At 39.8% G+C, this 72,089-nt stretch overlaps 1 protein-coding gene across 1 annotated transcript; it reads right to left on the bottom strand.

Annotated features, from left to right (window-relative positions):
- Positions 1-14,883: 14,883 nt before the first annotated feature.
- On the bottom strand, positions 14,884-18,717 carry LOC109243749. Its single transcript, XM_019410730.1, has 4 exons — positions 18,285-18,717; positions 17,742-18,120; positions 15,665-16,204; positions 14,884-15,172 (listed from the first exon to the last, which is right to left on the bottom strand). The coding sequence occupies exons 1-4, from the start codon at positions 18,641-18,643 to the stop codon at positions 15,017-15,019; spliced, it is 1,434 nt and encodes a 477-aa protein (XP_019266275.1). The 5' UTR covers positions 18,644-18,717; the 3' UTR covers positions 14,884-15,016.
- Positions 18,718-72,089: the final 53,372 nt, after the last annotated feature.

The following is a 72,089-nucleotide window of genomic DNA, read 5'->3' as shown; positions in this document are numbered from 1 at the left end:
AAACATGCACGTGCAAGGGATAAGTATAAGTGGTTATTTCTGATAATTCCTGAATGAAAAGATTGCATATTTGATAAGGAGGAGGACTCTTTACTTGAAGAGAACTCTATCCAAGATAAGGAAAGAGTTAGAAGTTGAAGATAACTAGAACTATCTACCAAGGAAGAGTAAAGCGTTAGACTTCTAGTTACTCTTTGTTTACTAACTTTATATATATCAGTATTGTTCTCTTTTACAGATGACACACATGAATGGAAGTAAAAGCAAGAATTGAGAGCAAATAGCAACGCATTTTGTGAGCAATTCGTGTGAGATTCAAGAGCGTGAAACTGAAGCTACACGAACCAGATTGAAGAACCAGTTCCATAAAGAGTTTATATGTATGTTTTTATTTCTAGTTCAAAGTGTAGTAGGCATTTTGAATTGTACCTTTGAGTTTTCTTAGAAGCATTTGTACTAGGTACTTAAATTGTATCATTCAAGCTAGAGTTAACTTGAAATAGTCGCAACAGCTTGTGGCATTCTGCTACAAGGGTTAGAGTTAATCTTTAGGTTTACAAGAATTTGTAAACTTTGTTGTTGGCTCAGAGTTGTAGTGAAGTGTTTGAGAAAAATTCTATTGGGGAAGTAGGTCGTAGTTTTTTTTATCTTTTGAGCGGGGTATTTTTCATATAAAAATACTTGTGTTCTTCACTTTCTGCATTACTTATACCGTAACTGTAGTTTAAGGAAACGCATAGAAGATCCATGTCCTTCTATAATCTAGTGCACACGAAAATTGAACAACACACAAATCACCCCACCTCTTGTGTGGTATTGAAGTATAAAACATCGCTGCTTACTTCCTATATTTATTATTCAATCTTCTCACTCATATGTCGAAATCAAAGCATAATAACTCCTTTTTTGCCACTGTATTTTTGGTATCACCTGCAATTCTAATGATAACGTTTGCGTGATTCATGTTTTGTTCTGTAGTTGTTGAGGATAAATTGCAGACTTGTTACTGTCTTTGAGTTTCAAGGAATGAATTGGTAGCTCTTTTCATGCTGGCCAAAAACGCTAGTTTGCTTGAGACAAGATAGTAATAGTTATGTGTCAGAATCTCTTTCTCTCTCTCTCTCTCTCAAATTTCATCTACTTTACTATGTTCTAATTAATATGATAAGTATTTTCCTTTTTGGTTGGCGCAGATCCATGATTTCTAATTTTATATGAGCAGAGCAGGCAACTGTATCTTTGCTTAAGTTATCCCCTTTTTCTTATTGTGATCAATAGTTCACGGGCGTAGTCTTCTATTTCTGGTATAAAAGTTGTATATTTGCTTGGATATTTATATGCTTGTAATAAATCTACTATCACTGAACTCTTTTTTGAGATGGGGATATGCTTTCAGTTGCTAATATATAGTACCACCTTTTGATGCAAAGCACATTGATCACAGATTTAGTTCTTTTCGTGCTCTCTGATTGTAAGATGGAAAAAAGTACTTGAAAATAAAATTGGATTTGAGTTTGAGAAAAGATTTGGCCTTTTGTCTCGTCATTGATAGAGTCCGAAACCTAAATGCCAATATTTTGGACTCAAAACACGTTTCTACAGTGTATAAAAAAAAAGTAACTTTTCTATATAAAACGCGGTATAATACCGCGTTTTACTTTAACGGAATTTTAGCCGTTAAAGTAAAGCGCAGAATAATACTGCATTTTACATAAAGCGCGGTATTATACCGTGCTTTACCTATTAAAATAAAAGTCCCCCTTCTTCCCCACGACAGAACAGAACCCCAAACTCCATTTTTAAATCCAACAGGCAACAGTGCCCCCCCCCCCCCCTCGTTTTCTCAAAAAAAAAATTCGAGTGGACCCCACCCGTCACACAAAAAGTTAAGATTGTAGGTCCCGCATACAACCCAAGCCTTCTATTGTTGTGGTTTCCTCGTTTCGGGCTCAAAATTTCAATTTTTCGACTTTTCTAAAAAAATCGAGGTATTCCGATTTAGTTTATGTCGAAACTCGTATAATAATGCATATTAGCTGTCTTTAATGTGTTTCCACGTTGTTTTGTGTTTTGTTTGCGATTAAATTAGTATGTTATTTTTATCCGGATTAAATTAATAGTGTTTAAAAAAATAGTTAAAAGTTGAGAAATAATTTTTCTTGTTAATAAAATTGTTCATAAATTTCTTTTACTGTTTTATATGTAATTTCGTGAATGTTATGTTATTAAAATATGTTTGTTGTTTTTTTTTTAGTTTAGATTATTTATTTGCTTAAAGAATAGTGACCTTTTAGCGTAGTAAAATATAGAGCCTTATAGCGTAGTAAAATATAGAGCCTTTTAGCGTAGTAAAATATAGAGACTTATAGCGTAGTAAAATATAGAGCCTTTTATCGTAGTAAAATATAGAGCCTTTTAGCGTAGAGTCTCTGTAGTTTAAGTATCTACTAACTACAAACTCTATCCAATTGCACTTTACAAAAATTAATTATTTAATTTATAAAACAAACACACAGAACTAACATATTAATATATGTTGTCAAATTAAATATCGAGCCTGGAACCCATAGATATTTACTCTGTCCAATTAAATAATTAAATATTTAATTTATAAAACTAACAAAATTTTTAAAAATATTGAAATTGACACACATAGAATTCAGGATAGCTTGGTGCTACTGGGCCTCAAATATCGAGCATGGAACCCATAGATATTACTTTGTCCAATTAAATAATTAAATATTGATTTTATAAAACTAACAAAATTTTAAAAATATTGAAATTGATACACATAAAAATTCAGGATAGCTTGGTGCTACTGGGCCTCAAATATCGAGCCTGGAACCCATAGATATGCTGTCCAATTAAAAATTAATTATTTAATTTATAAAACAAACAACATTCTAAAAATATTGAAATTGACACACATAAAAATTCAGGATAGCTTGGTGCTACTGGGCCTCAAATATTGAGCCTGTAACCCATAGATATATACGTTGTCCAATTAAATAATTAAATATTAATTATTATAACACAAACAAAATTCTAAAAATATTGAAATTGACACACATAAAAATTCAGGATAGCTTGGCGCTACTGGGCCTCAAATATCGAGTCCGGAACCCATAGATATATACGCTGTCCAATTAAAAATTAATTATTTAATTTATAAAATAAACAAAATTCTAAAAATATTGAAATTGACACACATAAGAATTCAGGATAGCTTGGTGCTACTAGGCCTCAAATATCCAGCCTGGAACCCATAAATATATACGCTGTCCAATTAAAAATTAATTTTTTAATTTATAAAACAAACAAAATTCTAAAAATATTGAAATTGACACACATAAGAATTCAGGATAGCTTGGTGTTACTGGGCCTCAAATATCGAGTCTGGAACCCATAGATAAATACTCTGTCCAATTAAATAATTAAATATTAATTATTATAACACAAACACACAATTAATATTGTTTAATTTACAGTAGACGACATGGACATGCCGCCTGTGCATCCTGGACCTTTCTCGGATGAGATATTAGTGTTACAGGGCGATCATAGGTCCGCCTACGTATGGGCGGGAGAGCTAGTAGAGCAGACTTTCCGTGCCAGGAGAGTGGACGACGTGTGGGACTTTATGAGGGGCAGAGATTTCCATCCCCGCGTAGTCCAGCGCCTGAGGGATACTGGCTTCTATAGGATTTTTGAGATTGGGCGGCTGCAGCTCGACTGGTCTCTGATCATGGCGTTGATAGAGCGGTGGCGACCGGAGACGCACACTTTCTACCTGCCCATTGGCGAGGCCACCATCACGCTTCAGGATGTTCAGGTTTTATATGGGCTGCCTGCTGATCGACTGGCCATTGCACTGCCTCGGTATATGAGATCTATGTCGCGTGCTCAGTATTTGGACTTGCTGCAGCAGTTCACTGGTTTCAGGCCATAGGGTGAGGCTGCAGCTTCAGGGGGCAGTCGCATTTATGTGACAACTATTAGACAGCATTTGGAGGTATTGCACCCTGACATCACCGGCGAGACAGATGATCTACATATTCACCGGTACACGAGGTTGGCGTTGCTCCTTCTTTTTTGGGGTGTCTTGTTCCCGAACACTTCGGGAAATCTAGTGAGTATGCAATCTCTACATCATCTTCAGCAGCTAGATGAGTTACCCCAGTACAGCTGGGGTGCTGCTGTGCTCGCTTACCTGTATAGGAGTATGTGCTGGGCTAGCATGGGCACCCAGAGCGACGTATGTAGTTTTCTGCCGCTTCTACAGGTGACAACATATTCGAATACTCTGTTCATTACTTCCAATTCTATATAGTCAAAATGACTCTTAAACTTTACGTCAACCTTGTATATTAGGTTTGGGCCTGGGAGCGGTTCATGCCATTGCAACCACCTCTACCACCATTACCTCCGGATGTAGCACCTCCGTTTCTCCCTCTAGCTAGGAGGTGGGTTCTCCGGCGTGGAAATTACCGAGCTATTGATGCTCATCATAATCTCCCCCTTGTCAGGCATGTGTTGGATATGTTGGAGGCCGCACAGGCAAATATGTACCTAAACTTACTTGTTATAAATTCACTTGTGTTGCACATACTCACTTTTATGTTATTATTTGATAGTTCATCTGGACGCCATACAGCGACGACTTGATAGCTGGCGTGCCCGATTATTGCTCGGCCGACCGACTGATTTGGAGCACTTCCGTCCTGCTGATGTGCCTCGATATTGTGGAGCATCATGCCACAGAGCGGGTACTTCGCCAGTTTGGCCGTCCGCAGACTATACCGAGGGGGCCTACATGGGAGGCTACACATTATCAGCGGGATGATCGTTCAAGGGATTTCTAGCATGGCTAGAGGCGCAGGTCCATACTTGGGACCAGCGAGAGGACCTGATTCCGCCGCCACCTTCACAGATCAGGCGGCGACTATTCCGATGTATACGTCCTGGTACCGCGGCGTTACCCGACTTTTTATCGGGAACCCCGTTCATCAAGCTGGCGGTCGGTACAGACCATACGCCGGGAGGCACGAGGCACTTGTATGTTATTTTTGGAACCCATACTTATAACTGTGATATAACGTTTTGTAATTAATATTTTAAATGTTGTGCAGGCTATTGGTCATCATTTATTATACCAGTTGCGACTGCAGATGCAGCAGCATGCCGACAATCCTACAGTCACTGAGTATGGCCGGCAGGTGATAGAGCTGGCTCTCCGGACACTGCAGCGAGCCAGAGAGGCGAGAGGTTAGATCACAAGGCTTCTTATGTGGCGCCAGAGCACTACCATCGGGGTAGGCCTGTCGCACGCCCGAGGGGACGGGCACGAGCCAGGGCTGCCCCACGAGGCAGGGCTGTCCCACGAGGCAGGGGTGCCCCACGGGGTCGTGGGGGACGGGGAGGAGGTGGTCCCCAGCAAGGGGGCGTTGAGGAACCCGTTGAGGCACTTGATGAGGATCTTGGAGATGATCAGCCGGGTTACATCCCTCAGCAAGAAGAGCCTTCCAGCAGCATGCCGTCGTACAGCCTTCAGCTGGAGCTGCCAGCATCGCAGGTGACCCCGCCAGATCCGTTATTGNCCCCTCGATTTAAAAAAAATCGATTGGGACCCACCCGTCACACAAAAAGTGAAGAGTGTAGGTCCCACATACAAACCAAGTCTTCGATTGTTGTGGTTTCCTTGTTTTGGGCTCACAATTTTAATTATCCGACATTTCTAAAAACATAAATCGAGGTATTCCGATTTTGTTTATGTCGAAACTCGTATAATTATGCATATTTGTTTTCTTGAATGTGTTTCCACGTTGCTTTGTGTTTAGCAAGTATCATAACTAACCTCGACGAGGTAATAGATGCAAGAATTATAAATGATACTCGCTAATCACTTGTGCAGTTCATAAATCCAACAAGTACAGAACATTAATATGATTAAGTCCTAAATCACAGAAAGAACCATCTTGGTGCACACAATTACTTAACATGCTCTGCTCAATCAAAGACCAGCATACAAAGAAGATATACAAATAAAGCAGATAGCAATCAAGGAAGTTGCAAGTAAAGATGAAACGCAACAACCGAATCGNGGGAACGTACTTCAACCTTGACGTACATTTTCAACAATTTTATTACAATAAATTCCTTGTATTCATCCGAAATCCGCAAAAAATCTCTAAGAGTTTTATCATCTTCGATGTTAAACTCAGAATAATAAGCAAACGCCTACAGAGTCACAGAATACGGAAATCTACCGGTTACTTTAAGGTTCATCGAACGTTTCCTCACACTCATTCTTTTACATATCAACGATACCAATTTATCGTACTCCTTTGTAAGCGGCAATTTAACATGACACTGTGGAGATAAAATATACCTCACAGAGTTATTCTCCATTACAACCTCACCCCCCCCCCCCCCCAATATAATGAAACCCTTATTTTTGGCTCTTCAGACATTATAAAAAAATGCTTGATAACAAGAAGAAAAGTATGAAAGGAAGTTAGAAAATTTTTTGAATGGATTTTCATAGAATCCTAATGCCTTTAAATAAGGCAAGTCCTAGCCCGAGGGGCAGAATTTTTTTATGTAAAATGCGGTATAATACCGTGCTTTATATATTTGAATTATTGTTATGTCAGTTAACCGCAGAATAATTATTGGTGTGCCCAAAAAGAAGTAAAGCGCGGTATAATACCGTGCTTTATGTAAAACGCGGTATTATACTGCGCTTTACTTTAATGGCTAAAATTCCGTTAAAGTAAAACGCAATATTATACTGCGTTTTATATAGAAAAGTTACTTTTTTTTATACACTGTAAAAATGTGTTTTGAGTCCAAAATATTAGCATTTAGATTTCGGACTCGTCATTGATAAGAATATATAATCCGGTTTGCGTTTGAGAAGAAACTGTCTCTTCAGTTATGAGTTTTGGTGTCCGTACGTGTTGCCTACTTATTCACAATATAGCTATGTATACTTTTGGTTTTTCCTATGCATAATATCGACGGAGTTCGTTGGTTATTTACCTTTTTTCTGCCCGCTTGTCAGAATATATTGCAGAGTTTTTAATTTAGTTAACCGATTGTCGATCAGAAATTTCCATCGAGTCCCGTCCGTTATTTCTAAGGTATTATCTCCCGCAGACTACTAGCCTGTTTGGCCAAGCTACTTTTTGGCTAAAGTGTATTTTTTTTTTTTCGCCAAAAGCACTTTTGGCTAAAAATTAAGGTGTTTGGCCAAGCTTTTGGAAGGAAAAAAGTGCTTTTGAGGAGAAGTAGAAGCAGTTTTGGAGAAGCAGAAAAAAGTAGCTTCTCTCCAAAAGCACTTTTTTGAGAAGCACTTTTGAGAAAAATACACTTAGAAACAGTTTTTTAAAGCTTGGCCAAACACTAATTGCTGCTTAGAAGTGCTTTTCAAACTAATTAGCCAAACACAAACTGCTTCTCACCAAAAGTACTTTTGAGAAAAGCACTTTTAAAAAAAAACACTTCTCAAAATAAGCTGATTTTTGCAGCTTGGCCAAACGAGCTATACGTCCACTCAATTTTTTGTTGGAACTTCATGATTACTGATGGCGTGCCTTAGAATTTCCATCGGGAAAATGAGTGTTTTTAGTAGACTTGGTACTCCCTCCGGTTCACAATAAGTGTCCAATTTGTTTTTTCATTTTGGTTCAAAATAAGTGTCCAGTTATGTAATCAAGAAAAAATTTAATTTGTTTTTACAAAATAACCCCTATGTACATATTTTCCTAAAAGGTTTTCTTACTCCTCACATTAAATATTTAATTAGGGGTAGTTTAGTCATAGTAGGTATTTTTTATAGAATTTAATATTTTCTTAATGGGCGTGCTAAAAGCAAATTGGATATTTATTGTGAATCAAAGGGAGTAGCTTTTAATACTTGAAATCAACTCAAAATTACGCAAGGAAACTCACCTTGATTACCAATTGCCTTAGACCGAGCCCTCTTATTTGCTCCACGCTCCCAAAAAATTTTGTTCTAACATTTCCTCTTTCCACTTGTGAAGTATTTATAGGCGTCAATGAAATTCATCCTCCTGCGGCAGGGACGCGCCGCGCGAGTGCCACACGACCTGCCAGCCTTCCTCGCGCGCGTGGTAGAGGCAACAATGCATGGTCGCTGTGGGAATTTGCAAGTTTTCTTCTTGCGCGCTACTGGCACGGCGCACAAGGCATGCAATTTCCTAAAAATGCTTCTTGGCCCTTTTTGCAATTTATCTTCATGGCCAAACTTTACAACTTCGGGTAATTATTGTTAGTACAATTGTATTTGTAAACTAATTTTGGAGAAAATAAAATAATATGTAAATAAAAATATTGCACACGAAACAAATATCAATTCGAGCCCACTGAATTTACAGTATTTCCTGAAGGAATTTAATCCCCTTCTAGTACCCAGGGTTATGAATTATTTCCTCCCACGATAGAACGAATTACACATTGGTGTAGTAGTACTTCAAACCCCAATGTTTCAGCGAACACAAAGTTCGTAGCAAATCACACTTACTTTTGCTTTCTTTGAAGTTAAAAAATAATGCAGAAGAAAGGAGAAGAACTCAGAAATTTGTATGGAAAATCTGAGAGAATGGACTTGTATTTATAGTCAATGTTGGGCTGAAATCTGAAGAGGTGCAACTCTTCAGAATGACTGTTTATGCAAAACGACCATAGCATAAATGCCATAACATAAATGGCTATTTACTCAACAATAAAGAGGGAAAATTGAAAAGGGTAGTTAATTTTCTGTTACAAAAATAAAAAATGGAAAAATGGAAACGGTTGGATTTTAATATTAATATTTTGTTATTAAAATGGATATTTAATAACATTTCTGTTAATATTTACTATTAACAAACAAATTTGGTCCAAAAAATCAATCAATCAATCGATCATTTGACCGAAGCCGAGCCAAGCGAGCGAGCGACGACGGCGCAAGGCTTGCCTTCTTTTCAACTCTTTAAGAGCTAGAAGAAGAGCAATTGCTTATATACCCATTAAAAACCTTTTCCTCTTCCAATATGGGACAATGTCCCTTCATCAAGGAGGGAATCTCAAATGAAACTCAAATTATTTATTTTTCCTCCATTTTCCATTCACCATCTTTTAAGCATTAATGTATGGGTCAAAATTAGATCAGAGAAATTCGGTACGCGGAGACATAAGGTCGAGGTCGGGCAGGCCAAGGTCGGATGGTCATCAAAGAGACCGATGTCAGACAGTCATCAATAAGGCCGAGGTCGGATAGGCCGAGGTCGGGCAGGCCGAGGTCGGACCGTCATCAATAAGGCCGAGGTCGGCAGGCCGAGGCCGGACCGTCATCAATAAGGCCGAGGTCGGACCGTCATTAATAAAGCCGAGGTCGGATAGGTCGAGGTCGGACAGGCCGAGGTCGGACAAGCCGAGGTCGGACAAGCCGAGGCCGAACAGTCATGAAACAGCTAGTTTGCTTTGGAGTACTCAAAAGGAATATTCTACCGAATATTCCCTCTAAATTATACCTTTTTTAGATTTTTTATGGATACCCCCCTTATAAATAGGAGGGGAGGATTTCCCAAAAAGGGGGCTCTCTCTCTCTCTCCCTGCATCTTTCTAGAAAATATGTAAACACATCTCTCTGGAGAGATCTGTAAAAGGGCCCTAAGGTTCTTGCATTTGTCTATCATTTGTCTTTATCAAAGGAAAGAAGATCCGTCTCACTCAAATTGGGTGAATCTTTTCCTTTATTTATATTTTATCGCCATTTAATGTTACTTAATGCATCTTTCTTTATGCTATTAAATCTGGCCACAATCACGGCCAATATTTATACTCGACTATGTTTTTTCTATTCATATTACTTATCTCGGATCTAGAGTTAATTATCTTTAACTAGGATTTACCCCTTCATCTTTGATTGATTTGTTCAAAAAGATTTTAATATCTTTTGAGTCAAACAATTTGGCGCCGTCTGTGGGGATTTTCTAGTTAAAATGTTAGTTTCCTTTAGATCTAAAATACAATTCCAACTATGGAACATCTTAAGGGAAGCCAAGCGAATTTGATACATACTCGAACATAAAGGCGGTGTATGAGTGCTTGTTTGTGAATGACAACCCAAATTTTGCAGTATAGCTACTACTGTTCTCCTAGTCCTTAGCCATTTTTGATAATGTGAAAGGGCAACCTGGCAAACGTCAATAAAACAAAGCCTAACAACACACATTTCTATTATTTAATTAATGCTCTCCACCTCCCACCTTTTTCTCTTAAAGTGCACTCAAAAGGAATGCGTGTTGTCGGCCTCTAGGTCCGATAAATATGTTTGCTCTCCAAAGCTGTTTGAAAAACCTTAGGAGTTCCTGAAAATGAATTAGGCAAGTTGATTATAACTTGGTCAAATGCATAAAATCTAGAACTTGCTGTTGTAAAATTGTAGTTCAATTTATTTCAATTACAAAAGCATTTCTATATGTGTTTACTGACGTAAGAAGTAATACAACAATTGATGTTTTCCTTGCAAAGATTGGTTTGTTCCTTCCTTACAGTGGCCCAAAATTACGCTTGGCAGCTAAATTACCACGGTTGAGAGGTGTGGTTCTGCATAGTGACGTCCTTTCAGGCCTTCGTGTGCTTCGCCATGCCAACTTCACTTTTTGCTTTGACATTTACAAGCATTTTTTAGGAATGTTAACAGAGAGAGCTTTGGCGACATTCTCTGTCTATAGCTTTAGTTTGACTGAAACTAGCTCTCAAGTATGGAGCACGGCAAATCATCCTCCGATATGACTCACAACTCGTCGTCAACCAAGTCACAGGGACTTTCCAAATAAAAGAACAAAGGCTACGAAAATATCAGCCAGGAATTCATAAGCTACTGCGCGAGTTTGACGAGTGTCAACTCGACCAGATACCGCGAGCACAAAACACCGAAACAGACGGCCTTGCCAAATTGGTAGCGGCCACTGAAAGCATAACCGGAGAAGAGAACGTGATTAAATCGAGGTAACGAACGCTTTCCTTTTGTTTTAACTGACTATTTCTCTAAGTGGAATAGAAGCAGGAGCAATCACCCAAGAAACGTGTTGTACTCTCCAATGCAAGCAAAATAAAGAAAACTGGGACTCCCCCAGGAAATGCATCATATTCTCCAGCGCAAGCAAAATTAAGCAAATTGGGACTCCCCCAGGAAATGCTTCATATTCTCCAATGCAAGCAAAATTAAGCAAACTGGGAATCCCCCAGGAAATGCATCATATTCTCCAATGCAAGCAAAATTAAGCAAACTGGGACTCCCCTAGGAAATGCATCATATTCCCCAGCGCAAGCAAAATTAAGCAAATTGGGACTCCCCCAGGGAACACCCTTTAAGGCCAAGGGCCTTCGCCAAAAGAAGATTTCGACCTCAATCTAACGACGACGGGTTCACATTTCGATAAGTCGAAATAACACCCTTTAAGGCCAAGGGCCTTCGCCAAAAGGAAGAGTTCGACCTCGACCGAACGACGACGGGTTAACATTTCGATAAGTCGAAANTATTTTATTTGATTGATTTGTTCAAAAAGGTTGCAATATCTTTTGAGTCAAACAATTGGGCGCCGTCTGTGGGGATTTCTTAGTGAAATGTCCTAGTTTCTAAGAGATCAAAGACAAAGAACACGATTATCCCTCAAGAAGATCACTGAGACGAAGCCCTACCCAAGCGTAAGAAAGAAGCAGCCTAAAAAGGAAAAGAAAGCTGAATACAGCCATCCAATGTAGGAACGGTTCCATCATCCATCGAAAGGCCAAGCGAAACGAGCTACGTTATAAACCTACTCTGATTCACCGATTCATCGATGAGGGTAAGAAAAGTATCGTTCTAACTTGCTTTCTGCTCTTTGCTCAACAAGGGACACAAATGCCGCGCGAACAAGCAAGCAAAGAAACACTTCAATCGAGGAATGAAAAACTACCACATGGCAACCGGAACATCGCCCGTCAATTGTACCTCCGGACCGAAAGGCAGGAGTCAGATAAGGAAACTCCTATGAACACACCGAACAAATGTAAGCGAAACGGTGACGTTTCATACCCTCCAGTATCACACACTCCGATGCGAACAATAACTACCTAACTGGGACTCTCCCAAAAGATGCCCGATTCATCGATAGACTGGAACGACGACGGGTTAACATTTAGATAAGTCGAAATAAAACCTTTTAAGGCTAAGGGCCTTCGCCAAAAAGAAGAGTTCGACCTATGTCGAACGACGACGGATTAACATTTCGATAAGTCGAAATAACACCTTTTAAGGCCAAGGGCCTTCGCCAAAAGAAGAGTTCGACCTCAGTCGAATGATGATGGGTTAACATTTCGATAAGTCAAAATAACGCCCTTTAAGGCCAAGGGCCTTCGCCAAACGGAAAAGTTCGACCTCGATCGAACGACGACGGGTTAACATTTCAATAAGTCAAAATAACACCCTTTAAGGCCAAGGGCCTTCGCCAAAAAGAAGAGTTCGACCTCAGTCGAACGACGACGGGTTAACATTTCGATAAGTCGAAATAATGCCCTTTAAGGCCAAGGGCCTTCGGTAAAAGGAAGAGTTCGACCTCGATCGAAAGACGACGGGTTAACATTTTGATAAGTCCAAATAACACCCTTTAAGGCCAAGGGTCTTCGCCAAAAAAGAAGAGTTCGACCTCAGTCGAATGACGACGGGTTAACACTTCGATAAGTCGAAATAACGCCCTTTAAGGCCAAGGCCCTTCGCCAAAAAGAAGAGTTTGACCTTGATCAAATGACAACGGGTTAATATTTTGGTAAGTCAAAATAACACCCTTTAAGGCCAAGGACCTTCGCCAAAAAGGAGAGTTCAACCTCAATCGAACGACGACGATTTAACATTTTGATAAGTCGAAATAACGCCCTTTAAGGCCAAGGGCCTTCGCCAAAAGGAAGAGTTCGACCTCGACCGAACGACGACGGGTTAACATTTCGATAAGTCGAAATAACACCCTTTAAGTCCAAGGGCCTTCGCCAAAGAAGAAGAGTTCGACCTTGTTCGAACGACAACGGGTTAAAATTTCGACAAGCTCGAAATAACACCCTTACGGCTAAGGCCGTCGCCAAAAGAAAGAGTTCTGTATCATTCGAACCACAACGGGTTAACATTTCGACAAGCTCGAAGTAACACCCTTACGGCTACGGCCGTCGCCAAAGAAAAGAGTTCGACATCGCTCGAACCACGACGGGTTAACATTTCGACAAGCTCGAAATAACACCCTTACGGCTAAGGTCGTCGCCAAAGGAAAGAGTTCGACATCGCTCGGACCACGGCGGGTTAACATTTCGACAAGCTCGAAATAATACCCTTACGGCTAAGGCCGTCGCCAAAGAAAAGAGTTCGACATCGTTCGAACCACGACGGGTTAAAATTTTGACAAGCTCGAAATAACACCCTTATGGCTAAGGCCGTCGCCAAAGGAAAGAGTTCGACATCGCTCGAACCACGACGGATTAACATTTCGACAAGCTCGAAATAACACCCTTACGGCTAAGGCCGTCTCCAAAGAAAAGAGTTCGACATCGCTCGAACCACGACGGATTAACATTTCGACAAGCTCGAAATAACATCCCTACGGCCAAGGGCCATCACCAATAAGAAGAGTTCGACCTCTCGAATTACAACCTTCGGCCTCGTCCGAATCAACCTTCGGCCTCGTCCGAATCAACATTCGGCCTCGTCCGAATCAACCTTCGGCCTCGCCCAAGTTCCCATTCGGCGACCTCGTCCGAATTCACAGCAGGCGACCTCGTCCGAATTCACATTCGGTCTCCTCGCCCGAATCTACATTTGGCGACCTCGCCCAAAATCGCATTCAGTCTCCTCGCCCAAATTTACATTCGGCGACTTCGCCCGAATCCCGATTCGGCGACCTCATCCGAATTCACATTCGGCCTCCTCGCCCTTCCAGATCCGTGGACGCGAATGACCTCCTCCGATGCCGCCATCCTTGCCAAAGCCGCCATCCTGGCCTCGACGCCTTCTCCAAACTCTACCGTCTTCTCGATCGACTCATCACTCGAGTCATTGGCCTTGATCGAACTCTGCTAAAGTTCAGCCCGCATGGATACCACTTTGACCTACAGGTCGGCACCCTCAGCCACGATTCACACTAGTCGACCTTCCCATCCGAATTTCTCGAACTACGATTAGTGAAGTCCGCTCACCGAGCTCGACTAAGAGACGGCCTCGATAAGCGGAAGGACTAACTGTATCGGTCAAAATTAGATCAGAGAAATTCGGTACGCGGAGACATAAGGTCGAGGTCGGCCAGGCCAAGGTCGGACGGTCATCAATGAGACCGAGGTGAGACAGTCATCAATGAGACCGAGGTCGGACCGTCATCAATAAGGCCGAGGTTGGGCAGGCCGAGGTCGGACAGGCAGAGGTCAGACCGTCATCAATAAGGCCGAGGTCGGACAGGCCGAGGCCGAACCGTCATCAATAAGGCCGAGGTCGGACAAGCCGAGGTCGGACAGTCATGAAACAACTAGTTTGCTTTGGAGTACTCAAAAGGAATATTCTACCGAATATTCCCTCTAAATGTACTTTTTTTAGATTTTTTATAGATACCCCCCTTATAAATAGGAGGGGAGGACTTCCCAAAAAGGGGGCTTTCTCTCTCTCCCCCTGCATCTCTCTAGAAAATATGTAAACACATCTCTCTGGAGAATCTGTAATCTCATACCTTCATCGGATCCAAAAAGGGTCCTAAGGTTCTTGCATTTGTCTATCATTTGTCTTTATCAAAGGAAAGAAGATCCGTCTCACTCAAATGGGGTGGATCTTTTCCTTTATTTATATTTTATCGCCATTTAATGTTACTTAATGCATCTTCCTTTATGCTATTAAATCTGGCCATAATCACGGCAATCAAGTTCCATACAATTGGTTAGCAGGATTTCAATTCCCTCCTTCATAGCCATTGAAATATTTTTTAGCCAAATTCATTTATCACACCATTCTTTGAAAGTCCGCAAACTCTCCGTACTTGTCGTAAAAGGGTGGCGTTATTGTTTCCCATTGATTGCAGCCTCTGATTCTGATATGTAAGACGCTCTCAAAACCATCTTCCCCATTGATCACCTCGCAGCATTGCCGACGCGGTACCTGCATTTTATAAAGTTAGTAAATTAGTAAATTTAATAAGAAAGATTTCATCAAAATCGATTACTTCCTCAGTTCCATTTTATGTGAACTATTTCCTTTTTTAGTCTATTTCGCAGAAAAATAACAATATTTTATATTTCAGAACAATTTAACTTTAAACTTATCATTTTATCCAGTAATATTCCGGTTGTCCCATTTTAAGGAATATTCTTTCCTTTATAGTCGATCTATTTCAAGATGATTGACACATTTTTATATTTATAAATATTTTAACGTTAAAATTTTTATTCTCAAAAGTTATTTTTTCCCCTTAAACTCTGTGCCTAGTCAAACAACATCGCATAATGAGACCAAGGAAATCTGATTGTATTGTCACACAAATTATTGTATATTTAAAACCACAAATTCAAAAAACCTTTTTTTTTTCTTTTAAAACTACGTGTCCAATTAAACACATTCACATAATATAAAATGGAGGAAGTAGAAATTTACCTGTCTCCATACGCGGGGAGATAGAATAGACGCCTTGACATTAACCATACGGACTGCTAATGCTGGTTTGTACTGTTCGTTCTCGCATTGCTTGTTAATATCACCAGGCCTATTATAACTGGTCAAGGTCTCACCATTGCGGATGTCAGTAACTTGATCCAAGTAGTACTCAATAGGCCTTTTACACGGTTCTACATAATTCGGTCGAGTACTGAATGTGAATGGCTCTTCAAACCCATTAAACGTTTGGAATGTCCGTATTGGAGTCACCAATTCCCTAACATTCATTAACCATGGATATAATTGAACTGAGTATCCCCACGACACTGATACTGACCAGTTTCTGTTTAGGTCATAGCACAAACTCTGCTGCAACATCCGACTCGTGTCCTTTGTATAAGCCTCAATCACCTTATTCACAGAGTCAACTTGGCTCATTAATGGAATTAGAGGATGTACCATGTCCAGATGGTGCAGTGACACTAACGGCACCAAGGGATGTGCTGCCAAAAACCCTCGCGGGCTTCCTGTTATATCCATCTTTAACAAACACGTTAAAGTAAATTTTTCAGTTTCTATATAAGAGTATATAGTAATTGCAATTTTCCTACCAGGGGCGGCTCCAGCACATACGGGCCTAAAGCCATAATTTAATATGAGGCGTAAATTTTTTTTTAAAAAAGTTATAAGATATGTTTTTATTTGAAGTCTATTGAGATATAAAATTGTTAATAATTTGTTTTACAATCGATTTTCTCTAATAGTTCATATTTAAATGATAATATAACCAACTCATTTAATCTTTCTTGAGATATTGTTGATATTAGATAAGATTTTACAGAGCAATAGAAGTATAGAATTATTAAAAACATAAAAGTATTGTTGAGCACATGAACTAATAAAATCTTTGAGAAAAAAGGTGAGTAATGAAATCTTGGAGAAAGAAAGTGAGTAAGAATATCAAAGATAAAGCCAAAAAATATATAGGGCTGATATGAAGAGATTAGATAGAAGAAAGATTGACTTGGACGAATTAAGGAAGAGAGAGTAAAAGCTGTAATGAAGAAGTGGAAAGTGGAAAACTGAAAATTGGGAAAAGTATTCATCTACACATTTTTAAGTATGTCAAATTATTACCTCATTTATATATTTAAAGAGTTTTCTTTCCTTTTGTATTAAAAACTCTATTTTGTATTAAAAATGCTACTAAATATTTTTTTTTTTATACTTATAACCTTATTATTTTTTAAAAGTGGGCCACCCAAATTTGGGGGCCTAAGCACATGCATTACCCCCGGCCCTGTTTCCTACCCTTCCACAATGAATACTGGAGTACATAAGAATAGGGTACTGATATTTTTTTCACACTTGATTTTTTGTTACAACAAATTTGTGTGTTATAATTCTGATTTAAACAAATTAAATTTACAACAGTACTTCCTCCGTCTCAAAAACGAAAAATGGTGTTCAGAGTATCAAAGTTAAAAGGTCCAACTTTAGATATGATTTCGAGCATATATTTCTTCAAATTTTTTAAAATAAAATTAACACATTTGACAAAAACATAAAAGTGATCCTAGTATAGAATAAAGTATTTCATAGTTTAAAATATTATTTAAAGAATATTTTCTAGAGTTCTAATCAAAGAAAAAAAAGAAATGATTCTCCAAATAGTAATAGTGTTATTTAAGCTAAGATATACTGCTCTCCCTGTTCCATTTTATGCTACACCATTTACTATTTAGAGAGTCAAATAAGGTTTTTTTTTTTAAAACGTTTTTAAATTTTTATTTTAACTTTTTTTTTTTTGCAAATATTTTTTGAATATTGTAAATTGCACACTAGTGTGTGTGACTTATAGTACATTTTTCAGTAGTTCCTAAATATATAAAATTTATTTTAAAAAAACTGAAAAATCTATATCCAAACTCTCGTACTCCGTATTACGTCAAAATAAATTGTGGAACAGAGGTAGTACTATTCTATTTTAAAATGACAAAAATATGATACTCTTATTACGTAAATAAAATCTTGGATTTGAAAGATAATCAAAAGATTATATTATACATATATATACCTGATGAAAACCGAGTTCTTTCGTAAGAGGAATGCCAATCTCATCCATACACCCACCAACCTTCTGATCAGAAGCACACAAGTAATGGTAGCGATTAATGCAATCATCTAAAATCTTCACGAGCTCCGCAGCGAGAGGATAGCTAATAGCAAAGCCGCCGCCGCCATAAGCTATACTGTAGGAACATACTACGTCCTGCTCCACACTTTCAGAATTCCCACCAATATAATACATTTGGTTGTGATCATATTTAGCCAAAACTGTAACCAAATTCTCTGTAAAAAACACTGTATCATCATCTCCCATGACGAACCACCTCACATTCTTGAAGCCTAGTTTAAAACTCTCCTTAACAACCCTCGCAATCCTCACAGCTGACCTGCAGTGGCGAAGACAATAACTTCACTTAGCGGTGTCACAAGATAAGGAAGTAAGCAAATAAAGAATTCAACATATAGGATAATATACATATACAAAAAAATTAACCTAGCTACATAGTGTATTTTTCAGCGAAAGGACTAAGGTGGCTCCACCATTGCTAACCTGTTACCGTCCGAGCAAGTGTACTTGAATGCGGAAGTGTCTTGAGAGACCCTATAGGGTGGGAAAGTCTCCGGCCAGGGCTCATTTCCCAAGGCCGAGGGCGTCTCATCAAGCCATACGAATCCTCGCGTTACATTTGGCCTCCACCAGAGTTCAGAGTAACGCGAGCGATTCTTCCATGTTTCGGCGGACCCTGCAATGCCAAACAGAATGTGTGATACGTTTGTTTTATCTGTGTTATTTTCATTTTCACCAAAAACTGAATGGCTAAACAACTTCGACGTATTGGAGAAATTAGCAGTGAAGTAGATTAGAGATATGGCTGCAACTAAGCAGATGGCTACTAGAAAGTCCTTCATGAAAATGGTGAAGATATTTGGGACTAATTAATTTGAGGTTATTAGGAAAAGGGACGTAGTTTTTCCAGAGTTTTGAATGGACAAGGAGGTTTGTAATGGCTGCGACTCCCCAAACCTTTATAAGAAAGTACGTATTAATTATTAAACTTATTTAATAAATTTTTATATGTTATTATTTGATCTTTTTAACAATGGTGTTATTCAAGATGGTCTTCTGGCACGCACCTCGGTTATTCATTGACTACTTGCTAGTTCAATTTTTAATGAACATTCAAGGTTAAAGTAGTTCAATTTTCTAAGGACCATTCAAGGTTAAGGTAATATTAATTCGAATTTTCATCGTCTAATAATCTCAATTGCGACTACTCCCTCATTTCCAAACTATGTGTCACTTTTCGCATCTTGATTAAAACTATACATGAACTTTGAACAATTAAAATATAGATTTTTATCATGTTGACCCAAGAAGAATTGCAACTTATACTCTATTTGTCCCATTTTTTGTGTCATACTTTTCTTTTTAGTCTATCCCACAAAAAAAAAAATACTCCCTCTGTTCACTTTCAGTTATCCACTTTTGACGTTGCACTCCCTTTAAGAAAAAATAAATGAAGTATATGTATTTTCAATTTTATACATAATAATGATAACATTTCAAAAAGTCTTGGGGAATAATTTAGAAAAAGAGTAGTTTATGATAAGGGTAAAACAGGAAAAAAGAAATTATCTTTTTCTTAATATGCTAAAAAGGACAAGTAAAAGTGAAAATATGTTGTTAGTATAGTGGACAAGTAAAAATGAACGGAGGGGGTATCATACTTTCTTATTTAGAAATAATTCAACTTTAAATATTTCTTTTGTCCTTAATGAGATAATTTCCAGTCACACAAATATCTATGGCTTATTTTGGACCACATTATTCTGTGCCCCGTCAAATACCAACACATATATTGTAATGGAGGAAGTAATAATTTTTGTATAGTTTTTGAATATCTCAATTTTAATTTTAAAATATTGAGTTGATCTAGTCCAATTTAGTTTTATCCCAATCGAATCTCAAAAAGTAAAAATAACACTTATTTTAGGACGAAGGGAGTATACTAATACTAAGTTTGAAACTTTTATTGTTGTACATTGCATAAAGAAGAAAGAACCAGGTTGAGAGAAAGAAATGAAAAAAAAGGAATGACACCTCAGCCCTAGTAAAGAAGTTCACAAGTAAGGGATAATAAACAAAATAATTACTCCATCTATTAGCCATATTTAAGTGTTACTTGAGGCACTATATGAGTGCAAACCAGTGGATTGGTTTACGTTTCTTGATGTGGCACAATTCTCTATAACTTGCAAAATAGCAAAGCTACACAGCGCATATGCCGTTCGAGTTGTGACACTACCGGAGCTTTAAAAATTAAAGGAGCACAAAATTTGAGAAAATCTTGAAATCTGGAAACAAAAAATATAATTTGAATTAACAAGCTTTAATGGTTTGAAATGCTTATGGACAAAGGGATTACCAAGTAGGATTTTACCTATGGGTGTTTAACGGGTGGGCCGGACCGAGCTGGGTAGGGGAATTTAGTACCCGTACGGGTTATGGTGCGGGCCGGTTACGGGTTGGGGCATACCGGGTTTAACGGGTTCGGGTTCATCCGGGTAAAAATTGAACCGTAAAGGTTACGGGTTCATGGGGCCGGGCCGGGCCGGGTTATTGTTATATTTAATTTTTTTTTGTTTTGTATTTTTGTATAACTATTGTAAGTTATATTAATATAAAGTAAAAATATAAAGAATACAATGAAGATGGGAAAAAATTGCACTTATAAATTGCAAGTGCTACATTTATTTCAAAATTACGAAATTGAAGTTTGCATTTAACAAGTAAATTAACAAAAAAAAAATATTTAAACATAAATACGTCTAATAATTTTAAAATAAAAAAATTAACAAAAAAATAGTAATTTTAAGCATAAATACTTGAAGTTTGCATAATAATACTTCAAATTAATCTAACAAACTAAAACATTAAGCATAAATACGTCTAATAATTTTAAAATAACACAAATTGTCTCAAATCAACTTAAATACGAATTTCCGGAGGACGCTCAAGACAATTCTTTATATGCCTCCTTAAACTGCCTGTGCCACACTTTGGACGACGATTTAAGACTAGACCATCGTTCTTGCACTTTACTTTCTAAACTTCTTCATTCCTTCTACCACCTCAAAGTGTTCCCAAACATATGAGCGCACTGTAGAAGTACGAGGCATGATTTAACTTGAACTCTTGAAGTCTTGAATTGAGAATTGAGATTGAGAATTGAGAGATGAGTGAAGAAATGAGGAGGGGGGGGGGGGGGTATTTATAGATTTTCAAAGGGGGGTTAATTTTTTTAAAAAAAAAACCCCAAAAATGGGCTAAATAGGCAATTCAGCCGTTGGGCAACGACCATATTGTGAAATGGACCGTTGCCAACGGTCAAAAATCTGAGCCCACCTTAAAAAAAAAAATTTATCGTTAAACCGGTCTGGGCCGGTCCGGGCCGGGCCGGTTAACCGGTTGAAGAACACTGTTCATTGACCGGATTAGACTGGTCCGGGTACCCGGTATTTCGATGGTAAACGGTGCAACCCGCCCTACACCCTTAACCCAGCCCAGCCCAACCCCCTTCTACCGGTCCTGGCCGGTTCCGATTTTAACCAATCTGGGCCGGTCCGGAACCAGGCTGACCCGGCCCGTTTAACACCCTTAATTTTACCCCATATATTAAAAGTCTATTGTACTTACTTACCACATGAATTGAAAAGTCTCTTCTAATCACCAACCCCCTAGCCTCTTAATGACGTAGCCTAAAAACACCTAAATTGCAAATTGTTACTATCCTTCTATAGAATTTGTAAGATGTATGGGGTAAAATTGATGAACGATGAGTGGATGCTCGACGAATTGACACGTGAAAGTAAGACAAGTAAGATATGAGTCAGCAAATAGTTGGCACTAGTTACGAACATGTGATTGGTGCTGAATAAGTTTCAAATGCGTTGAAACCGAGGGCGAAGATTCGAAAGGAAGATATCGGTTGGAAAAGACAGGATTCAATGAGCATCCACTATAAAGAATATTTGCATTAATGCCCAACCGTTATGCAACCATCAAGAGGAGTTTTATTCATATTAAAGAAGAGCTTGATTTGGGGATCATGTCTCCCTGAATTGAGCTATACATAGAAGAATTTGTATCCTCTGTAGGACATAAAACATTTGTATGCAAAAAAGGAAGCAAAACTGGCTCTTATTCTATAAAACAAGATCCTTTCTTTTGTTCTTCATATTGCTCTTATTATTGCTTTCGGAGAAGCTCAACCCATAGTCACGCTTGTACTTTCTTCAAGTTACTTTCAGTGATGATTGAAATTTGTTTTTATTTATTTTATATTCTTGGATAAGATTAATTCACGTGTCTATAAATCACATTACAAATTTAATTATACCATTTTTCCGGTAAACATTTTAAACCCCAGCGTGGGACATAGATAAATGTGTTATTACTTTTTTCCATTCATCTGTTACTAACACAGTTTGACACTTTCCTTTAGCAAAAGAAAAATAAGATATGGCAGCTAACGATGTGAACAACTCTTTCAATGTTGTAACAAACAACAAGCGTGAGGACATGTTCTATTGTGATGATTCAACCAGTGAAACTCGCAACGATGGAGATGAGACAACTCCGGTTCACGAAGAACAGAATCCTCGACACGTGAGAAGTCTAACTCCTAATGATATGGACGATGAACATGTTGTCGAAACTGTAAAAGTTTTGAGAAATTATCTCTCAAGACAAGATCATGTAATGACGGAGTTGAAGCAAGCACTTTCAATTACTTCCAATAATTCCAATGGAGGAGTTCAAGCCCCTTCCAGTATGCCTGCAAATAACACAATGCAAAGAACCGGTAACATCGTTTTGAGGGAGGAGTTCGGTTTTAATAAAAATGAAGCAGGTGGTGCAGGTAGTGGATCCGGGAACAACAACAATGTTAATGATCCTTTCAAAATTGAGCTCATGAGATTCATGAGGGAATGAATGAACGAATGGACAAAAATGCTAAAGATTCCATGCCCGGATGTATTAGATCCCGGGAGCACTACCGGTGTTGAAGGGACCGAATTCAAAGAACTATACACAGTTGCCGTTCAAACCAAGTGCGGCCCTAGATTTGATTCCAAAAAAAAAATTAAGATGCCCGATATTCCGAAATATGATGGAACTTTGGATTCACAAGATCATATCACAACTTACACAACGACTATAAAGGGAAATGACTTGGCTCCGCATTAGATCAAAGCTGTCTTGTTGCAAAGGTTTGGCGAAACCCTAACGAAGGGTGATTTAACATGGTATTCTCTTTTACTTGAGAATTCGATTGATTCTTTTGAAATGCTTGCAGATTCTTTCATTAAAGCTCATGTTGGTGCGAGGAAAGTCCAAGCTAGGAAAGCAGATATATTTAGAATTACTCAAGGAGAATCTGAATTATTGCGAGATTTCGTCATCCATTTTCAAAAGGAGAGGATGCTGCTACCGGCGGTACCTGATGAGTGGGCAGCTGAAACATTCACCGAAGGCCTTAATCCATTGAGCTCTGATGCCTCCAAAAAATTGAAAGAAAGCCTGTTGGAATTTCAGGTAACCACATGGGCAGATGTCCATAATCGTTATGAATCAAAAATCAGAATCGAAGATGATCAATTAAGTTCTTCGGTGTCTTCCAAAGGTCACAATCCTGACCAGAATTCGGAAAAGTTCAAAACTATTTTTGATGCAGACAGAGATCTTCCTGGAGTCATTTTCAGCCTTACGAAAGAGCTAGTGGGCGTGGAAATAAAGGATTTCAATCATCATACAGGTTTGTAGTATATAGAAGGACGGATCGTGGTCAGAGTAGCAGATCTTTACAAGAGAAGGAACCATCTGGGTCCCAGGATTCTGTATACACTCGGTTATCCGATTGCAACTTTAATACCAGCTTGGTAGAACTGGCGTCAGCTATGAGAAACATCGAAAAAGTCATATTTTTGAAACCAATTTGGTCAGATCCTAGTCAAAGGGATCCTAATATATGGTGTGAATTCCACAGAACACATGGCCACCGAACTGGGGTCTGCCGACATCTTCGTGAATAGGTTGCAACATTGTTAAAGAACGGTCATCTTAGAGAATTTCTAAGTGACCGAGCTACAAAAAGTTATGGAAGAAACTGAGATGCCACGGAACCAGTCAAATCGGCTATAGGTTCACCTTGTCTTACAATAAACATGATTTTTGGTGGAGTTAAAGTAAATGGGGTGACGTTTTAGGCAGCAAAGAAGACAAAGATATCGGTAACTCATGGCAAAGAGTCCGGGAAGCATCAGAAGATGATGAAATTATTTTCACGGATGAAGACGTTGATGGCCTTATTTTACCACATAACGACGCTCTGGTAGTATCACTTAACGTTTTAGATTTTAAAATTAAATGTGTGTTGGTTGATCCAGGTAGCTCAGCCAATATCATCCAGATGAGAGTTTTGGAACAAGCAAAGTTAACCGGAAACATAGTTCTGGCAATAAAGCTACTGGCCGAGTTCAACCTGACAAGTGTAACAACTCGAGGGGAGATTTTATTGCCCATGCATGTCGAAGGCGTAACATAGAATACTTTATTCGAAGTGGTTGATGGCGATATGGGATATAACATGATCCTATGTAGGTCATGGATTCATGAAATGAAGGTCTTGCCATCGACTTATCATCAAATGTTGAAGTTCCAACACTGGAGGGGATCAAGCAGATCAAAGGTGATCAACCAACCATAAGGAAAATGAATACAGTGACTCTATCCAGAAGCAAGGCTGAAGGGACAAATAAATAGAAACTACAGGAACCGGTGCCCTCTTTCATCCCAATTGAAGGTGTGGGTATGAGGAGTCATTGGATCAGGCTTTCCAGGTACCGGAAGAAATGGATGCAACGAAGTCGACTGTAGAGGAGCTCGAACAAGTTGCTTTGTTCACTGAGTTCTCAGAAAAGAAGTTCAATTTGGGAACGGGGTTGAGCCCCGAACTAAGACTTAAGATTATTGATTTTCTTAAAACTAACATTGATTGTCTCATTCAGATATGATAGGTATTTCGCTGGAAGTAGTGGTTGTCCACAAGTTAAGTTTGGACCCTAACTTTCCTCTGGTAAAGCAGAAGAAACGGCCGATAGTTGAGGTCAGGAACATGTTATTTAAAGAGGAGGTAACACAGATGTTAAATATAGGTTCAATTCATGAGGTGAATTATCCTAATTGGTTAGCTAACGTAGTGGTTGTTCATAAAAAGAATAATAAATTTAGAATGTGTATAGATTATAAAGATTTAAATAAGGTATGTCCTAACTTTCCCGTTGCCGAACACCAACCAAATGATCGATGTTACGGCCAGGCATGAATTGATGAGTTTCCTTGATGTGTATTTCAGGTATAATCAAATTAGGATGCACCCGGAAGATTAAGACAAAAAATCTCGTTTATCATAAACTTTGGCACATATTGCTATAATGTGATGTCTTTTGGGCTTAAGAATGCCGGAGCCCTTATCAAAGGCTCGTTAATAAGTGTTTGAACGTCAAACTGGTAAAATTATGGAAGTTTATATTGATGATATGTTGGTTAAATGTCACGATCCAAAATCCACTATAGGTCGTAATGGCACCTAACGCTAACGGTGATTGATCAACTTAATTAATCATTTTTTTATTACTTTAAAATCATAATTCCCATTAATTAAATAGTATACAATGAAAATTCCAGGGTGAAATGATAATAATTACGTGAACTACCATACTAAACATCCAGTTGGAACCCCCAAAATCCGGTGTCAGAAGTGCATGAGCATCAACTAGGAAATATAATAAAATACAACATCTGTCTGGAATACAAGTTAGAGAGGAGAATATAAATAACACTGATGGAGACTTTGTATGTTGCGGATCGTAATATAGAATGCAGCTCACCTTAAATTCCCCGCAATAGCTGCGCCTCTGCGCCCAAAAGACCACCAGAAATGTAAACATGCACAATAAGTGCAGAAGTGTAGTACGAGTACGTAAATCAACACGTACCCAATAAGTATCTAGCCTAACCTCGGAGAAGCAGTGACGAGGGGTCGACATCGACACTTACTAGTGGTCCAACAAAAAAATATACAGTAAGAAGTAAACAAGTATGAGGAAGAGTAAATAAACGGTATAAACCAATATAAATACGAGGTAGAATCCTCCTCTGAACGGTAAACTCAAGCTCTCAATTAGCAGTTACCTCCTCGACCGGAGTATATATAAAATGGACCTCACTAGATAGGTCGTCACAACCCAAATCAGGAAAAAACATACGGATACACTGGTTTCTTGTCAAATATTACGTACGACGCTGCTGAGGCAAATAGCCCGATCCATAAGAGTGTTTTATAGAAATGTCGAGGCGAACGGCCGATCCCCTAAGAGTGTGGTACATAATCATGCCGAGACGAGCGGCCCGCTCCCAATAGAATACTAAGTTTTAATGGGTCCCTGACCCCACTCATGAATAAACGTGTGAATTATGAATTTTTAAGGAAAACCTTACAATGAATACGCACAACGCAGGAGAAATTCCTAAGGGAAGCACAAATTATTCCGCTGATTATCAAGAAGCTCGTCACATCTCTACAATAGCGAGTTCATCACCCTATGCAAGTCTAGTCTCAAGTTGTAATGCAAAATAAAGGAATTTAACGAGCAAAGATAACTCAAAAAGTACAATTATAGCATGTCGCAGACCTAAGTCTACCCGGACATAACATGAATCTAGCTACGTACGGACTCGTCACCTCATGCGTACGTAGCCCCCGCAACAAGTAGCACATATCAAATACACACCTAGGGGTAGTTTCCTCCTCACAGGGTTGACAGGAGACATACCTCGCTCCGAAGTTCCATAACCGGCTCCAACACCTCTCTAGAACCTCAAGCAAAGGCCCATCAATCCGAAACTAGTCAAATAATCATGAAAACCAATAAAAATATACTCCAACCTCATAATTAATCAATTTATAACACTTCCCAACTCCGCGCGAAAAGTCAGCAAAGTCAACCCTCGGGCTCAGTTGCCCGAATTCCATTTTTTTTGAAGATAATCATTACCCATAACATTACGAACTCAAATATATTATTTATTTCTAATTCCATGTCCAATTTCGTGGTAGAAGTCCAAAAATACCAATTTCTAGGTTTTCTCTTAAAATCCCAAAATTTCCACAATTTTTTATGAATTCACAAGCCCAAATTCATATATTTAACTCACAACTTGTAGAAATTGCTTACCTCATGATAGACGATTAAAATGGCGCTCTATACTCGCTCCAAGGTCGGCTCCCATGGTTGAAATGAGATGAAAAATGAGCCAAGAGCCGTTTTAAAACATTCTGCCCAGCGCTACTTTGCATCTTCGGTCCCATGGTCGCTTCTGCGATGGTCTCTTCTGCGGTATCAAGCTCGCACCTGCGAGAATCTAACCAGAGTCGCCAACCGCATCTGCGGTCCCTTCAACGCTTCTGCGATGCCTCATTCGCCGGTGCGGTTCCGCTTCTGCAGAAACTCGACCGCATTTGCGACCCCAGTCTTTAAGCAATAAATCCGCTTCTGCGCTGGCCTGGCCACTTCTGTGGAGTGCCATCTGCGGCCCTTATTTCACAGGTGGGATTGCATCAGTACTCAGGCCCTTCAGCAATGCAACCAAGCTCCAAAGTGATCCGTGACCCGTCCGAAACAACCCTGAGGCCCCCGGCACCCTGTCCGAACTTACCAACAAGTTCCATAACATAACATGGACCTGCTCGAGGCCTCAAATCATATCAAGCATCATCAAAACTATGAATCGACGATTGAAACCTTTTTTAAACTTTCAAACTTCGCCGAACGCGTCCGAATTACACTTAAACATCCCGAAATGACACCAAATTTTGCGTGCAAGTCACAAATCACGATACGAACCTATTCCAAGGCTCGGAACTCTAAACGGACATCGATAACACAAAAGTCCACTTCAAACCAAACATAAAAAATTCTTAAACTTTCAAAATGCCAACTTTCCACAATAAGCATCAAAATTCTACCGGACCACCCGATACTAAACCCGAACATACGCCCAAGTCCGAAATCATCATATGAACCGATTGGAATCTTCAAATCCTAATTCCTAGGCCATTTACTCAAAAGATAAAAACATTAGTCAACTCTTCCAACTTAAAAGCTTCTGAATTTTGAATTTTCCATCTGAATCAACTCCGAACTTCCCAAAATTCAATTCCGACAACACGTACAGGTCCTAAAACACGAAATGAAGCTACTCAAGGCCTCAAACTGCCAAACGACGCGCTAGAGCTCAAAACGACCGGTCGGGTCATTACATTCCCCCCCACTTAAACATATATTCGTCCTCGAACTTGCCAAGAACTATTCCAGAGTTGTCCAAAAACACTGTTTAACACCTCGTGCACCTGCCGTGCCACCACAACCCATCTGAGCACGTTAGCTCGAGCCAGACTGAAGATCCTCTCAATAACCTTAGGTAACAAGCCTTAGAACCAAATTCCAATATCCAAAATTCTCCATGAGACCTGATTCTAACATACGAATACCGCATCACTCACTACACACTGTACCAAACATGATCATGTACCTTTGCTGAAACCACACCACACACCACATAATTCACATGCCCATAATAACATTCTTCGACCATAATTGCTGCAATTTCATGAATCCAATGCCTGCAATACGCCTCATAAGACATGTAAGCCCTGTTACAACTCTCACAATACTTCCACGACGAAAGATATGTGTAGAAACTCATAACCACCTGCCAAAACGATAATTCATGGAGTCTTTTTACCTGACAAGAACCATTACCTCATTCTGAACTGAATAACGATATTTTCTCTTTAATATACCCTACTTAAATTCGATCGCATCGATCACTGGTCCAATAACCTCGTCTCACCCCGTCCAAGCTGCTCGGGCAATAAGCCACCCCTAACACCATCTAAAATCTCATACAGTGCCTTCAAGCGCCAAGAAGCTACAAGTCGAATATGACTCATAAGGAAGAACGAACTCCGATAAGGAACTACCCAGCTGCGTAGTCAACAAAACAGCCGAAAACATGCTATGAACCTTTCTCAGAGAATGAGAAACAAAATACAAAAAAATAAGTATAGGGAACCGTACTCAACATCTCATTGTTGCGGCATGCAACCCGATCCACACATGATACCGTTGCGGCATGATACCGTTGAGGCATGCAACTCGATCGAAACAACATACCCCTGGCGGCATGCCACCCAATCCAAATAATATACCCGTGGTGGCATGCCATCGGATCCACACAACAACCAACAATGAAACACCCATCAGCCGTAATGCTTATACTTACGAAATGCCCGAATATCGACCACAAACATGCCAAGTGCATAATACAACCCTAGGGAGACAGATAGCGCCATACGTTACAAAACCCAAGCACGACTAAGGTGCAATAAATGACCTACATCTCGAGAGCCATCCTGCTCATATAACACCACAAGCTACACGGGATCACAACACACGTGCAAATAATCAAGCTGTCCCACAGCCCACCTGGCACAATAGAGTATTACATGGAATAGGTGGCGACAGGAATAACATCCAATGCCCGAAGACTCCTCCGTAAGCAATGCTTTGCCGAATGAACACATCTGACTTGACGTAGAGCACACATTAACATTAGACCCACCAACGGACCTCAAGCCGATTCTGATCATACCATACTGGACCACAACCTTCCAAGGAACCACAGTGGCCCTATTCATGACACACACGAGCAACCTTCCAATCCGGAAAAATCCCCCATAGTCCACAACCAAGGAATAGAGCGCATTCCAAGCATAAACTCTCACATTAGCGATAGTACCATGATCTCCATACTTGGTTTCAATCCTTAACAATCAAGTGACTAACATGTTACACTTATACGGTCTTCCTGTGGGTTATACTCCCACGACCTTCTGCACCAGGTAGAATAGTCTGCACATCCACACCTCCAGCCGTACAAATTCTATAGTGCAAATCAAGAATCCGCAAATTAATACACAATGCCCCTTCCACAGAACACCATTCTTAGGCGACACTGAGATAATGCTAGTTTACTCTGAACACATGAATTCTCCCCTGCCCATCCGAGCTCGTGACATTTCGTCAACACCGAGCTGCAACCTTGATCATCAACTTCCAATTCCCATGCCACTCACTGCACCTATCATGCCGTTACACGAGAGTACAAGAATTCATCATAACCCTTGAACTACTCGTAGAATAAATACTTCATTGGCTAGAAACCTTTCACTTAACTCATTTTAGAAAAATCATTGCACCACGCAACTGAATCCCCATAACCGCAAAAAATACAAACCTCAAGTCGTGGTCTAAATCGTCATAACTCTTCTGGGATCTATTTACACATAACAAAGCCATTAGAATCAATTACCTTCCAAATCAATCAAATTATGGTGGCTGTCAAGCCCGCACGTATAACCACCGACCACCTGTATAACTTATGCGCCGAGGGAACTAATCATTGCCACAATCATGCTGATTCAAACCATTACTAACCGACCCCACTTCTTTCAATTTACTCTTGACTTGCTCTAGAAATAATAATAGCTCCATTCAAGAACATAACGAAACTCAACAACACTCCTCCCGAGTGACCCAATTCACGAGACCACATTGTCTCAATACCCACGAATCATCTCATACCCTCCTCATACGCACAATAGCATCTCAAACTGGTACAACCATTCTGACCTTTCCGAAATCCGAAACTGTTTCTCCCATTTTTCCAATACTGCCCCACAGACCTGATGATAACATTAAAAATTCCCCAAGTATTCTTCACGCTGTGCTGCAAAATCCTAGTCTTCAGCCATATAACGAACCCATTAGAACTACTGTTGAGAGTCACCCACTCTGACTTGGTCCCCGAATATAAGCCAATCTCTAGTGCACTGTCAGCACATGAACACTCCCAAAGAAGCAACCGGATAAATTATTTTCCTTGTACATCACATCCGCAAGAAGCATAAACTCTGAGTCTTCCCAAAACCTGCGCATGAATCGATAAGGCAAAATATAGCACACATTCATCAAGTCCTTTACTCGAATTACCCCTGATGTTTTCTTTTCTTAGTCATAAATAATCTACCAATGCACCAATAACCAGAAATCACACAAGCAGACAACCATGCTATCCAATCGTAGACGGTGGGCTCACCCACTTAGCTTTAAGCTACCATCACATACTGTAGAACCCACAAGGATTCCTCCTTCTCAATTACCATGATCTCGCACCGCCAACCCGCCAAATTTCTCGTAGTTTCCTGTTAACTTTTCATGAACATTCTGAACTATCAGCCATAATTGCATATCCGACCTTCTGTCGGGTAGTAAGTAGAACTCTTTGTAGAAACTTCATCAAAATCATGCAGCTGCTAACCTTCTCACAAGAGATAACCCTCCTGTGGAATTCCATATCGACATCTTCCAACGAAGTTGCACTGGGTACAACTACTACGAAATCAGTACCCCTTCCTGAGCCCATGCCCGTCCACCAGGTATACAAGTCTGTTCATTTCCCCACTGACATCAATTGAAAGTCCGACAATACATTCCAAATTCGAAGCCGTATACCATAACGATAATCAAGCTCTTACATCCCTAGACACTCCAAGACAACTTCTTTCCATCATATTCAACCTTACTCAGCATAGTAGCCACCATTCCAAATAAAATCCGTAGACCTAATCGCTTTCCACCATGATTCCCAAATCGCTCAAAACTTTTCTCAAGGCATGTGGCTATTCTACCACAGAATCCATATGCTACTCTGTCACTCCCACTTCGGTTAAACCATCTCCTTTAAGCAACTTCTCGACCTCTGCTTCTCAAACTTGACATGCTAGCCATTAAACCACCGCGAGACACCTCCCACCATGTCCTTCCTCATCCTTCGCTACCCAAATGCTGCCTCAAATCAAAACCCACCTCTGTAGCACCTGAAAAAATGAATGGCTACCAACTCTAAGCCTCCTCGAAGATCATATTTCTCGATCCATCAGCATTAGAAACACCACTCGATTCTGAAACCGCTACACACTGCCATCTCTGACAGCCGCTTCTCAGGCACCATTTCACAACAGCCTGCCCCGAAGGCAGATTAAAGAAGAACATAACACCGGCGAATCTTAATGCATTCAAACAAGGACGACAATACCACATCACAAATAAGATTCTACCACGCTTGATAATATCAAGTCTCGTTACTCCATCAACCCAAGCCTGAACATCCATAGTCCAATTGCCTTTCCTCTGCTGGAATTAAATACCGAACCTCTAAACCACGCATTGAGAGATCCTCCTTTTGAGTTATTCACTACTGATCTCATTGAAGTCACACCTCTATTCGAGGTTGTGAAAAGGTCGATGTAATAGTAATACCCAACTGAGAGTCGGGGTCGAATTCCACAGGGAGCTATAAGAATGGGATAAAGTGGTATGTATTTGGACTAGGCATGTGAAAAATCTAGATTTCACTTCCACAAATATGGTTTTCAAAGATTAATGTCGTACAAGTCACACCGCTATTTGAGGTTATGAAATGGTCGGTTCAATAGTAATAACCAACAGAGTCGGGGTCGAATTCCACAAGGAGCTATGAGATTTGGATTTAGGAGTATATATTACGATATATGAGTTTGAACTATCTTTGATTACATTTCCACAAATTTGGTTGGTTTTATAGCTAAATTAAACTAAGATTGCAAATAAGTAATTGAAACTAAGAAATTGTATTTTTGTTGTTGTTTTCAAATATGATAAAAGGCATAGGGCGATGACCTTCACCTAGGTGTTTGCCTAACGGATTGTAAACTTTAAAGCTTGTTTTGTTAGTCGGGGTGTATTATAACTATCAACACTAATTACCCAGTCAATACCTCTTAGTAAGAGAGTGATTTTGTCCAATTTAGCTTTCTCAAGTCCAAATGGGTATTGAACAAAGTAGTTGATAGAATGCTCAAGTCGGGTTTTACTATCCCTGGGTTCAACCCTTTAATTGGGACTATCAATCTCTTGATTTCATCCCAAATTCTTGTTAGCCACGTTTTCCTAGACTAAGTCTCTCTTTCTTAAGTAGAGACCAAGGCAAATAGGCATGAACGAATGTTTGCAACCACTAATTCTACAATAAAAAGCAAGAACAAGGCTAAATAATCAACTCCCAACCATAAACAAGCTATAAATTAAACACCCATTAGGTTTACACACTAGGGTTGGGTCACAACCCTAGATAAAAATCTAGCTACTCATAATGGGTAATGAAGAAAATTGAGAAGAAAAGATAGTAAAACTCATATTGAAAGACTAAAAGACAAAAATCCAATGTTTATAAGTAGGGATTTTGACTACTTATTAGCGCCTTTTTACTTTCGTTTTAATCCAAAAGTGTTTAATTGTATTCCCGAAAATTGATGAAATATGCTTAATTGCAGGAGTATTGGAAAATGAGCCACAAAGATGAAATCCGACTCAATAAGGAGTAATGTGAACTCAAGGACAAAAAGCAGGCAAAAGCATAATGTGCGGACCGCAGAATTCCTTCTGCGGCCGCAGAATGCGAAGGAAGTCTGTCAGAGGATCAATGTAAGTGCGTACCGCACATGAAATGTGCAGCCACAGAAGTTACCCAAGAGTTCAAGTTCAGAGAAGTATCATCTCAAGATGCGGACCGCACAATTATTGTGCGCCCGCACTCAGTTTTGTACCGATCGTAGAACAAGAGACATGTGGCCGCAATCCAGAATTGTGCGGCCGCATAATCCAACTCCTGTCAAGATTCAAGCGAAGTGCGGACCGCACATGGAATTGTGCGTCCGCAGAACCTCAGAAAGGGCATTTTTTTTTGAAACTTCCAGCTTTGTATAAATAGATTAGTTTCACAAATTTAGGTCAAGTTTTGAATATGTGAACTCCTGAGCCATTTTTCTTTATTGCTTTAGGCAAATCTAGCTTACTTTGGTGATCAACTCCCCTAAACTTAAGCTTTTGCTTTTCCTCAAGCAATTAAATTAATTCCCACATCCACAAGTTAAGAGCTATTTCAACTATTCTAAGGTGCATCAATTACACATCAATTGGGATCAACAATTACCCACAACACTTATGAATTATCAACAAGACAATGATTTGAATTTTTAAGCACAAATAGTTCTAAAGTGACACTTGAGCATCAAGAGTTGACTTTATTCATCAAGGAAGCTCGCTCTTTCATGTAGGTCATTGTGGATCCCAAACTCCTCCTCCTCTACTCTCCATTATAATAACTTACTTAAGAATGTGGCACTCAATTCAAGGATTTGTGAAAAGTTCGCTCATCTCTCTCAAAAGAATGTCACAAGTACGGCTCTAAGTACCATATGCTTGCCCCTCATATAAATCACCACTAATGTAAGTTCACTCGGATTGAAATCACATAGGGCTTTTTCGGAATGTAATGAAGGCTTTTGGACTAAGGTAGGAAATGTTAGAATAGAACGGGTTCATCTTTCCTTAAGCACTCCATTTTCTCTTTTTGGCTCATGTTTTGCCGACTCTTTGAGTCATTTTCTTTTTCCTTAGGGGAAATAGAGAGACTTAACATCAATCTTTCTTGGTCATGCTGTTCATTTTCTCCTTCTTTGTTTTCTCCATGCTTTGCATCATTGCTTTTTCTTTGAATCCCTTCAACTCTTCAACTTATTCACTTTTTTTTTTGCATTTTCTTTTGTTCTTTCTTTCTTTTTCTTTGCCTTTTCTTTTCTTCATTTATTTTCTCTTTTTGTTCCTTGATATCATTTTCAAACTCCTCGTCTCTCCCCCAAACTTATATTTTAACCAATTGCTTCTCAAGAGTATTAAGGAAAGCTCGGGTGCCAAGAGAGGGTCACTACAAAACGGGTAAAGGCTTGTAACGTGGTTATCAAATGAGAAAGGTCTTTGGCTCAAATGGGTTGACTAGGGATAGCAACATTGGTGGGTCATGGAAAATTTCAAGCGGGTTAAGGAGATCCTACAATCACTTGTCAAGCCAAGCAAAATTTAGAATTTCGCCTAGAAACATATTCAGGGGAAGCTCTAGACCATTCACATGGCTACTTGGACTTGCAACAAACATCTTTCTTCTCACACAGCTGGATTGTTAAAGAGGATAGAGTCGAGGGCCCACAACAACCATACTCAAGATTGAAAATCACTAATGGTTTGATTAAACCACTCGATGATTGCTTAAGTCAACACAAGAGTTAAAAGGTCACTAACTAGAGCTATTTCTTTCCAAGAACTTGTTTATAATCATAAGCACGTAGTTAAGTGTGTAGGTACCAAGTGAAGCATGCTTGACTCTTCTAGTTTTACTCAATTAGGCCCTCTTATTCATTATTACTACTATTCTTACTAAAATATCAAAAACGGACTCAATCTCTTAAGAAGGTTGTCACGCCAACGATCATTGGGAAGAGTCACCCGGTTCGCACAAAAATTACCTTTGGAAAGAACGGTGGTATTAAGAAAACCAAAGGCTTATTAGTCACTTAAACATGAAAAGAAAATACTAATTGAAAAAGAAGTTATTAAAGTAAATAAGAAGCTATTAGACTAAACATTTGACTATTAAGAAAAAAAATAAAGAATATATAAAATAAACTACTGAAAGTATATATGAATATACAAGATGAGAAGGGGAAGGAGAATATATACATAAATAGAGAGAGAGAGAGAGAGAAGAATATTTACATAAATGAAAAGAAAAAGAAAAATGTTATCAGTTATTTATATGCCAATGTCATCAAATCAAATAGACTCCACCCCCCCCTCGAATAAAAGTAAGCATTATCCCCAATGCTTAACAAAATAAAATCAAGGAAGGGAAAGAGTATAGAAGACTCCTTATATGGTATGAGTGTCCATAGCAGCATCACCTCACTCAGGCTCCTCCAACTGTATCTCGTCATCCTCTGCTCGGAGAGTAGCTAGGTTGGTGAACATCTATAACACCGCCTCAGCAATGTGGGCAGCAAGGTTTGGCTCCTCAGACTGCCAGCTGATGCCTCTAGTGTTGATGGTGCTGCTGGGTCTGCTGGTGCTGCTGGGGGTATCTCCATCAGCAAGTCAAGTGGAAGATCCCCAGCTGCTGCTATCTTGGTCACCTCCCGTCTCAGCTTGTCAAATGACTTCTTCGAAACTTGGGATTTCATCATCTTCTTCACCTGCTTCCCAAGCTCCTCAATTGATGTTCCATGTGCTACTAGAGTGTCCATAATAATCTTATGGTTCTCCAGAATCATCTTCAAAGTCTACTCCATTGTCGGAGGAACTTGGGGAGCTAGGGTAGATGTCTGGGCTGTATACTGGATAGGTCAAACATCTTTGCAGTAGCTGTCTACATCCAGTAGTTGAGACTCACCATTTCTGGGGATGGTGGCCCTGAAGATGAAGGTGGAGGTATGGCAGTTGTACTACTAGAAGGCCCAGGTGTAGTGGTAGGTATGTCAGCTGAAGGTATGGCTGCTGAAGTTGTAACTACCACCGAAGGCTCTTCAGTCTGGCCCACGGTAGTATATGGCTGACCCTTGTTCTTCAAGTTCCTCGGGTCCTTCAAAGAGTACCATGTGAAGGGTTGCTTCGCCTGAACCTTTGTGTCAAATGGCTTTGACTCCACTCCCGCATCCGTAAGATATTCTGTGATGGTGTTTGGATACGGGTAGGAGCTCTCACCCTGCCTGCCGATCAGATACACGTTGAACGACATGATGGCACCAACATTGATTGGGTACCCGACCATGATGGAGGCAACTAAGACTGCCCGTGGGATAGGGAGAATGTTCTCATTCTGGCTTGGGCTATCCGACTGCATACAAATGTTTGCCAACCCTTGGCTTCAAAGTTGAGGGTGTTCCGCTGAATGGGAACCCCTGCTTTGATCCATGGCGGTGGTGGTCCTGGAGCTGCTAAAATCTCGGCCAGCCAAGGGCGAGCCGCATCACCCATTGCAAACCTTTCTAGATATTGTACCGACTCCACATCCTCGAGCCCCTAGTATGTGTTCAGGGAGGTTTGATCAAATTTAACTTTTAAATTCCTCACCTTCGTCACCTTAGTCCCTTTTTTGATGTGCCACATTGGCGTAGAATTCTCGGACTAAGTGCTCATTGGCGTCCACCACACTCTGAGTGAACCATGTCCACCCTTTTCTCTCCCGAAATTGTCTTTCCACATTCGGGTTGTATCTATCCAAATCTTTCAAGTCAAATTTACGCGCGAGAGTTAGAGATCTTTGAGTCCACCATTCTCGGAACCTGTTGAAAGCAGTCAGGCTCACGAATCTATCTTCCCAAACCTCCTTCTTCTTCGACCTCTCAAGGTCGGCAACTCGGGTATCACCCCGTCGACCGTCATCAGGTATATCATCATCATCGTCAACTGGAATTGGTGCTGCGGCGGCATGTGAGGAAGAGGGCTTCGAACTCTGGCTGTCATCTTCCGAACCCTTAGAAGAGCTAGCTAAGGTGGAAGGCTCATCTCTGAGTTAGAGTCTACTCGGAAACTGCCTTGGCTGTGACTGTGCATCGGGTTCTTCTTGCACTGAATTGCCTTCTGATGCGTCCCTAGACGGGCCATATGAGCTGGGCTCAGAAGGCTCCGGGGCTCTCCCGGCTGTTGCTTTCTTTGCTATTGCTCTTTGCACTGAGAGTAGCATGTTATCCCTGCCTCGGCCTCGGGAGGGTTCACCCCTCCCTTTGCATGTATCACCTCTTCCACGAGATCTAACCATTGTCTGCAATACATAGCAACAGAATTCTGTTAAGTTCAAACTCACAAGCTCATCCTCTTCATCATAAATGATCCGCTAGTATAAGATAGTTGCAGACAGGTGCAGGAAAAACCAGATGTAGTTAAGGAAGTGTGGTCCGCACAATTGTGAGTGCCGCACATGGGAAAGTGCAGACCACACAATTTTGAAGTGTGGCTGCAGTGGTTTTTCTGCGGTCCGCACAATTCCAGCTTCAAACATGCAACTCTCTGATAACTGAGAAATGGTCGACCTACGGCCGCACACACTTTTTTACGGCCGCAATTCAATTTGTGCGGACCGAACAATTGGGAATGTGGTCCGCACAATCAGTTCACATCATTTGCCCTAAACTAAGGATCTGCGGACCGCACAATTCAAAAATCATCGGCAGTACCTTTAGGGTTCCTAACTTTTAGCATAATTAGGACAAGGTAATACTAATTAAACATGATAATTAGTTTACCCAACCCCCATTTAGCAAGTAGGAAGTGACCCAAACAAAATTAAGCTCACATGATGTTGAAATTTTAAATTAGGTCTAAAAGCAACTATCTAATTAAGCACAAAATTAAGAAAAATTGAAAAGTTATAAAGATGAATTGAGCATACCCGTAATGAAATGATGCTAAGGAAGATTCAAGATGATGAAATGAGTGAGGGATGCTTGAATCAAACGAGTGCACTGAACTTGCCTTTGTGTTAATTGTTCAGAGTGTGTAAAGTTTTAACTGTGGTGAGAAGGCTACTATTTATACTTACACTATTTGGCCAAAGGTATAGAGACGAGTGCGGCCGTACAATTTCATGTGCGGTCCGCACTCTGTTACCTGAAGAAAATTTTCCTTGTGAAGATCTGTGATCCGCACAATTTTGAGTGCAGCCGCAGATTTATTTGCGGACCGCACAATTCCTTGTGCAACCGCATTTTGGCCTTTTTTCTAATAGACAAACTTCAGAGAGTGTGTAATTTTAGCTTCCCAGTTGTGCGGGCCGCACAAGATTTGTGCGGCCGCAGTTTCCATTCAACTGTGGCACTCAATTTTGTGCTGTCCGCACATTTTCCACACTTAGCCATTTTTTCTAAGCACAGCCCCTGCAAAGCACACTCATTCCTACAACACATTTCAAAACCAGTTAGCACAAAACAAGACCTGTCTAAAGAAGAGGAAAAGAAAAAGAAAAAGAAAAAGAAAAAGACAAATGGGTTGCCTCCCAAGAAGTGCCTGATTTAACGTCGCGGCACGACGCAGATTACCATCATCACTTGAAATAAAGAACCGCCACGACGTGGCCATCAACAACTTTTCCCAAATAATGCTTCACCTGGTGACCATTGACTCTAAACACTTCGTCATTCTTATTTTTCAAGTCCAATGCACCAAAGGGTGTCACACCAACAACCTCAAACGGGCCACTCCATTTAGATTTTAACTTTCCAAAAACGTACGAAACCGAGAATTGAACAACAACACAAGATCACCTTCTTTAAACTCCTTGTTCCGAATGTACTTGTCATGTAGGTACTTAATCTTCTCCTTGTATAAGGATGAATTTGTATATTCATGGTACTGGAACTCATCTAGCTCATTCAATTGTGCCACCCTTAAGTTGGCAGTGACATCCTACTCAAGGTTCAACTTCTTCAAAGCCCACATGGCTTTATGCTCAAGCACCACCGGAAGATGACAAGCCTTTTCGAACACCAACCGGTATGGAGACATTCCAATCGGTGTTTCGTAACCGTCCTATAAGCCCATAAAGCATCATCGAGTTTCTTTGACCAATCTGTCCGGCTGGCATTCACTGTCTTTGACAAAATACTCTTTATCTCCCGGTTGGAGACATCCACTTGAGGATGATAGGGGGTCGTCACTTTATAGGTGACACCATACTTGGTGAGTAAGGTATCGAAGGCTTTGTTGCAAAAATGCGAACCCCCATCACTCGTGATTGCTCTTGGAGTACCAAATCTTGTAAAGATGTTCTTCTTCAAAAACGCCACCACACTTCTCGCTTCATTGTTGGGAAAGGTAACGCCCTCAACCCATTTGGACACATAATCAACCGCGACCAAGATGTAGGTGTTTCCACAAGAACTCATGAACGGGCCCATGAAGTCAATACCCCACACATCGAAAATGTCAATTTCAAAATGGTGGTGAGGGGCATTTCATTTTTCTTTGAGATTCCACCGGCCCTTTGGCATTCATCACAACGCTTGACAAGATCACTAGCACCCTTGTAGAGAGTGGGTCAATAGAAACCGAAACTTAACACTTTGGTCGCTGTTCTTGCTCCACCATGGTTACCACCATAACGCGAAGAATGGAAAGCCTCAAGAATTTCACTTTGTTCCTCCTCCGGTACACATCTCCTAATCACTCCATCCGTGTAAATCCGGAAAAAATACGGCTCATCCCAACAGTAGCCTTGACAATCCCGTTTGAGCTTCTTCATTTGGTTCAAAGAGAACTCAACCGGAATGATAACACTCACAAGATAGTTTGCCAAATTCGCGAACCAAGGCATCTCTTTCATCGACAAAGCCAAAAGTTTCTCATCGGGGAAAGAGTCATTGATTTCAAGGCAATCATGTGGCCTCCCCTCCTCCTCCAAACAAGAGAAGTGGTCCGCCACTTGGTTTTCACTCCCTTTCCGATCTTGGATATCAATGTCAAACTCTTGCAAAAATAGTACCCATCTCATCAAACGGGCTTTGGAATCTTTCTTGCTCATGAGATAGCTAAGCGTCGTATGATCCGTATGAACAATCACTTTTTCACCCATCAAGTATGGGAAAAACTTATCCATAGAAAACAGTGGCAAGGAGCTCTTTTTCCATAACAGTGTAGTTAACTTGGGCACTGTTCATGGTCTTGCTTGTATAATAGACCGGATGAAAGATTTTGTTGATGCGTTGCCCCAATACAGCTCCCACCTTGCATCACACATAAGCTCAAAGGGAACTCTCCAATTTGGAGCGGTGATAATAGAAGTAGTAGTCAACTTGAGCTTTAGCAACTCAAAGGCTTTCATACAACCATCATTGAAATGGAACTTGGCATCTTCTCCAAAAGCTTGCACAATGAGTTTACCACTTTAGAGAAGTCCTTAATGAACCGACGGAAGAAACCCGCGTGGCCTAAGAAACTCTGCACGCCTTTGACAGAAGTTGGAGTAAGTTTAGAAATCACCTCAATCTTTGCCTTGTTGACTTCAATGCCACTCTTTCAGATCTTGTGTCCAAGGACAATGCCCTCCTCAACCATGAAATGACACTTCTTCCAATTGTGCACCAAGTTTGTCTCCTCACCTCTTGCCAATACTTTGTCCAAGTTTGCTAAACAATCATCAAATGAATCCCTGACCACCAAAAAATCATCCATGAAGACTTCAAGGAAATCCTCCATCTTGTCCGTAAAGATCGCCATCATACACCTTTGAAAAGTCGCTGGTGAATTACATAACCCAAATGGCATCCGCGAGAATGAGAAAGTACCATAAGGACATGTGAAAGTAGTTTTCTCTTGATCCTCCGGAGCAATAAGAATTTGATTGTAGCCGGAATACCCATCAAGAAAACAATAGAAAGCACGGCCGGCCAATCTATCAAGAATTTGATCAAGGAAGGGAAGTGGGAAATGATCCTTCCTTGTGACTTTGTTGAGCTTTTGATAGTCCATACACACTCTCCACCCGGTCACCGTTCTTGTAGGAATCAACTCATTCTTATCATTGGTGACCACCATCATGCCCCCTTTCTTTGGGACACATTCTACCGGAGAAGTCCACGAACTATCGCAAATGGGGTACACAACCCCGGCATCTAACCACTTGATGATCTCCTTCTTGACCACCTCTTGCATGGATTCATTGAGTCTCCTTTGATGTTCAATAGATGGTTTGGCACCTTCCTCCAAATTAATCTTGCGCATGCAAAATGCGGGGCTTATCCCCTGAATATCCGCCAATGCCCATCCAATAGCCCTCTTCTTCCTTTGTAGCACCGCCAATGTGGACTCTACCTGCATGTTAGTCAAACAAAAGGAAAGAATAACCGGTATAGTAGAAGAAGGGCCAAGAAATTCATAGCGAAGATATGGAGGCAATGACTTCAACTCCAAAAAGGGAGACTCCTCAATCTTTGTTGGAGTAGTGATTCTATTCTCGAGATACAAGGACAATTAGCGGGGCTCATAAGTGTACGACCCTATTCCTTGCAAAGCATTCACACATTTCATGTAACCCTCCATTTCTTCATCATCACAATTGAGCAAGACGGCCTCCAAAGTGTCATCAATATTCATCACGGCACTTGTTTCATCAATAATCAAATTGGTCACCAATTCCACGAAAGAGCACACCTCATTGCTATTGGGTTGCCTCATAGACTTACACACATGGAACACCACCTTCTCGTCACCAACCCGGAATATAAGTTCTCCGGCTTCCACATCAACTAGAGACTTCCCCGTAGCAAGGAAAGGTCTCCCAAGAATGACCGGCACCTCATAATCAACCTCACAATCAAGAATAACAAAATCTACCGGGAGGATGAATTTATCAACATGAACCAACACATCATCAATGATACCTAACGTTCTCTTCATGGTATGATCCGCCACTTGTAATCTCATAGATGTGGGTCTTGGTTTTCCAATCCCCAAAGTCTTGAAAATCGAATAGGGCATCAAATTGATACTTGTCCCAAGATCACATAAAGCTTTAGCAAAGTCGGCACTCTCAATGGTACAAGGGATTGTGAAAGCGCCGGGATCTTCCAATTTATGAGCCATTGAGTGCACAATTGCACTCACTTGATGAGTCCTCTTTATAGTTTCACAATTCATCGACCTCTTTTTTGTCACCAAGTCCTTCATGAACTTTGCATAATTTGCTCCAAAGCCTCAACCAATGGCACATTGATAGATAGAGTTTTCATCATGTCAATGAACTTTTTGAATTGGTTCTTGCCATTTTTCTTGGCAAGCCTTTGAGGGTATGGAGGAAGAGGCCTTGTCATTGGTGCCTTAGCCTTTGTCATCAATATCAATTCTCACCTCATCGTTTGCTTGCACCTCATTGATCGGCATCTCATCTTCTTGCTCATCATCCACAATTTTCCTTTGGTTTGAGGTGGTTGCATCCCCACCTTTCCCACTCCTTGTAGTAACGGACATGGCTTGTCCCGTGTTGTTCCCACCCTTTGGGTTCACCACCGTGTCACTTGGTAGTGCCCCCTTAGGACGGGTGTTTAAAGCTTGCGAGATTTGCCCCAATTGAACTTCCAAATTGCGAATTGAAGTGTTGTGACAGGCTAATTGAGCATCGGAGTCAGAATTCTTCTCCATCATTTGTTTGAACATTTTCTCTATTCGTCCCATCTCATTGTTGGAAGAACTTGGACCTTGGGAAGGATAGGGAGGTGGATTGCTCGGTTGTTGATAGATCAGGGGCCTTTGAAAACCCGACCCCTGATTCCCTTGGTTATTGTTCCACCCTTCTTGCTTGTTGCCTCCCCAATATCCTTGATTATTACCACTCCAATTGCCTTGGTTATTTTGACATTCCAATTTCCTTGATTGTTTTGATAGTTCCAATTCCTTTGGTTGTTACCACCATTCCAATTACCTTGGTTATTTGAGTTCCAATTCCCTTAATTTCCTTGAGGTTGCCATTGTTGTTGATTCGGGCCTTGAGAGTTATTTCTTTGCCCTTGGAAGTTGTTCACGCATTGTACCCCCTCATCTTGTTCATTGTATGGTTCATCTTGATCAAACCCACTATCATCTTGCACATAATTTTCCACACGGTTTTGCACTTGTGGACCCTTTTGCCTTCTCTTGTTTACCATCATACCAACTCCCTCCATTGTATTTACTTGCTAGAACCTTGCACTTGTTGAAGTTGAGCCTTGACTAGTTGATTCATTGTGGTGGTTAACTCGGCAATTGCTTGCCCATGGTCATGTAATTCTTTATGCAAGTGAATCACATTTGGATCACCTTGAGGAACATTTGCTCTACTTTGCCATGCCGATGAAGTATCCCCCATTTCATCTAGAATCTCACAGGCTTCCGCATACGGCATTGTCATGAAATTTCCACTGGCAAGTTGGTTGACCACGCATTGATTGGTAGTATTGATCCCCCTATAGAAAGTTTGTTGAATCATAGCCTCCGTCATGTCATTTTTGGGCACTTTTTCACCATATTTCGGTACCTCTCCCATATCTCATGCAAAGGCTAATTGGGTTCTTGTTTAAATGCAAGAATCTTGTCTCTAAGAGTCGCCATATGTCCGAGAGAAAAGAACTTGGAAATAAATTTCTCGGCAAATCCATCCCATGTATGGATAGAATGATTTGGAAACCTCTCTAACCATTCCAAGGCCTTCCCAAGTAGAGAGAAAGGAAATTGCCTCAACCGTAAAGCATCCTCGGACACGTTTGTCTGTTTACTCCCCCAGCAAGTGTCCACAAACCCCTTCAAGTGTTTGTACGTATTTGATTCGGAGCCCTAGTAAAGAATTCCCGTTGCTCTAACAATGCGAGCATAACATTTGTGATTTGAAAGTTGCCCGCCCTAATGCGGGGCGGGACTATGGAACTTGCATATCCTTCATTTGGAAACACCCAGTGTGGAGCCGCTCTTTGTGGAGGTGGGGGTGGAACGGGAACACTATCTTGAGGCGGTCGGCCTCGTCTATTTGCTTGAGGTTCAAGCGGAACCTCTTCAACTTGATCATCTTCCACGTCCACATCCCCCATAGGCATGTTTCCAAGAGGATCATTGTTGTTGAGAGCAATTGTTTCACCTACAATTGTTTCACCAAAAGATTAGTAACATGGAAGGAAAAGAAGACAATTCACACACAAAACCAAATATATAGCTAAATCTGTTTTTAGCTCCTCTGCAACGACGCCAAAGATTGATGTCGTCCAGGTCACACCTCTATTCGAGGTTATGAAACAGTCGATGCAATAGTAATACCCAACAGAGTCGGGGTCGAATTCCACAGGGAGCTATGAGATTTGGATTTATGATATAGTTAAATTAAACTAAGATTGCAAATAAGTAACTGAAACTAAGAAATTGTGTTTTTGTTGTTGTTTCAAATATGATAAAAAGGCCTGGGGCTATGACCTTCACATAGGTGTTTGCCTAACAGGTTGTAAACTTTAAAGCTTGTTTTGTTAGTCGGGGTGTATTATAGCTATCAATGCTCAATTACCCACTCAATACCTCTCGGTAAGAGAGTGATTTTGCCCAATTTGGCGTTTTCAAGTCCAAATGGGTATTGAACAAAACAGTTGGTAAAATGCTCAAGTTCGGTTTTACTATCTCTAGTTTCAACCCTTTAATTGGGGCTATCAATTTCTTGATTTCATCCGAAATTATTGTTAGCCAAGTTTTCTTAGACTAAGTCTATCTTTCTCAAGTAGAGACCAAGTAAAATAGGCATGAACTGAGGTTTGCAACCATTAATTCTACATTAAAAAGCAAGAACAAGGCTAAATAATCAACATCCAGCCATAAACAAGGCATAAATTAAACACCCATTACGTTTACACACTAGGGTTGGGTCACAACCCTAGATAAAAATATAGCTACTCATAATGGGTAATGAGGAAAATAGAGAAAAAAAGATAATAAAACTCATATTGAAAGATTAAAAGACAAAAATCCAATGTTTAATCACCAAAGTAAGCTAGAGTTGCCTAAAGCAGTAAAGAAAAACGGCTACAGGAGTTCAGATATTCAAAACATGACCTAAATTCGTGAAACTGAGCTATTTATACAAAGCTATAAATTATGGACAAAAATACCCTTTCGGAGGTTGTGCGGCCGCACAATTCCATGTGCGGTCCACACTTCGCTTTAATCTTGACAGGAGTTGGAGTCTGCGGCCGCACAATTCTGGATTGTAGCCACATGTCTCTTATTCTGTGGTGCGCACAAAACTGAGTGCGGCCGCATAGCGCCCTTCTGCGGACAACACAAATCTGAGTGCGGCCGCGTGGCATAATTGTGCGATCCGCATCTTGAGATGATACTTCTCTGAACTTGAACTCTTGGGTAACTTCTACGACCGCACATTTTATGTGCAGTCCGCACTTCACATTGATCCTCTGACAGACTTCCTTCACATTCTCCGACCGTAGAAGGAATTCTGTGGTCCGCACATTATGCTTTTGCCTGCTTTTTGTCCTTGAGTTCACATTATTTCTTCTTATGTCGGATTTCATCTTTGTGGCTCATTTTCCAATACTCCTGCAATTAAGCATATTTCAACAGTTTTCGGGAATACAATTAAACATTTTTGGACTAAAACAAAAGTAAAAAGGCGCTAATAAGTAGTCAAAATCTCCACTTATCAACTACCTAGTCACATAGACAAACACCCTACCATTACACCAACACTGTGCAATAACAACGTATGAACATCATAGCAATCTGTGCATAGCCTCAAAACCATAGGAAATACAGATACTGAGTTGAAACGACAGAACATCCTTCCACAAGACGACGATAATAGGCTGCCCGAATACGCAGGAAAAATCATCCTGCACAAGTCTGCAGTACCACAACAACTCCTCGATGCCCAATTGATAACAAGCACTCCACGTCGTATAAGATTGAGTAGGAAGGAAGTAAAGGAATAAGCCTTAAGGAATCAAATCGCACGATGAGGAATTAAGAAGGGAAGTGCTCCTAACAGCCTAGTAGCCTCTCGAAGATAAGTACAGGCATCTCCATACGGATCCGCAAGACTCTACTAGACTTGCTCATGACTCGTGAGACCCAAGGGAACCTAACACACTAATACCAAGTTGTCACGACCCAAAATGCAATATAGGTCGTGATGGTGCCTAACGCCGCCGTCAGGCAATCCAACGGTGATTGATCAACTTAATTTCTCATATTTTATTACCTTGAAATCATAATTCCCATTAATTAAATAGTATAAAATAAAAATTCCGGGGTGAAATGATAATAATTACGTAAACTGCCATACTAAATATCTAGTAGGAACCCCCAAAACCCGGTGTCACAAGTGCATGAGCATCAACTAGGAAATATAATAAAATACAACATCTGTCTGGTAATACAAGTTAGACAGGAGAATATAAATAACGTTGATGGAGAATTTGTATGCTAAAGATCGTAACATAGAATGCAGCTCGCCGTAAAGTCCCCACAATAGCTGCGCCGCTGCACCCAAATGACTACCCGAAATGTAAACCTGCACAATAAGTGGAGAAGTGTAGTATGAGTACGTAAATCAATACGTACCCACTAAGAGTCTAGCCTAACCTCAGAGAAGTAGTGATGAGGGGTCGACATCGACACTTACTAGTGGTCCAATATATCATGTACAGTAAGAAGTAAACAAGTATGAGGAAGAGTAAAAAAATGGTATAAACCAATATAAATACGAGGTACAATCCTCCTCTAAACGGTGAACTCAAGCTCTCAATCAGCAGTTACCTCCTCGACCGGAGTATATATAAAATGTACCTCTCCAGATAGGCACTCACAACTCAAATCAGGAAAAACACACGGATACACTGGTTTCTTGCCAAATATTACGCACGACGCTGCCGAGGCGAACATCTCGATCTATGAGAGTGTTTTATAGAAATACCGCAGCGAATAGCCCGATCCAATCATAATGTGTGCACTGTCGAGGGTCGAACAGCACGAACCATAGATGCATCTATTATACTACCGAGGCAAACAACCCTCTCCCATAAGAGTGTGGTACATAATCCTGCCGAGGTGAATGGCCCGACCCATTAGAATACGAAGCTTTAACGGGTCCCTGAACCCACTCACGAATAAACGTGTGAGTTATGAATTTTTAAGGAAAACTTTGCAATGAATACGCAAAACGCAGGAGAAATTCCTAAGGGAAGCACAAGTTATTCTGCGGATTATCAAGAAGCTCGTCACATCTCCACAATAGCGAGTCCATCACCCTATGCAAGTCTAGTCTCAAGCCGCAATGCGAAATAAAGGAATTTAACGAGCAAAGATAGCTCAAATAATACAATTATAGCATGGCGCAAACCTAAGTCTACCCGGACATAACATGAATCTAGCTACGTACGGACTCTTGTCACCTCGTGCGTACGTAGCCCCCGCAACAAGTAGCACATATCAAATACATCACCTCGCTCCGAAGTTCCATAACTGGCTCCAACACCTCTCTAGCACCTCAACTAAAGGCCCATCGATCCGAAACTAGTCAAACAATCATGAAAACCAATAAAATATACTTCAACCTCATAATTAATTAATTTATAACACTTTCCAACTCCGCTCGAAAAGTCAACAAAGTCAACCCTCGGGCCCATGTGCCCGGATTCCGAAAATTTTCAAAGATAAATATTACTCATAACATTACGAACTCAAATATATAATTTATTCCTGATTCCATGTCCAATTTCGTGGTAGAAGTCCAAAAATGCCAATTTCTAGGTTTTCTCTTAAAATTCCAAAATTCCCATATTTTATCATGTATTCACAAGCCCAAATTCGTATATTTAACTCACAACTTATAGAAATTACTTACCTCGTGATAGAAGACGAAAATGGCGCTCTAAACTCGCTCCAAGGTTAGCTCCCATGGTAGAAATGAGATGAAAAATGAACCAAGACCCGTTTTAAAACATTTTGCATAGCGTTACTTCGCATCTGCGGTCCCATGGCCGCTTCTGCGGCATCAAGATTGCACCTACAAGAATCAAGCCAGATTCGCCAATCGCATTTGCGATCCTTTCAGTGCTTCTACGCGCATCATCCACAGGTGCAGTTCCGCTTTTGTGGAAACTCGACCGCATTTGTGGCCCTAGTCTTTCCCTAACAAATATGCTTCTATGCTGGCTTGGCCACTTCTTCGGAGTCGCATCTATGGCCCTTATTCCGCAGGTGCGATTGCTTCAGTACTCAGGCCCTTCAGCAATGCAACAAAGCTCCTAAGTGATCCATGATTCGTCCGAAACACCCCCGAGGCCCCCGGGACCCTGTCCGAACTTACCAAAGAGTTTCATAACTTAACACGGACCTGCTCGAGGCCTCAAATCACATCAAGCATCATCTAAACTATGAATTGACGGTTGAAACCTTTCAAACTTCGCCGAACACATCAGAATTATACTTAAACATACCGGAATGACATCAAAATTTGCGTGCAAGTCAAAAATCACGATACAAACCTATTCCAAGGCTCGAAACTCCAAACGGACATCGATACCATTAATAGTCTACTTCAAACCAAACATGAGAATTTCTTAAACTTTCAAAATGCCAACTTTCCATAATAAGCGCCGAAATGCTTCCGGACCACCCGATACTCAACCCAAACATACGCCCAAGTCCGAAATTATCATACAGAACGATTGGAACCTTCAAATCCCAATTTTGAGGTCGTTTACTCAGAAGTCAAACATAAGTCAACTCTTCCAACTTAAAGCTTTCGAATTTAAAATTTTCCATCCGAATCAACTCCGAACTTCCCGACCGTTCGGGTCGTTACATTAAATGTCTTAATATAGGGGATCATTTGGCTCATCAACAAGAAACATTAGACATTTTGAGAAAATACAACATGAAGCTCAATCCTGAAAAATGCATTTTTGGAGTTGGTTCTGGGAAGTTTCTTGGCTTTTTGGTTTCACAACGAGGAATTGAAGTGAATGCCGATAAGATTAAGGCTACAAAAAATATGCCTGATCAATTAACAAGTGTAAAGGAAATTCAAAGGCTGATTGGCCGGTTGGCGACCCTAGATTCATATCAAGATCTTCAGAGAAATGCTATCATTTCTCTTCACTCTTGAAAAAAGAAGAATGATTTTTCGTGGACTCCGGATGCCAGCAACCGTTGAAAGACCTAAAAAAACTTGTCTAGTCCTCCACTATTGTCAAAACCTGAAGGAGGGTGAGCAATTATTAATTTATTTAACAATTTTGGAAGTTACAGTGAGTGCAGTTCTGATCTAGGAGTAGGAAGGTACGCACTTTCCTGTTTATTATGTTAGTAAAATTTTATCGGGAGCGGAGACACGTTATCCGCACCTCAAAAAGTTTGCTCTAGCTCTCGTAGTCGCCTCTCAAAAGATTAGACCGTACTTTCATTGTCATTCCGTAGCCGTTGTGACAACGTTTCACTTGAAGAGCGTCCGTCATAAGCCTGAATTATCGGGTTGATTGGCTAAATAGGCGATTGAAGTTAGTGAATTTGACATCGTGTATAAACCCCGAACTGCAATTAAGTCACAAGTTTTGGCCGACTTTGTGGCTGATTTTAGTCCCGGTATGATGCCTTTAGCTGCTAGGGAAACATCTTTAGTATCGGAAACTAGTTCCAGTCTATGGACTTTGTTTACAGCTAGAGTCTCTAATATAAAAGTTTCTGGTCTCGGGATTATACTAATCGTTCCTTCAAGAGAGATCCTGAGACAGTCCATTAGAACTGTTCCTCTGACTAACAATGAAGCCGAGTATGTGGCTTTAGTTGTAGGACTTGAATTAGCTCGAGAACTAGGCTCCAAGGTGATCGAAGTAAAATGCGACTCCCAGCTGGTAGTATACCATATATGTGGAGTCTTTGACACCAAGAAGATCGTATACAAGAGTACTTGAATAAAGTTCAAGTTTTACTTTCCCGATTCAGGGAGTGGTCGATAATTTATATCCTGAGGGAAGATAAAGTGGAGGCAGATGCATTGGCCAATTTAGGGTCGTCCACGGAATGAAAGGAGCTGATTCCGGTGCAGTTGTTCTGATATTGAACTCGGCACTAGATGTGGATGTGTATTTCAAAGTTAACTCAACAACCTGATTTGGGATTGGAGAAATGAGTTTATAGAGTATTTAAGGCATGGAAAATTGCATGAAGATCCTAAAGCTTCCCAGGAGCAACAAACTAAAGCTGCTCGTGAAAACCTTCTTGATGGTCAATTATATCGAAGGTCTTTTCAAGGACCATTGGCTCGGTGTTTAGGGACATCAGAGGCTGATTATGTGGTGAGAGAAGTTCATGAGGGGGTTTGCTGAAATTATTCCGGTGCGGACTCGTTGGTTCTTAAATTGATAAGGGCTGGTTAATATTGGCCTCGAATGGAACAGGACGTGAAGGCATTTGTACAAAAAAATGATAAGTGTCAACATCATGCGCAAATTAGTGCAACAGCCGGCAGAGCTTCTGCATTTGGTGTTGTCACCATGGCCATTCATTGAATGGGGGATAGAAATAGTTGGTCCTTTGCCTCAAGGGACCGGGCAGGTAAAGTTCCTTTTAATTTTAACTGACTATTTTACTAAATGGGTTGAAGCGGGTGCTTAAAAAAAGATTGGAGAGCTAGAAATGATTGATTTCATTTGGGATCATATCATTTTTCGGTTCGGAGTACCAAAAGAAATTGCTTGTGATAATGTGTAACGACACGAACGATTGTTTTGAGCATTTGTACTTTGCTTGGTAGTTTGGGGGCACGAGTAGCTCCATATGATGTATTAGGACTTGTGTGCAAAATTTGAGTCCATTCCGAGTTGATTTGATATGTTTCGGCGCGAGTTTTTTGAAGTCGAAAGTTCATTAAGTTTAATTTGAGGTGTGTTTCATTGTTTCGATGTTATTATGCGTGATTTGAGGCCTCGAGTAAGTCTGTGTCATGTTATGGGACTTGTTGGTATATTCGTACAGAGTCCCGAGGGGCTCGGGTGAGTTTTAGATAGAATTGGGTTGTGCTGCGCTCGTTTTTCTTAAGTTTTGACATCGTTTTTCTTCAAGCATAAATGGTACCACATTGAACAAATAAGCTCCGATTTCTGTTTTGGTTGAAGCATTAGATCCGTATAGTAATTATGGATCTGTATTAAAAATAATCGTCGAATTTGGACGTATGAGGATTTTATGGTCATTTTACTAAGAATTGCCAGATTTTTTTCAGATTAATTACGAAATTGCCATTGACATCGTATTTAAAAATCTGCACTATTTTTAAATATTGAAACCAACATATCTCCTTCATTATAAGGTCAAATGGAGTGATTCAAAAGCCTATCTTGACTGAAATTTCACAAGGAATCTATTGGAGGTATCAAAAGTAAGTTTTGGTATTGTTTGGCATGCAAAACGAGGCAGAACAGCTGCACAAAAGTACTTAATATCGAAGGTTTATTGATTTGGTCATATTTTGAGTTGGGGAGCTCGGATTTGGACAATTTTTGGAGGCAATTTTCACCATATGGATTGGAGTAAGTATTCTATATTTGATTTTGGTTATATTTCATGAATCCATCTTCATTTTTGGCATTGTATTGATGATTTCAGAATGAAATTTGGGGGTTTTGTCTAAAAATTTCATAAAGTGAATTTTTGAGTTTTAAACATCGATTCGGAGTCGGATTTGAGTGAAAATAGTATGGTTGGACTCGTAATTGAATGGGTTATCGATTTTTGTGAGTTTCGTCGGGTTCAAGGTGCGTGCCCGGGTTGGGCTTTTTGGCCGATTTTGGGCTTTTGATTAAAGATTCTACCTTTTTCGATTAGGATTGGTTCCTTTAGCATTATTTGATGTATTTGAGTTGTTTTTTATTAGTTTCGAGCTGTTGAGAGGTCGAAACATGCGGGATGGCATTTTTTGAGCATTGCTTGGCTTGCTCGGTATTGGAATTGGGTTTTTCGAGGTGAGTAACTCTTCTAAACTTAGTGCTGAGGGTATGAAACCCCGAATTACGTGCTATGTGCTTGATAATGAGGTGACGCACATGCTAGGTGACGGGCGTGTGGGTGTGCACCCTGTGAATTGTGATGTCGTTGTCTCCATGGCACTGTATAGTGGCCCTATTTATGTTGATATCTATGTTTTCACCGTGTGATAAAGTAACTGAGCTTTCAATCATGCTAGATATCATGTTTAGGCTTTATGTTGATATCGTTATGACCCATAGTGGTCGTTGCGTGCTGTCATTCTTATTTCATTGATATTTCGTACTCAGTCATATTCATGCATTCATATTATATCTCAGTCTCAGTTGTTACTTATTGATACATCATATCATTGTTCTGGGTCAGTTTTCATTACATTGTGAGCCGGTGGGTGAGACTGGAGAGATTGATGACTGAGTGAGGCCTAGGGCCCAGTGGTGAGATATTGATATATAGCATGTGAGTTATCCGTGCAGATCTTGATTTGATATTATAGCACGTGAGTTTTCCGTGCGGGTCTTGTTTTGATATTATAGCACGTGAGTTGTACATGCGGATAATAGCACTTGGGCTGAAGGAGTCCCTCCGGAGTCTGCACACCCCCAGTGAGCGCGAATGATATTATTGAGGGATGGATTTTTCTGGACATGGATTTATCCGAAGTACTTGATATCTGGAGATGGATTTCTCCACATGGTTTGATTGCCCTTTTTCCTCGGTACTGAGTGACTTATAGTCAGTGTTGTATATGTTCCGGGATGGATTTTTCTGGGCCATATGGGCCATATACAGTACCGAGTGGTTGAGCATGATGAGTGGAAAATGTGAGACAGTGAGATTGAGTACCCTGAGAGTGTAAGTACATGATTCATCTCTGAGATACATGGCATTGGCATGCATATATGACATACATGCATAGAGACGCATTTTCCTCATGTTGTACTGTATCACGTCATTCATGATTTTTACACACATTGATATGTGGTCATAAAGAGGTATCTTACACTTGCTATCTGGAAAGAAAATGAAACATCTTATTTATTGTGAAAATTATTTTTAGAAAAATTACTATTTTCAAACTATCTCACATTTTACGATGATTTCTGTAAAGAATTTGAGTTTTCACTGATATTCTTAAAAAGCGGAACTATTTTTGGAAAACTGTGAAAAAGCTGAGCATTTTACTTCTGAGTTACTTCCTTATTTATACGCTCTACATTGTTATGAACTGTTGTTGAATATTGTGTTGGACCCGATCTATGTTCCAGCTCGTCACTACTTTCAATCTAAGGTTAGGTTTGTTACTTACTCAGTACATGGGGTCGGTTGTACTGATACTACACTTCTGCACATTGCGTTCAGATGTTAACTGTTGTTGTTGCTATGCTCGATGGTTGCCGGATTTGAAGATGTACCTGCATTCCTGTTGTAGCTGCCTCTTGTTCATGGTAGCCTTAGATTTATAGAAACTCTGTTTATGTACTTTTCAAACAGAAGATGTGTTTACTTCATATCAGCTTTGTAGATTCTATTCTTAGAAGCTCATGATTTGTACTACCAGTCCTTGGGGATTGTATAAGATTTAGATAATTCCTTTTGTTTAATTGTCTTATGAATATTATTGGAATTGGATAGTTATTTGTTGGCTTACCTAGCGGGTTGGGTTAGGTGCCATCACGACTAGTGAATTTTTGGTCGTGACACAATGGGCCACAATTTATAGGTTCCAAAGTCATAAAGTTTTTGGAAGGTTTGAAGATCAAAAGGATAACATCTTCCCCATATTACCCAAGTTCTAACGAACAAGCGGAGTCAACCAACAAGGTAATAATGCATAACCTTAAAAAAAAATTACATGATGCTAAAGGCAATTGGCTAGAAGATCTACCGCGAGTCTTGTGAGCATACCGAACAATGGTGAAGTCAAGCACGGGAGAAATACCCTTTTTACTTGTGTACGGTGCGGTAGCTTTGATTCCGGTGGAGATTAGGGAACCGGCCATAAGGTGTTTCCGGGTAAACGACGAGGCAAATAATGAAGCAATGCTGATTAAACTGGATTTGCTTGAAGAACGTCGGAATTTAGGATATGTGAGGATGGTGGCACAAAAGCAAAGGATGAAAAAATATTATAATCGCAGAGCAAATCTTAGACATTTCAAAGTTGGATATTTAGTATTGCGGAAGGTGACTCAAAGTACACGAGAGGTTAATGCCGGGAAGCTAGGACTAACGTGGGAAGGACCTTACCGGATTTCTGTTGTAATATATAAAGGTTCATATCAGTTGGAAAATCAAGATGGAGTAAAATTACCAAGAAATTGGAACGTGACTCATCTCAAAAGGTATTACTGTTGAAGATCCTAATCAATACTGAAAGTATGTGCTGCACTCTTTTTCCTTTGTCTAGTTTTTTGTCCCAATTGGGTTTTTCTGGTAAGGTTTTCAATGAAGCAGCAACGTAAAGCATACTACGAAGAAGGATCATCGACGATAGTAAGAACTCCAGAGTTCGAATTCTCATACTTAGCATCTGAACACAGGGAGGGGGGGGGACTATTGTATATAGAGCACTAAATGTGGCATGAAGACTGAGGACTGTTATAACCGGAAGCTAAATGCTATCGTGATTGGGAACTATTTGATCAGTTCCGTAGAAATAAGTTGTACAAGTTAACCACATGTATTGGCAACTTTATTTACTTAAAAAAAATAAATATTTATATAAATGTACTTTTGAAAATGAAAGGAATAAATTAAAGTCCTTTTTTTTATCTTATTTCTTGTCCAAGTGTTATGCTAAGATATTTTTCATTTGAAAGTTAGTTAAACTTCAAATGCTTGTGCCGGAATGAACATGAGACGTCCTCTCCAAGAGCACCGTAAACATAAGGGCCCTCTCTTATGAAACCCTCATAGTCAAAAGGTAGACACCAGAAATAAATGCCCGGGATTAAAGTTACTGGATGTAAAAAATTCCCGAGCTTTATCAAATAAAATAATATTTTTTCACAGTAATTAAGTAAAATATGTCTTTTATTTATTAAAAATTCCAAACTCAATAGAAGTTTTGGCATAGTTACCAAAAAAATACATTAATTGGATTTGTTGGTGGAGTCCAAAGGAAGAGAAGTATCTTCTACATCTTTTGCAGATGAAGTCTATTCTGCATCCGGTCTAGTACCTTCATCTTTATCTTCTTCTTCAGCTTCCTCTGTGGTTCCCGAAGACTCAGAACTTGTTTTCGAGGAGCTTGAAGTAGTGGGCTGAGAAGGAATGTTATTGAAGGTTGTTGTCACCAATTCAAGAGCTTCAGCGATACAGCCATCCATATTTTCAATGCCTTCTTTGGCCTTCTCCAAAGTCTTCCTCCTTATTTGGTAAATTGCATAAGTTTTCTCGAGGAGGAAAGAGTCTTCTTGTTCTTGGAGTTTGGTACGGAGCTTCTTGATTTTGGATTGTAGCTGTTCGTTTTCAGCCTTCACACTGCCATAGGTTCGGCTAAGGTCAGTATTTGTTCCCGCATGTTCGCGGTTCTTCTCCATGACCTTTTTGAGCCTAGCATCCATTCTGGCTCTCTTCTGCTCTACACCAGCCTCATCAGTATTGGAATGCAAGCTTGCATCTGGATTTTTGATTTGTTCCATGGAAGCAAACTCATGTTCCGTTGCGACAGTTACGACATCTTGTAGCTCAGCCCACTTGTCTTACAACTCCTTAATCTCTTCGTGTAGTTGTGCAGCCTCTCGGCTCTGAACCATCTTCTCTTGCTCGAATTACTCCAATCAGGTTTCAAGATCGCCCATTTGAGCAACTTTTGCTTTTAAAACCGGGAGGCACTCAGTGAGTTGATCTCATTCAGCAGCAAACTGATTCCGTTCAGCGGTAAGTGCTTCTTTGTCCAAGATCATCTGTTGTAAACCCTCGGAGGGAAGAAGGTCAGCCTAAAAAGTCTAAGATTAAAGTTATAAGGACAATGTCTCGCAAGATAAAAGGGGAGAAAATGAAGATTAAATTGATACCTGAGCAGCAAGTTACATGCTGTTACTTATCAGACACTCAGCAGAAAGAGCATCCATTTTTCTTCAATCTTTGTTTGAAGCCATAGGCTTCAAGTAGTTGGCGACTCCAATCGGCTTGGAGAGTAAGTGACACTCATTTGATACCGAAAGAATGATGTTACGTTTACCATCGGGGTTTCAGATGGGTGTCGGGAAAGTATTCTCTATATCGGGTAACCGTAGGGAGTGACATCTTCCATTCGTTCGATTAGGACCGGTGGGGAGGTAGGAGTTGATGGTGTTGCAGCTGTTGTTAAAGTTGAAGTTGGAGGAACATCAGACGTAGAAATCCTATGACCAGAAGCAACAACGGGATCCCGGAAATGAGATTCAGTGTTTTCAATTGTTTCCATTTTCGTGAATTGTGTTTGAAGTTCTCCCGGTTGAGTATCTGGTTGGGATATTTTCTTCTTCTTTGAAGAGAAACGGCCTCATCATCATTTTCTTCTTCATCAAGGACCAATGTGGTCGGTCCAGTTGGAGCTTTTTTTGTTGAAAGCTTCTCCCGAGTCTCAGCCGTAGAGGCACATCTTCTTTCTGGCTTTTTATTCTTAGGTTGTGGACTCAAGGAAGATGGACCTTCACAGGAAGAAAGAGCGGCATCACGAACCTTCTTCCAGTCAAGTATTTCTTGCATTTGTTGTTGGGCTACCATTGGGCCAAGGGAAACCTCAACAACGGTATAGAAAGATGACCCCTTCAGAAGGCCTGCGTATAACGAAGGAGAGTCAGTAAAAAGTTAGTAAATTCGTACTACACTATGTTGGAGATCGGAAAGGGAAAAAGGGAAGTTTTACTTACTGTGATTCTTGGCCTTCCATTTAAATTTGTGGGAAATTTCTTTCCACCTACGGGAATCCGGTGTGGAAACGTCTAAAAAAATTGGTACCCATTGGGTCAGGTTCTTCAGCGATGGTGGAACCCAACAGGTAGCTGAAATAAGATAAATAAAAGTTAGCAAATGAGGGTATTTTCTTTTATGCAATAGAATAAATATATCTACAGAACTTACGGGCAAAGTCCAAGATTCAGGGATAGAAGGTGTTGTTGCCGGAAGGATGTCCCTGGTAGCAATGGCAACGAACTGTTCCATCCAACTACGGTCTTTATCGTCATCAACACTAGTAATTATGGCATGGTGGCTGCGTTTGGTGAGATTGATCACACCACCACGAAAGTTCTTTGGGGAGTAGAGGTTGATCAAATCGGTAAGAGTGAGGGTCTCTCCAGCTTGGGAGCACAATACCCGAAGGCAAGCCACCGTACGCCAAATTGATGGTCTTACCTGGGCCAAGCAAATTTGATAGCAGTGGCAAAACTCTAAAATAATGGGATCAATTTCGCGATCCATTCTTAAAGTAAAAAGATATGTGTAGATGTACATGAACCCTGGTTTGCTAAAAGTAGCTCTTTCTACTTCATTGGGGGCTAAGATCTGAATGTTTTTTCAGTCATAATCTTCCTTCACAACAGGAATACTAGTACGGCAGATGAAAGAAGAATATCTACTGACAGACCAATTCCTGTTATTTTTGGGGTTATTAGGTTTGTACTTGAAGATGCGTTTCTGAGTTTACTTGATAGGGTATAATTGTGTTGGTGGTAGGATAACCGGCATCTGCTTCCTTGATTTTATTCTTCTTAGAAGGCAACCACCTATGTGAAGGCCAAAATTTTCGGGGACAAAAGTAGTAAAAGAGATGGTGGTAGAAAATCTGAGTAAGAAAATTTTACTAAGAAAAAGGAGTTTGCAGAAAAGTTCTAAGGAAATTCGAAGAAGAGGGGTTTGCAATAGTGAAAGGTAAAATGATAGAGTTGTGAAGAAGTTAATAGGCGACAGAATTCATGGTCCACATTACTTTGAAAACTGGCGAAAATATTTGCTGAATCACGGGATAAGACGTGTTCGGTTCATTAAATACAAGGAAACGTGCGTCCTTTCAAGTGTCACAAAACCGTTCAGAAACTTTGACGCCAAGAAAATGGATATTATCTACTTTCCGGTAACACAAAGTTTTATCACCGGAAAGTCGGGGAACTATCTGTATGGGGTAAAATTGATGAACGACAAGTAGATGCTCGACAAGTTGACACGTGGAAGTAAAGACAAGTAAGATATGAGTCAGCAAATAGCTGGCACCAGTTACGAATATGTGACCGGTGCTAAATAAGTTCCCAAGGCGTTGAAACCATGGGCAAATATTCGAAAGGAAGATATCGGTTGGAAAAGACAACATTCATATTGAGCAGCCACTACAAAGAATCTTTGCATTAATGCCAACCATTATGCAACATTTCAAGAGGGGTTTTATTCATATTAAAGAAGGGCTTGATTTGGGGATCTTGTCTCCCTGAATTGAGCTATAAATAGAAGAATTTATATCCATTGTAGGACACGAAATATTCATATGCAAAAAAGGCAAAACTAGCTCTTATTCTATAAAACAAGATTCTTTCTATTGTTCTTCATATTGCTCTTATTACTGCTTTTGGAGAAGCTCAGCCCACAGTCAGACTTGTATTTTCTTCAAGTTATTTTTAATCAATTTCATTCTATTCTTATTTATTTTATATTTTTGGATCAAATTAATTCACATGTGTATAATCACGTTACAAATTCAAATATACCGTTTTTCCGGTAAACATAAGATACAACAATTTTTTAAGTCTGGACAGTATTTGCAAGATACAATAACTTTGGTACAAAAGTTATTCTAGTATTAGTTAATACCACCAATCAAATACTGGATAAAATTAGTTTCAATGTTAAACTAGGATAATCTACCTAATTCATCTAACCAAACGACCCCTTAGTATCAAATTTACCAATGATCGTGATGGGAGGAGAAACCTCTGAACAATTTAGCATCTATATATACTCATAGTTGGTTGCCTCCATGATACTGTTTTACAAACACGGTTAAGATTAGGCCTTTTTCCAAATTTAATTAAGTCAAATATTAAAAGAAATCCAGCATAGTTGGTCAAATTTGGTAAATGAAAAAATCGAACCAACTCTATATCTAATGTACACCCGTGATGACAGAGATAAATTGTGGAAAGTTAAAAATAGATAGTGGTTAACCAACTAATTAAAATCATATAGTAGTAGGTTAAAATATCATACATACAGATAGATACATACATATGTGTGCGCATGCTCACGTGCATTCATTAATGTACTTTTGTGGAAAAAATCATATAGTTTGCAACTTCCGAAGTTTTGGTTATAGTGAAAACCTTTTGATGTATATGTAAAGAAAGTTACTTCATTAATGTACTTTTATGGGTAAAAGTCTAAGTAGTTTAAAAGTTCCAAAAATTTGGTAATAAAAAAAACGGAAAATATATTTAGCCAAACGAAGAATGACCCAAATGTTCAGAATTGGGGTATAATGGTAACTTCGCACGGCTTTTGAGGGCATAATAGATATTTGTGCATTTTTGTTTTCCATATATACCCTTTGGCAGATTTATCGTTTTAAATTAATTTTTTTCAACAATTCTCTCTCGCTAATTTAATTGTCTTACCTTCCCAAGATGCATGCTTCATCAATTTCTATAAAGCACATATACATATACTATACTAATTAAACGAAATACACTAAGATTTACATATACTATACCAATTAATCGAAATACACTAAAATATACAGATAATATATTAGAGGAAATACGTTTAAAAATTAGAAAAGATACGTATAAAAATTAAACTACTGATATTTATGGTTAAAATGGTCACTTTCTAACCCTAAACACTTAATATATTTGGCCGAACCTAAAAAGCTTTTCCAGCCCCCATTTTTCTATCTTTGTTTTCTCCTTCTTCATCTCTTATCTTTCTTAGGGTTAGATTAAGGAATGGACCACAGGAAGAGGAATAATGCTTCGAAAGTTTATGTAGTGTTTCGTGGTAAGAGACCTGGATTGTACAACTCTTGGCATCGGTGTGCTCCTATGGTTATTGGTGTCAAGGGCAGCATCTTCAAGGCCTTCAAAACGTATGATGAAGCCATAGCAGCTTTTAATGAGTTTAGAAATGGATCTCAAGCTGATAATATATTGGCATCGAAGGTGTATGTGGTATTTCGTGATAAAAAGCCAGGATTATACAACTCTTGGTGTGAGTATGCTCCCTTGGTTATAGGTTTCAAAGGAAGCATCTTCAAGTCTTACAAATCTTATGATGAAGCAGTAGCAGCATTCAATGAATTACAAAAAGAAAATGTTTACAGTGAAGAACAATCTTCAAATTCGTGTGTTGATGAAAGTGCTATGTCATCTGTGTTGTTAGCTGGAATGTTTGTAGGGATGAAAATTTCAAAAACTTGTTCAGTTTGATTATTGTTTATTTTGTTTATTATCAGTTTGATTGTTTAGTTTGATGTGTTACTGGTTGCCACATTCAATCTCTGTAGAATAGATGCCAAAGCCTTTGTCTTTTGTACTCCATGTTGGAATGAAATAAGAATATAATTTTTTTTTTAAATATTTTGAAATGAACTGAATGTTTTAATTTGTCTATATTGCTGGAACCTTGTAAGTGCCAAAGTGTTATCATTTTGAACTTGTTTTAATCCCTACTACATTGTTTCATAAGCACTCAACTATCTTCAAGTACTCATCAACTATCTCCATAAGTTCAGTATGTGCTATATTTTGCATTTTGAAGTACTAAACTATCTTCATAATTATTGACAATATATTTTCCTATTTGTCCAGTGTTGTTGTCATAAGTTGAATGTGCTATATCAATTTGGAAAATAAATTGACCAATTTTAGAGTACTTAATTAATCTTTACGAATGTTATTATTAGTACTTTCATTTCATTAGGCATCAAACGAACAGTTGGAATATTGAAGATAATAGGACTGTTTTGTTAACTTTAATCAAACGATCATTATGCCTTGCTGTTTTTAGAAGGGTTTTCTATACCCTTTTGTTGTATCATCAAACTCTATTCTTGCTAATACAAGATCCCAGGTAATCTGAAAAAAGTTCATAAAAAAACATAAAATATAAAAAAGATTCAAAACATAATAATAATAATTTCCTTCATTAATACGAGATTGGGTGATAACATCACCAATACATAACTTGAAAAATAAAAACATCAACATAGGGGGTAGAAAACTTCATAGACGAACAAACACATAATAAAAAAGAAATGAAATAAATCTTCATAATGCATGGACTACTCAATATTCTGGTTCACTCAAAGAGACTTTGAGGTCTTGGAGGCGGACTCGGTATCACTATTGATAACAATGATAGAATTGCTCTTAGCTCCATTCTGGACGGATGGTGTGGGCATATCGTCAAGCATAGTATAGAGCGAAGTAAGGGGATGCTCTTCCAACATGACACTCTTGAGGTAATCAATGCTACTATCACGAACCACCCTCTCAATCAACTCTGTAACCTCACGCTTCAGCTTGGTGTAATCACGCTTCAGATCTTGGTACAAGATGTTATGACTCAAAGGTGAGCCATGCAGCGGTTGTTCAACAGGTTTCTTTGTCGGGGTCTTATCCATCGTTATGCTTAATAGTATTTCTAGTTTGATTGTCTTATGTAGGTCTAGCATATTTTCAGAAAAATATATAGGGAGGATTATAATCTCTTTCCACTTCCCGGTAGGAATTAAAGTCTCTTTATAGAGACCCTGGGCAACGATTACACTTCCCAATAGCAGCCCCTTCCACTCCTCCATGCATCCATTGCACTTCCCAGTAGCCCCTTACACTCCTTCATGCAACCATTACACTTTTCAGTAGTATATTTCACTCCTATACACCATTACACTCCTCCATGACTACAATTAATTATAGAAGCTTGTCTTTAATTTATCCATCCGCTTATACAGATTGTTTTCGTTTTATTTTATTTTTTAAAATTCTGCCATATAGTGGAAGTGCACTTCATAAGTTTTATCTCATATAGTCTTACCTTAGAAGACTTGATTAATCCATGTAAAGATTGTATAATATGGCCCACGTCAGTATTTTGGTTTAATATAAATATATTTTTTTGTTAAATTAATATTTGGATAAATTAAGGGAAGTTAATTATGGTTATAACTCTCCACTAACCCACTTTGATGGAAAGTGGGAAATAATCAATGGTCACTCTCTCTGCCTAGCGTAACTCCATCATATTGTATTGTCGCACCTCCTTTTTTCTCGACCCGCAAGGGTGGAAAGGAATTTTTCCATTCAAAGGACAATCGGAACGGGATTTATTATTAAGATTTCAGAGTCGCCACTTGGGAGATTAATGGTGTCCCAAGTCACCGGTTGAATCCCGAACCGAGGAAATTATGACTCTGTTTAACAGTCCGCGATCCAGAAATCCGAGTAAGGAATTCTGTTAACCCGGGAGAAGGTGTTAGGCACTCCCGGATTCCGTGGTTCTAGCACGGTTGCTCAACTGTCATATTTGGCTTGTTTATTTGATTTTAATACATGTTTTGACCTATGTACTTTTTAACTTTGAACCGCTTTATTATTATTATTTTTAGAGAATTGCAACGTCGTGAAAATACGTCTCGAACCACGTCACATAACTGCACCCGCGGTTTTTTGACACATTTCGACTTCGCTGAGATTTGGATTTGGGTCACATAAATGTGCACCCGTATTTAGGAAGGTAAAATTGTTTAAAGTGCGTGCCTAAAGGGGCTATCGCGTTATTATCTTTGGGGAAAGCCATGAAATTCGCTAAACAGCCCATCCCGGAATCTAAGTACTTATTGAGGGCCCCGCAATTTATGTGTTTTGTTTGGCGAGGCTCATCCCATTTATTATTTAAGGGTCCAACCTAAAGTAAACTAGGATTTTCTATTTAATATTGTCTCTAGAGGTCCTAATTAATTGTCACGTCCATGTATTATGACTAAGATGTTCAAATGGGTGTTGAAGTTAAACAAGGCAGCCTCATTGAGGCTTTCAGCGGCTTGGGCCTTAAAACTGGCCTTAAACAGACCCAATCCGCCTGTAAAAAGAAACAACGCTCAAACATGGGCCTCGTGAAAACGAAATCAGGCCCAAGCTATATTTAACTAAAGGGAGTCCAGTTTATCCCACACACAAGTTTACTTCTGACCTTAACCCAATTTTGCATACATATTCAANGGTCGAATCCTATGGAGATTGCCTATGTATCACGATCCCGCGTGAATCAGACCAAGCGTAGTTCGTGAAGAATAAATGCAAAGTAGAAGAAAACATATTTTTTGGGATTTTCCAATTTTATTGATAGCAACTATGTCTATTACAAAGAATCAAAGCGGACAGATTAAACAACTAACAGACTCTGATGCATAAAAGAACTACAGACTCCACCATCCCTATTCTAGTTCAAACAAAAATACAGACTCGATCAACTGACTGACTTTTAATGAAAAGGAAATACAGACTCCAGTAAAAACAGAAATACAAACTCAAATGACAAACTCTAGTAGAAAAAGAAATACAGACTCAGAAGACAATCATGAATACATTAAAGCTCCTGGTGCCCGCGGGACACCGTTCGGTCTCGCCGCGGGCCTATATGCAAGTTCCCCTTGAAGTCTGTCCAGGTCACTCATTATCTGCTTCACAAATATCATCACTGATGCAAAGAAGGTGGTACAGGTCATGTTTTCACACATTTGGCATTTCCTAGTAATAGAATGAGCAACGGTTAAAATTCTCTCTCTGATTCTGCCTTTTTCTTGAAACAACCATCCTATTTGTTGGGTCCTAGCCTCCAAAGTTTGCTCGGCTACCTGGTTTTGTTCCCGGAGTTGTTGCAAGTCCATTTCTAGCTGTGCCAATGCCATGTAACAATGCTCTCTTTCAACTTTGAATTCTTTTGCCTGTTTGATCATTCTGTTCTCTGTGGCAATGACCTTTTTCTTTAATCCTGTGACCTCATTATCGTATTCTTCTTTCAACTGCTTAACCATGCGGGCCCGTTATTTCGCGTTTTTAGCCAATTGTTTCCGAACCCCGGCTAATTCCTTTTTCGCTTTGTTGAGGTCAAAACTGTAGTCATTCACTTTTTGCCTTAGATTTTCTATAAGCTTTGTATCTTTGGCACTGACGGGATTTTCGGCCGCTAACTTCATCTTTTGGATTTGGCCTCGTAAGGCTTCATTCTCTTTGGCCAATTTCTTTCTCTCACCCTCGTCAGCCGCGGCTTGCACGCTGTTTTCAAACTGGAGGTCTTGGATCTGTTTTTCCAATGCTCCTATGCGGGCCCTATACTCATTTTCTTTAGCTAACCAAGCCCACTGTTCTTGCGATGATTCGGCAAACTCCCGGATGTGAGGTCTTTTAGCTAGCCTTTCATGCTCATATTCTCTCCTATACCAGGCAAGGTATCCTGGCGACACTTCGCCTTTGGCCCGATCCTATACGCACGTATCCGCTTTTAAGTATTGGCATTCATTCCAGATCTGGCGGACTCTTGCTTCAGGGAATTGTCCGTCAGGGCTAATTTCAACTGCCTGAGTACTAAGATCGCCGTCTTTTGGCACTATTTGGCACCTCCCGAGCTGCCTTAAAACCCAATACGGAGCATAAGGCTGGATGCTCTTAAGACCCATCAAAAGGAAGTGCAGCCCTGTTGCTGGCATGTAGATGATTTCATCGACAGGCAACCATCCAAATGTCCACTCTATTTGACTAGCAGTGAGGGACCGAAAGTATGAAGTCCAGCCCGTGAATCCCTCGGGCAAGCTGATCCCCTTAATCCTTGTGTAAAACTCCTCTATACATGTCTTCTTTGTAGACCCATAACTCAGGAATTGAGGACGACGGCACAAGTGTTCGGTCATCCACATTTGCAACAATAGATTGCACCCCTCGAAGAAGTCTCCCCCGGCTTTGCAGGCTGTAAGAGCGCAGAAGATTTCAGCTAATATCATGGGCACCAGAGTGCTTTTGGCTTGAGTGAGTAGAGTGCTGACGACCCCGGCTATTTTTATGTCAATGTTTTCGTCTTTCCTTGGAAATACCACAAGCCCCAAAAAGACCACCATAAAAGCAAAACGTCTATGCTCCTCCCACTTTTGGCGGTTCCCTTTGCTACATATCTTGTTTTTCGGGTTGTTGAAACCTCCAATGTGGCCATATCTGTGATATATGAAGTGTGGAGTACAAAAGCCGTTTGCCAAATCTGCATTGTGGACCGTCCTGCTTATTTTCAGCGAGTCTAAAAATCTGTGCACAACCACAGTTCTCGGGGCAACCAAGTACTTATGCCTTAAAGGAACCTCATTTTTTCCGATATAGCCAGCTATTTCCTCTAGTGTCGGAGTTAGCTCAAATTCCGAGAAATGGAAGACGTTATGTGCCGGGTCCCAACATGTGACCAACGCTCTAATGATGTCTCCCGAGGTACAATCTCCAACAAACCGGTAAGCCCTTTCAAATATTTTTTGACCTCATCTTGCCCTTCTCCTCCTAAGTCGTTCCACCACAGACGCAACTCCAAAGGGATTTTATGCATGATTGAAAAAGGTTCATTTTGAGTCGTGCTCATCCTGCACATTTATTAAGGTGATTTAATCACTTATTTTGACCTAAAAAGGAAAAATGACACTAGTTTTGTTCAAATTTCCGATTTAAAACAAATGGCCGGTTTTGCAATTACGACCTTTCAGCACTTCGGGGAGAAGATTTAAAGGCTGTGCCTGCTAACCGTTGAAACTGACTCAAGGGGGCTGTTCTTGCAAAAACAGCCTTCCGGCGCCCTTTTGGGGACATTCGGCTTATTTTAAACAAGAATGGCGGCACCCGACTTATTCATGACGAAACTAAAATTTTTGTCATTGTTGGCTATTTTTGAAAAGGGGAGGTTGGACCCGATGAGGGTTGCCTACGTATCTCACATCCGGTGAGAATCAAACCTGCGTAGTTCGGGCAAATAAATCTAACTATTTTGAAAACAAGACTCTCTTTGTTTTTGTTTTTGTTGGCAAATACACTATTTCTGAAAGCAAGATTCTTTCTTATATTTTCTTTTTCAGTGGCAAATAAACAAACTAATTTGAAAATAAAACTCTTTTTGGTTTTTCTTTTCCATTGGCAAACAAAACAAACTAAAAAAAAACTTTTCTTCTTTTTCTTTCATTTTCTCAAAAATCCTGCAGCATTTCGGCACTACTTGGACATTGGTTTTTCTAATATAGGTAATTAACTCTCTACACTGCTATCTTCTCTTTTTCTCTTTTTCTTTTTTAATTTTTTCCCAGATATTCAAAGCCGGTCAGCATGCAAGTCCAAAACAAATAAATGCACAAGTATGATGCATCAGGATGGTCCATTATTTCGGGTACACCTGTCCTAGATGGACCCAACCCCTGTGTTGAGTCCCCTAAGTCAAAATGCAGTGATGCAGATAAGTTCCTACTAGGGATCCGGCATGAAGTCAAGTTATTCTAGGTTCAAATCCCGGGTATGGGTTCTAGACTGTGTACCCGAGCGGACAACTCGAGTCGAGGAGGGGGCTACGTACCGGGGACCTGCGAGATCGTCCGGCTTAGTAACTTGTCCGGCCTCTTTCTTATTTCAAGGTATGACACTAACAGAATAGGGAGTCTCAACCAGTAAGCACATCCCCGGAGGTGAGAAGAGAAAGGTTTCGGCACAGTTTATATATACAGTTCAAATAATATCAAAGCGGTAAAGCATTTAGCACATTTAGCAGCAAAACATGTAGGAAAATCAGATAAAGCCAAACATAACAATTATTCTAAGCTCGCATTCTTAAACCGTGAACCGAAGTTCTGGGTTTGTCGTCCCCAGCAGAGTCGCCAGAGCTGTCACACTTCCTTTTTTCTCGACCCGCAAGGGTGGAAAGGAGTTTTTCCATTTAAAGGACAATCGGAACGAGATTTATTATTAAGATGTCAGAGTCGCCACTTGGGAGATTAATGGTGTCCCAAGTCACCGGTTGAATCCCGAACCGAGTAAATTATGACTCTGTTTAACAGTCCGCGATCCAGAAATCCTAGTAAGGAATTCTGTTAACCCGGGAGAAGGTGTTAGGCACTCCCGGATTCCGTGGTTCTAGCACGGTCGCTCAACTGTCATATTTGGCTTGTTTATTTGATTTTAATACATGTTTTAACCTATGTGCTTTTTAAATTTGAACCGCTTTATTATTATTATTTTTAGAGAATTGCAACGTCGTGAAAACACATCTCGAACCACGTCACATAAATGCACCCGTGGTTTTTTGACACATTTCGACTTCGCTGAGATTTGGATTTGGGTCACATAAATGTGCACCCGTATTTAGGAAGGTAAAATTGTTTAAAGTGCGTGCCTAAAGGGGCTATCGCGTTATTATCTTTGGGGAAAACCGTGAAATTCGCTAAACGGCCCATCCCGGAATCTAAGTACTTATTGAGGGCCCCGCAATTTATGTGTTTTGTTTGGCGAGGCTCATCCCATTTATTATTTAAGGGTCCAACCTAAAGTAAACTAGGATTTTCTATTTAATATTGTCTCTAGAGGTCCTAATTAATTGTCACGTCCATGTATTATGACTAAGATGTTCAAATGGGTGTTGAAGTTAAACAAGGCAACCTCATTGAGGCTTTCAGCGGCTTGGGCCTTAAAACTGGCCTTAAACAGACCCAATCCGCCTGTAAAAAGAAACAACGCTCAAACATGGGCCTCGTGAAAACGAAAATCAGGCCCAAGCTATATTTAACTAAAGGGAGTCCAGTTTATCCCACACACAAGTTTACTTCTGACCTTAACCCAATTTTGCATACATATTCAATTCATGTGCACTTGGAATGTAGCAAACTTATTCTGAAAATTTCAGCAGCTCACTAATTGCAACCTCCTATGTTTTTATGAAATGTACTTGCAGACTGAACCTAGATTTAAAGCATTTATAAAGTTATTAAGCTATGAGTTCCACAAGCAACTATAGGAAGCTATGATTAACTAAAATGATGTTCAGCTATATGACGAAATCAGTTCAATTGCTCGAATCCAACCCTATTACTACTTATGCTTCTCCTGTTAACACGCGTGAGACTAATCTTAATATTCTAAATCTGAAAGCTAACAACGATTTAATTATCCCGAGCCTTATTTTCAACATGATCACAATGAACAAATTAAGCTATCAATTATGTTAAAGCACACGAAAATAACCAATCAAATTAACTACAGCCAGTCCGAAAAATCTCATACAGTCCAGTTCAATTACAACATTTAGCTACTAAAGAGAAATTAATCTAAACTAAGCTGATTACATAAACAACAGGCACAGAGCGATAGGATTTCCATTTTTCAACTTCTCAAATCAGACATACATCACCACGGTTTAGAATTTGTACCTGAAAATTGTAATATAAGAAGAAAGGATAGGTCAGCAGCAGCAAAACGACAAGCAGATGACTCAACTACAGCCCAGTAACAAGCTCAGACCCAGGAAATGTGCTTGACCAATAAGATCAGTAAATCAACCACACACAGCCTGAATAAAACCCAAATAAACTCGAGATTGACCCAGGAAACTTCAAAACAAATTTCAGCAACCAAATATTGATCTAGAAGATGCAATTCAACAACCAAATCTCAAAATTAACCCAAGGTTTCCAATAGGACAGCATTTTGGGCGTTTTTGTGCTATTTTTTTGTTTTTCTAGAGGTTTTCTACTGTTTTTAGGTTTTTGAATATTTGAATTTCAAATTCAGATCTGGAGATTAGAGAGAAGATTTTGGAGGGGAGTTCTTTTTTTAGGCTCCAAACTTGTTCCTTAAGGCATTGGCATGCCTTTTTATAGGCAAAGTGGGGCAGCCCTCAGATTTTCAGTTTTCTTTTTAGTCCCTCTTTTATTTTCAGATTAGTCCCCTATTTATTGACTTGTTTCTCAAGTTAACTCACTTATATTCTGAAATTTACCTTAAAACCCACATCTAGAAGCTTCTAGGAAGTTCTTACTAGATTCCCTACCCTTGAATTGCCTATCTTACCCTTATTTTGGTTCTGAAATTACAGAGCCTTAACAATTGACCCATTTTAGGTGCCCAAATTACCCTTGATTGCTCCAGAAATTACTATCCCAACCAAACCCTTCTTCACTAACCATGATTATCTAAAAATGGTCTAAACTATTCAGTTATAACCAAATCAATTTAAGCTAATTAACACTAACTAATTAAACTAAGCCTAATAATGAATTGAACCTAAACAGTGAACTAACGAACCATTAACATAATCTAATTAAACTGAACCAAGACAGATTAACCAAGTATTGAACTAAGAATTAATGCTAAACTTAGAATCTAGACGGATCAATCAGGAAAACAGAATTAATCACAAAATCAAAACAAAACATCAGAAAAGAGGTGATCAAAACCAAAACGAAAATCAACCTAGAAATTAGAACTACAACATCAATTCAACAGGAAACTATTGAACAAAGAAGAAAGACTTGGAATGAACGATCAAACAGACTATATGAAGCAGACTTTGGACGAAATTAAAATTGCAAACAGACTCACGAAGCATTAACTCAAAACTATATGAAAGAAAAAGACCACAAAACAAATTGAAACAAAAGCTTACTGTTAACCTCTAAATTAATCCTAAAACAGAACGAAAGACATACTAAGAAAAACAAATCAGAAAATCTAACCAAAGAGAATCCACAAAACAACAAAAAAAAGAGAAAGAGAAAAGGAAAGTCAAGAATAACTCACTGATTTTGCGCTTTAATCTTGTTACTGCTATGCGTCTATTTGGACATCAGTTGAAATTGACCTGAGCCTTGGAAAACCCCGAAAAAGGTCCAGACTCTTTGAACCCTAGATCCAGTATTGGCAGAGTTCCCCTTGGATTTGAAGGGGTTTGGCTTGGGATTCAAGACAAGGTGGTCAAGGAGGTTATGGGGTGTTGGTTTGGGAAGGTTTGGTGGTGGCGCCGCCGCCAGGGGATCTTCTGGCGGCGCTAGGGTTCATATCTTAGATTTAAGATTCGAGGTGCTGGGCTGGGTTTCGAGGAAAAGGGTTTGGATAATTGGAATGGGGAGGTTGAGGAGGGGTTATGGTGTAATTTTGGTGGCATTTGGTGGTTCTCTGCCGCCGTGGGCGATTTCCGGCGGCGGAGTTAGGGCGGAGGGGTGGCGGAGGCGGCGAGGTTAAGGGTCTGATGAACAGGTGAGAGAGATGGGAGGGTGAGGGGGTCTGAGGGGGGTAGGGTAGTGTTAGGACGTATTTATATCACAAAACCTAGGCAGTTCTCATCCGTTGGATCAAAAGAATCGAGGGCCGAGATTAACTGGAACCAAACGGTGTCGTTTTGAGGGTAAGGGAACATTGGACCAGGTTTGGGGTGGACTTGGGCCGGCTCTGGGGTACGTATGGTGTGGGCCAAGTGTTAACATGGCCCAATTCATGGGTCTCTGCTGAGACCACATTTGTTATCTATTTTCTTTTACTATTATTTTCTTTGTTTTAAATTGTTTTCTCTTTTCTTTTATTTATTGTTTGTTTTCATTTTAGTATATATATTTTTTTGTATTTTCTCTGATTTTATAAAATAAAAATGAAACCTAGTTCATTGCCAAAACTAAGCTAATTAATTCCTAAAAATTGATTAAGTCCTATTAAAAGTAAACTCATGACAAATTCAACAATAAAATGGAGTATTTTTGTTATTTTCTTTATATTTTGTTTTAAAAACAACGTAACTAAAATATGAAATTAGATCCTAGATGCAAATATCAAGCATTTTTTTTCATATGAATTAAAATGCACAAATAAAAATGCAAACAATTAACAGAAAATAACACAAAATTCACAAAATTGTAAAATAATGAAAGAAAATTATTTTGTTTGAAGTTTTGGGGATAATTCTCATAGGGCAAAAATCACGTGCTCACAGCTGCCCCTCTTTGCTCGGGAACATGAAGAGTTTCCATGCAAAGATAAGTGAGCGGAAACGAGTGATTTTTGCCCGTTCGAATATTCCGTGTGAAGCAATTTTGAAAAGTTTGACCGCACCCTGCTTCAAAGGTTGCCTACATATCCTTGGCTAAAAAGGAATTAGGTCAGTGTAGTTCGGGAAGGTTTGGTAGCTGGGACTACCAGGGCTGTGATTTCACTGCTGTTGCTGCTGCTACTGCTTGCTGACCTCCTTATTACACCATGTTAGAATAAAAAGAAGCTAGCCTAAGCTATGATCTATGAATTACAAAAAGGTTCCTATCTATGTCTTCTAACTTGCTCTTTGTGTTGCCTTGAACTTGTATTCTTCCACTGGAATTCTTGCGTTGTTGCCTTGCACTGTGATTGGAGATGTTTCGCCACTCGTCCGAGTGATGCTTGACAGCTGAGATTTGAAATATATGCCTCCATTCTCCAGGCGGGCTCCTGATTGCTGATGTTTGAAAAGTATTCCCTTGTTCTCCAGGTGGGCTTCCTGATTGCGGAACTTGAAAAGTATTCCCTTGTTCTCCAAGCGGGCTCCTGACTGCAATGCTCGAAAGGTATCCCTTATTCTCCAGGTGGGCTCCTGACTGCGACAAAACAAGCAACGAAAATTATCTGCCCCAGTTTGGGTGACTGGGTACAGCATGTTATCAAATATTAAAAGCTAAAATTGGAATTGTACTTCCCTTGTTCTCCAGGTGGGCTCCTGGCTGCCGAAATTTGAAATATTC

This window comes from Nicotiana attenuata, unplaced genomic scaffold (genome assembly GCF_001879085.1).
Source record: "Nicotiana attenuata strain UT unplaced genomic scaffold, NIATTr2, whole genome shotgun sequence".
Lineage (NCBI taxonomy): Eukaryota > Viridiplantae > Streptophyta > Magnoliopsida > Solanales > Solanaceae > Nicotiana > Nicotiana attenuata.
This window is presented reverse-complemented; position numbering and strand designations above follow the sequence as displayed.

Excerpts from the sequence above, each read along its gene's own strand:
- LOC109243749 (XM_019410730.1), bottom strand. The coding sequence starts at position 18,643 with ATGAAGGACTTTCTAGTAGCCATCTGCTTAGTTGCAGCCATATCTCTA. Across the intron at positions 18,121-18,284 it reads ACTTGCTCGGACGGTAACAG|GTCAGCTGTGAGGATTGCGA; the intron begins GTTAGCAATGGT and ends TCGCCACTGCAG. Across the intron at positions 15,173-15,664 it reads CTCCCCGCGTATGGAGACAG|GTACCGCGTCGGCAATGCTG; the intron begins GTAAATTTCTAC and ends TATAAAATGCAG.